The sequence below is a fragment of the Dendrobates tinctorius genome, unplaced genomic scaffold, assembly GCF_039654945.1.
Source record: "Dendrobates tinctorius isolate UK_male_01 unplaced genomic scaffold, ASM3965494v1 ptg000131l, whole genome shotgun sequence".
In the NCBI taxonomy this organism is placed as follows: domain Eukaryota; kingdom Metazoa; phylum Chordata; class Amphibia; order Anura; family Dendrobatidae; genus Dendrobates; species Dendrobates tinctorius.
Genome location: NW_027361799.1, coordinates 1,736,524 through 1,808,612, shown reverse-complemented (window position 1 = coordinate 1,808,612; position 72,089 = coordinate 1,736,524).

Sequence of the window (72,089 nt, the reverse complement as noted above, 5' to 3'; positions counted from 1 at the left end):
TTTTTACTTATTTAGTTAGGGTTTTTGCTTATTTTGTTTTTTTTGTTTCTTGTAGGTTTTGTATTTTCTACGGCCAGTGCGAACATGCATTTATGTGCTGCATGTGTACCAACTCAAACAGGCTCAATTTTTGTGTGTTTTTTACAATATGAGAGATGTAGAGAAATACATTAATATATCAATAAATATGCAGTACTGAAGTTACAATAATTTTAGTGATTAAAGGTTGTGAAAACCCAAGAATGCTCTTCTACAATTAGACAATGTTCCTATTGATAGGAGGGAATGGTTAATAAGACGACTTCAAAAAAAACAAATATGTATCACTCCAAGACACACATGTAGAGTGCTGCGTGCAGAACTACAAAAAGTACAACTAACATAATGGTGTCATCAGCAAAGGGATAATAATTATCCAAAACACACCACTTCACAAAGAGATAAATAGAAAAGCATAAATCTTTGGAGGTATAAACATACAGATATGAAGACAACTTGGACCGTGTGTACCACGAGGCATATATGAGGTATAGAAAAAAAATAGGGACTCAAGTCCATACATACAGTGAAACAGACCAAAATTCAGGACGCAACACCGTTAAATGATCACAGTAAAGCTCCACCAGGTCAGAGAAAAAAAAAACCTCTACCAAACGGAACAGTAATTTATCAATTGATCTTACCCATGTCGCTGTAGGCCTCTGTCTGTGATACCACTGAACTCACTGACATGCGTTTTGCAGATGTGCTTTCTCAAGGGGATTGTGTTTATTAATTATGTTTGTGAAGAGGTGTCTTTTGGATAATTCTTATCCCTTTTTTGATGTCATGTTTCATGAACACCTATTTACTATTATTAGATAATTGGTTCAGGCTGAGGCCCCTTTTAAAGATTGATATGTTGGTGGACACTATTTTGATTTTAGCATAACTGTGTTCATAGTCCTACTAGACAATATCAATTAATAAGTGTACTCAACCAATCAATACATATGATTCTAGCGTATGATATAGATCAATTAATGTACAAGATAACCTTTTAACTATATAGCAGTGGACATAGTCCTACTCAAAATATTGACCCTTTTATCTGTATCTGCACCAATCCCTGGACAAGTAGATAAATTAAATGTGGCACTATTCAAACAAAGAAATTCCTAGGGAAAGGTTTTGAGTTTTCATACTGTACTGGCAAAGAAAAAATGTATAAGCAAGGCACATACAAGGGATATGTTAAAGTGGGTATATCAACCTGTGTGAACTCTGAAGCAAATATACCCTATGGGAATGTACCTTGCTTAAAATTTGTCAGACAAAATCAGCAGTGTGTCACTGAAGTAGAAGTGGCTTCCCTAAGGCATTAAATGTACCCTTGGTTCTCCACTACAGTCTACTTGTCCTTACCTTCAATTACAATGAATTCCTCTTCCAAATGTTCCATCTTATCTTTAGCTTCTGCAATCTTGTGGGGATTTTTCAGCTAGTCATCTTCTCCCCATGTCAAGTCAAGATAGTTCAGGAAAGTGTTTCCTGGACTCCTGGTAGTGGTGGTGGCTGCATCTTCAGAGAACAATGCATTGAATAATTCATGAGCTTTATTGGTACGTTTGGTCCAGTGTCCTGGAGGTGCAGTATTGTTTCCAAAATGTTTCAAACATAGGATCACCTTCTCCTGCTCTTTCCCCATGTAAAATTTCCAGTAAATGCAATGTAATACACTAAAGGTCCACGTGTCAGTCCTGGATCTCAAGACGAGACCATCGACTGATATCAGAGGATATGAAGGGAATGAAGAGTGACATCGATGGTATGAGTATCAATAGCTTGTGTCTGAATGATTTTGGCCTAGTTAATGTGGAAGCAGCCTTGGTCTGGTTTTAAATCTTTATGCATCAGTTTTTTTTTTACTCATGCTTATATTCTAGCTCATTGGTCAACTGTAGCGCAAAATGCTTCACCATCGCTTCAGGAATTCCCATCTAGAAAAATAGAAGAGACCATTAGATACATGCGCTAGCTCCACATTTCCCAAAACCATACACCTTTGCTAATTGAGAAAATAGAACTTTGTTTTGTCACTGGATAGGGATTTGTAACATGATTCCTATGTGTAGTAAAATACTGTTATGCTAGTGTAGCAACTGACTTGAGAAAACAGGGAACAAATTAGAAATTGCAACTGACCATACCGATTCCCGTACAGACTAGAGATCCTGACACAGTGGTCCGTAGTAGTTCCTGCATGAGTAGAGATTGCCCCAACCACAACCTAGAAGACGGCAATTCAGAACCATCTGCCTAAAAAGCTGTTGAGTTCTTCACATTCCTCCTAATGAATGGAAGGGTAGAGCAGAATGTGAACTACCTACAAGAAGGAAAGTGTGCTGAACAAACAAATTATCACCGAGTGAAGTAAATCATGAAATACCAAGCAATGAATAAAACTACCACCAAAAATATACTGCCTACTTCCTAAAGACAACAGAAGATAGGTGCAGAGAATAGCAAAGCAATAATCCTTAGGCCCCTTTCAGCGGTCAGTGTGTGCGGTACGTATGGCGACAGTTTTCACACGTACCAGAGACACTAACATACATAGACCCATTGAGCTAAATGGGTCTGTGCCCATGTCACAGTGTTTCCATAAACCATGTATCCATGGGCAAAATATGCTGACATGTCTGTTTAACAGCAGCATGGGCTGCAAAATGTCCTGCATACTGTTGACATTCATGTATCAGTGTCACACACAAACGTCTAGAAAGCAGTGTTAATGTTAGAGCTGTTCCCTGATGCTGGATGTTGAAGACCGCTCTGATCATTCTCTCCTTCTCTGCCCAATATCAACGTGAGCAGGGGAGAATGTTGAGGACTACATTCAACTTATAACAGTGAGAGTAGGCGGTGGTCAACTGGATGACAACACTTATCAGCCTACACCTGCTGCCACTATTTACAGTGAAAGCAAGTGGAGGCTGATGGGAGTATTCAGCCGCCTTCATTATAAATAAATAACCCAATGTGGTTTGCCCTGTATTTTTGATAACCAGCCAGGCAAAACCGACAGCTGTGGGCTGCAACCCTCAGCTTTTTGTAAGGCTGGTTATCAAGAATGGAGGGGTCTCCACTAGGGATGAGCGAGTAGTGAAATACTCGGATTCACTGTACTCGCTACGAGTAGCTCCTAATATTCGGGTATTTGTAACGAGTAGCGAGTCCAATGTAAGTCTTTGGGAAATGCGAGTAATGGGCTGAGAATGTGTGTGAGCGGAGACTCTGTGCGCGTGGGCATGTGTGTGGCACAACCCCGCAGAGGTCGGCACAGCCCCGCACGCACACAGCCCCGCAGACAGACACGCACACATTCTCCACACACACACACACAGCCTCACAGACCCCTGCACACATAGTGATAGGCTATGACTATGACACTGCGCGGCTAGCCAATCACAGTAATGCCACAACAAAGAAGGCGGTCGCTTTACTGTGATTGGCTAACACATGCCGGGCGGGAGATCCTTATATTGCGAGGCGAGTTGTGAAATTTACTCACTAGGATTTGAGTACCGTATCCTAATGAGTGTACTTGCTCATTCCTAGTCCCCACATTTTTTTTTTTTTTTTTTTTAATTATTTAGATAAATAATTCTATAAAATGGCATAGATTCCCCCCCATTTTTGACCACCAACCAAGCTAAAGCAGACAATTTGGGGCTGTTATTCTCAGGCTGGCAAGGGGCCATGAATATTGATCCCCCAAGCCAGCTATTAGATGCATCAATTCTGGCATTTTGCCTGACTTTTCCCACTTACCCTGTGGTGGTGGCAAGTGGGGTAATAATTGTAGGGCTGATGTCACCTTTATTCTATGTGGAGACATCAAGCCCACAGAGTAGTAATGAAAAGACATCTATAAAATGCTTCTCCATTGCTAATCCTATAGTTGATGTGTGTTTATTTACCATACATCAAGTATGAAGTCTTTAATTTGAAATAAACAATAAAACACTTCAATTTTTATTTAAAAATAAAAACATAGTAACTCACCTAAAGCTTAATTCCATTAAAGCCCTCGTCTCCTGCAATAAAACAAAAATAAAAAAACAACCATATCCCTCACCTGTCCAACGTTCTGTCCCATGTAGCCATCCATGTTTTGGAATTAAATAGTTTTCAACCTGGACGAGGCCAAGATGCGACCTTCCAGGTTGAGAATCACTGATGAATGAACTGCTGCGAAAGTAACATCGTCGACATTTCCACAGGTCACTGAGACTGCATTCCCAGCCGGGCAACACTCTGGTGACCTAAGTATCATCAGAAGTTACCGAGTTCACCTTGCAAAATTGCTACTGATGCAGCACATGGGCAGCATATGGTTGCCGCTAGTATTACACACATGGACATTGATATCTCAAGTACCGGAAATATCAGTGTGATGCTAGTCACTTCTCACAGCCAAACTAAGTCAGAGCGGTCAAGGAGTCCAAGGTCAGAAGCCAGGAGGGTACATCAAACAGAAGGAAGAGACAAAAGCATAGTCAGGAAACATTCTGAGGTCAGAGTAACGGGAGGATAACGAATCAGAGCTGAAGGGGTTAAACAGGCAGATGGTCAGAATGAAGTCCAAGGTGCGGCAGAACATCAAGTATATAGAACTAAAGGCACAGGAAGCACAAACCGCACACACTGAATGTATGTCTGGCAAAGATCTGGGAGACATAGCTCAGTTAAGAAGCAATAGCAATTAATAGGAATAATGAACACGTGGAGACAGCCGACACCTCACAATCTCAGATTGGATAGTTGAGCTGTCACTCAACACATTGATAGCTCAGCACACCCTCTACAAGATTGTATGGTCAAGTTGTCAAAGTATCAACAGCTTCAGCACACCCCTATACCATTTTGGATGGCTGAGCTGTCAGTAACTGCATCCCAGACTCCCTGAGGGGTGGAAGCATGACAATCAGGACATATGAAACAGGCTTTAGCTGAAATTTCACAGACTAGCTCTAGATCTCAAAACAATGTCAGTACATCCAAATGAATTCATCACTAATAGGAAATGTTACTGTGTAAAAGAATATAGAGCTGCACCCAAAAGATGATATGGTAGACAAATGCAAACACTTGTTTTCAGCTAAACAGACTGTAGCCAGAAAAACAGAACCAAAACACATGAGACAAAGGCACTTCTGTAGTGGCTCACAAACAGAGAAGCAGAAATCAAAACACAGGCTCAAGGGTTTGAGAAGAAAGGCAAATAATCATCGGCCATCTTTACTGTTTCCGGCATGGCTTTGGTCTCTCTCATGCATTTTAGGACTATAGCCAGCTGGTGAGAATTCACAGCTAGAGGCCCCGTTACACGCATCAATGCCCCAGCGATCCCACCAATGATCCGACATGGATGGGATCCCTGGGACATAGTTAGACAGACCCACCAGCGATCAGGACCAGCGAGCAAGCTGGTATCCAAGGTAAACAGTGGGTTTCTAAGAGCCGCGCGGCTCTTAAATACCCTCTGTTTACATTGGAAACCAGCTCCCAGCATCACTGATCATTGGTCTCCCACTGGCTAGCGCGCATCGCTGTGTGTGACAGCGAGAGACCAACGATCAAAAATGTTCCAGGATGTTCGAGCGCAATCAGCGATACCAGGCAGGAGGACGAGCCGCTGTTGCATGTCACACACAGCGATATCGCTGGCAAAATCGCTGTGGCATCACCAAATCAGCGATCTCTCTGTGTGTGGCGGGGCTTTAAGGCCAGAGTCACACTAAACGTATAAAAATTAATTCCGAGTCTCCCTGCCGAGAGTCGCAGGAGGGTAATGCGAGTGTCATGTGAGTACAATCTGATTTTCACACCTAGCATTCGATTTACATCCGAATGCAGTGTGATTTTAACATGAGCTTTTACATAGAGAATTGCTTTATGTCATTTACACATGATTTTCAAAACAGTAACATCACAGAGTGACAAGTTAGAATAGAATATACATACATATGTCAGTGACATGTATATATACACATACATAGGTAGAAGAAAAGCTGGCAATTCATGTGCTGTGTACTGTAAAATCTCTGCTGGAGCCGACAGAGGAGAAGAGATGGATTACATACACTAAATACAAATAGATTAGGGAGAAACAGTATATAGATGTTCTGTAAGCTGCACACACTGTATTAATTGTATTTGTCACAGACATTTAATAAAATATTTTTTGGAAAAAAATGGTGTGGACTCCCGTGCAATCTTTGCAACCAGCCGAGGGAAAGCCAACAGCTGGGGGGCCGATGTTTATAGCCTGGGAAGGGGGTAATGCCCATTGAGCTTCCGAGGCTATTAATATCAGCTCATAGCTGTATAATTAGCCTTTACTGGCTATTAAAATGGGGGCCCCCAAAAAAAAATAATGACGTAGGGTCCCCCTATAATTAAAAACCAGCAATGGCTATGCAGACAGCTGCGGGCTGATATTAATAGCCTAGGAAGGGGCCATGGATACTAGCCCCCCCAAGGCTAAAAAAAAAAAAAAAAACAGCTCTCAGCAACCACAGAAAAGGCACATCTTTAGGATGCACCAATCCTGGCACTTAGCCTCACACTTCCCACTTGTTCTGTAGCGGTGGCAAAAAGGGGTGGTAGTGTCACCTTTGTATTGTCTGGTTTCATCAAGCCCCAAGGTTAGTAATGGTCAGTAAGACACCCCTATTACTAACCCCATAATCATTGTAAGAAAACACAGACACCCAGAAAAAAGTCCTTTAATTGAAAGAAAACAAAAAATTTGCTGTCCTAAAAAAGTCAGCATAGGATTACACTAAAGTAATTAAATTGCCAAAGACAAATAATCCTTAACTAAAGACTTCTAAAATATAACTTATTTGTGCTATTGAAAAGAAGCACTATTGAAAATCACACTTTCCAGTGTGCATTATACGAAACAGGTATATTAGATTATAGACTCACATCTAGTGATGAGCGAATGTGCTCACCACTACTCGTTACTCACCTGAGTATCACAGTACTCTGTGTACTCGACAAGCACCGTGCATTTCTGGGATTACTTGGCGTTAACTCAGGTCTCCACCCAGCATTTTTGGCGGTCTTTAGAGGCCCAATCACCATGCAGGGACTGTCTGCAAGGCACTGTAACACCGCAGCCATCTTTGTTGTGGTCTTGCAGTGATTGGCTGGCGGCACAGCATCATCAGGGGTATAAGAGACCTGACGCCACCCAGCTCAGAACATTCAGCTCCAGACTGAAAATAGAACTACACTTACCAGTAGTTGGGTTTCTAAGACCCTCCACGACAGCACATAGGAGGTATACCAAAGGATAATGGTTTAGGGAGGGACCACGGCTTGCAGGACTTTCCTGCCAAAGGCTATATCTCGTACTGACATAAGATCTAATCTATAATGCCTCGTGAAGGTATGGACTAAAGACCAGGTCGCGGCCTGGCAGGTCTGCTCAATGGATGCATCAGCTTTTTCTGCCCAGGAGACGGAGACAGCTCTGGTGGAGTGGGCTTTCAGGGATACCAGAGGAGGTAGATCCTGGTTTTTATAAGCGGCCGTTATCACTTTTTTGATCCAGTTAGCTAGGGAGCTTTTGGACGCTTTCTTCTCCTTGTTTGGTCCGCCATACTGAACAAAGAGATTCTGATCTTTCCTCCAAAGTTTTGTCTCTTCCAAATAGGTCAGAACTGCTCGCCGGACATCCAGTGAATGGAATCCCCTTTCTCTCTCATTCCATCACAGAAGGAGGGCAGTATTATTTCCTGGGATCTGTGGAAATCTGAAGACACTTTTGACACAAAAGGAAGCCGAAGAATTAGCCTATCGTCCAGAAATTTTAGATCGGGTTCTCTGATGGACAGAGCCTGAATTTCTCCCACTCTCCTTGCTGTTGTAAGGGCTACGAGTAGTGCTGTTTTCCAGGATAGTTTATCTATCTGGGCCTGGTCGATAGGTTCAAATGGAGGGTTCGTTAGACCCTTTAGTGCTATATTCAGGTCCCATGCCGGGGCCATGTTGGATTTATTTGGATGGATTCTGGAAGCTGCTGACATATACCTCTTGATCCATCGATGCTCTGCCAGGCTTTGATCGAAGAAAGAACTTACGGCTGATATTTGTACCTTCAAGGTGCTTGGTTTCAGACCCTTGGATAACCTGTCCTGTAAGAAGTCTAGGATTTTTGACATGTTGGGGTGGAAGGGATCTATGGGAGTGGATCCGTACCATGCTGAAAAGGTTTTCCATATTTTGGAATATATGGCATTTGTGATTGGTTTCCTACTTTTTTGAAGTGTAGCTATCACTGCATCTGAGAGGCCTCTGGCTTTCAGAATTGTGGTTTCAGAAAGCAGGCTGTCAAGCTTAGGCTGTGGGGAGCCGGGTGAATGATGGGACCTTGATGTAGAAGGTCACGGTCCGTGTGCAGGATCAGGGGACCCTCTGAGTTCTTCAGTTTTAGGGCTCCGAACCAGCTCCTTTTTGGCCAGAGAGGGGTGATCAGGATAGTGTTGACCCCGTCTGTCCTGACCTTTTGCAGAGTTTTTGATATTAGGGGAATTGGCGGAAAGGCGTATGCCAGTCCAAAGTTCCACGGGTGAGCGAAGGCATCCACTCTTGAGTGTTTCTCGTTCGGCCCTATGGAGAAGTAATGCTTTGTTTTGGCATTCTCCCGGCTCGCAAATAGGTCTACCTCTGGGAGACCCAATTTTTTGGTTAAGGTATGGAATACTCTGGTGTTGAGGCTCCATCCCCCTGGATCTAAGTCTGTCCTGCTTAGGAAGTCTGCCTCGGTGTTGTCAGATCCTTTTAGGTAGAGACCTGAAAGGGACTGGAGATTGTGTTCTGCCCAGCTGAATATCCGTGCCAAAATGTTTTGCAGACTTCCATATTTTGTGCTGCCCTGATGACGTAGATGGGCCACAGTGGTCATATTGTCGGAGTAAATTCAGACATGGGTTCCCTGGACTAATGTTTCTGCTGCCTTTAGGGCTTCTTCTACCGCTCTCAGTTCTCTGTAGTTTGACAATTGTTTTTCCATGCCTCTGGGCCAGAGTCCCTGGAAGATTCCCTGAGACGATACTGCTCCCCAGCCGTGTTAGCTGGCGTCTGTTGTGATTGACGTCATGGGATCTTGTATCCAGGGTGTCCCTGTCGCTAGATTTCCCTTGTTGAGCCACAAGTTGAGAGACAGCTTTACCTGCTGGGGTAGGGAGATTCTCGTATTGAGGGTCTCCGGGTCTTTGTTCTAGCGGGAAAGGATATATCTCTGGAGTATCCTTGAGTGGGCCTAGGCCCAGGGGACCGCTTGGATGCATGAAGTCATTGACCCCAATGTTGACATGGCAAACCTTATGGTCACTGCTTTGACTTTTTAGAGTCCGAACTTTTGATCTCACACCCATCTGCTTGGTGGACGGAAGAAAGGATATTTGGTTGTGGGAATCCAGGAGTGTCCCTAGAAAGATCTTCCTGGTTGAGGGATTCAGGTCTGATTTCTCCATGTTTACCATCCAGCCCAGGGACGTCAGGGTCTGTAGAACTGTTTGTAGGTGTTGTCTTAGAATGGTGTGGGAGGGAGCCAAGACCAGGAGGTCGTCTAAGTAAGGGATGACATATCTCCTTCCCTCTGAGGAATGCTACCACTTCTGCCATTATCTTTGTAAATGTTCGGGGGTGCCGAAGAGATGCCGAAGGGTTGAACTCTGAATTGGAAGTGCTGTACTTCCGTGTCTAGAGTGACTGTGAACCTTAGTTATTGCCAATGGTATGGATGGGAACATGGTAATAGGCCTCTTGGAGATCTATGGTGGCCATGGCAAAGTCTCGTCCAATCAGTGGTATCATAGTCTTTATCGATTCCATCTTGAAGCGTTGGTACCGGACATATTGGTTTAGCTTCTTCAGGTTGATGATGACCCGGTATTTCGCACTTGGCTTTTTTACTAAGAACAGTCGGGACTAGTGGCCCTGACCTTGTTCTTGTTATGGGACTGGAGAGATTACTGCTGATGATAGCATCTTTTGGAGCTCGCCGTGTAGAACCTTTTGCAGCTTTGCTGATGGAAGATGTGTAACTTCCAAGTTTTGTGGGGGGCTGGAGGAAAAGTCTTAGTTACTCACCGGTTAACGGTATTTTTCGGAGTCCATGACAGCACCACCTGAGAGAGGGGATCCGCCCTTTAGGAACAGGAAACCTACAGATACAAAAAGGGTGGCACCTCTCCCACGCATCAGTTGGATTACAGAGCACAAGAGGACTTCCAAGGTTAATGCATGATTTATGTACAGTATTCTTTACAATTATAACTTTTATCACCAGTGAGCATATGCAAGAAAAAAAGACGTGCACACCCCAATTAAACTATAAGGGAGGGAATATACGGGTGCTGTCATGGACTCCGAAAAATACCGTTAACCGGTGAGTAACTAAGACTTTATTCGGTCGTCCATGACAGCACCACCTGAGAGATTTACAGAGAGTAATATCAGCTTTAGGGAGGGACTACAGCCTGCAGCACCCTTATACCAAAAGAGAGGTCTGCGGAAGCACCCAGGTCTAGCCTATAATGACTATAAAAGGTGCTCGGAGAGGACCAAGTGGCCGCCTTACATATCTGGTCGATGGAGACTTCTGATCTTTCGGCCCATGAGGTTGCCATTGCCCTGGTGGAATGCGCCCTCAGCTTTCCGGGTGGCGACCTGCCCTTTGATGTGTATGCTATTGCAATCGCCTCTCTAATCCATCTGGCTAGTGTATTTTTTGATGCTCTACAACCTTTCCTGGCGCCTTGATGAGAGATAAATAGGGCATTATCTTTCTTCCAGGGATCGGTGACTGACAGATATTCTATGAGGCCTCTCCTGACATCCAGGGTGTGTAGTTTCCTTTCTTTTTCGTTAGTTGGATTAGGGAGGAAGGATGGCAGAACTATCTCCTGTGTCCTATGGAAACTAGAAACTACCTTTGGCAAGTATGCTGGATCAGGTCTAAGTATTACCCTATCCTCTTTAAACTGTAAATAAGGAGGACACCTAGATAAGGCCTGAATATCGCTTATTCTGCGAGCTGATGTTAGAGCTACCAGGAAGGCTACCTTGAGGGACAGGTTTTTTAGGGAAGCCGACGAGATAGGTTCGAATGGAGTCTCTGTCATAGCAGTGAGGACTAGGTTCAAGTCCCATGGCATAAACCTATCCTTCATTATTGGCCTGGATCTACCTGCTGCCTTAATGAATCTGCTTATCCAATAATTACCAGCAATGTTACAGCTAAACAGAGCCCCCAAGGCTGACACTTGTACTTTAAGGGTACTGGTAGAGAGTCCCATGTCTAGACCTTTTTGTAGGAACTCTAATATCTGCATTATAGGTGCTGAATCCCCAGCGATTACTTCTGAGTTTTGAAGGAATTTTTTCCAAATTCTAACGTAAATTTTGGTGGTAATGATTTTCCTACTCTTAAGTAGGGTGTTAATTAGGTCTGCGGAGAAACCCTTCTCTTCTAATAATGACCGTTCAAACTCCACGCCATCAGATGAAGGCCAGCCACCTGAGGATGGAAGACTGGGCCCTGGGACAGGAGATCCGGGATGTCCGGCAGAACCCAAGGATCGGACACCGACATGGTCCTGAGGAATGAGAACCATGCTCTCCTGGGCCAAAATGGAGCGATGACTATAACCCTCGCTCTGTCTTTCCTGATTTTCCTCATCACCAGGGGTAGAAGAGATAGGGGAGGGAAGACGTAGGCTAGTTTGAAGTCCCAGTTTATCAGGAAGGCATCTACCGCCAGAGGATTTTCTCTAGGATTCAGGGAGCAGAATTGTTTCAATTGCGTGTTGTCTCTGGTGGCGAATAGGTCTACCTCTGGATATCCCCACTTTTGAACAATCAGATTGAATATGGAGGTGTTTAAAGACCATTCCCCTTGCTTTAGCCGATTGCGGCTTAAAAAGTCTGCCGTGATGTTGTCTTTTCCTTTTATATGCAATGCTGTTAAAGATAGGAAGTATTGTTCTGCTAGCTGGAACAACCGCTCTGCTTCAAACATCAGGGGTCTGGAACGGGTCCCGCCTTGGTGATTGATGTATGCCACGGTGACCCGATTGTCGGAGAACACTCGCACGTGATGGCCCTGTAGGTACACAAGGAGCTTTTTAGCCGCCTGTTCTACCGCTGTCAATTCTTTTAGGTTAGATGACATTCTTAACTGATGATGTTGCCATTGGTCCTGGACTAAAATTTCACCCATATGAGCTCCCCAACCGTAAGGACTAGCATCCGTGGTGACTATGCGGGTTACGTTATACTCCCAGGGTACCCCTTTTGATAAGTTATCTTTGTCTAACCACCACTCTAGGGACTCCCTTGTGTCACGGGATAAGGTTAGCTGACCCTCCAAGTAACCTCCAAGGACTTTTTGATGTAATAAGACCTCGCTCTGTAGTTTCCTTGCATGAAACTGGGCCCACTGGACTGCCGGGATACAGGCTGAAAGAGAGCCTAGAAGGGACATGGCTTTTCTGAGGGACATGGTGGGGTTATTGGAGGCGTTTAGGATCTGATAATGGAGGCGAACAAGCTTGTCTGGAGGCAGACGGCATTCCTGTTTTTCAGAATCCAGGGTTAGGCCCAGAAATTGTTGGACTTTCATTGGCTGCAACCGGGACTTTTTGACGTTCAGCAACCATCCTAACCGTTCTAGGGCAGACATTGCCTTTTGTAGCTGTTGTAAACAATGGTTCGCCGTTTTACCTACAATAAGAAAATCGTCCAGGTAGGGAATCACCAGAATGTTCGATTCACGTAGATGGGCCATGACCTCCGCTATTACTTTAGTAAATACTCGGGGAGCGACTGCAACTCCAAAAGGGAGGGCCGCATATTGGAAATGTCGAATTGACCCATCCAACTGAACCGCCACTCTGAGGAACCGCTGATGGCCTGCATGGATGGGTATATGGTAGTATGCGTCTTTTAGATCTAACACCACCATGAAGCAGTTTTGGAACAGCAATTTTATTGCAGACTTAATCGTTTCCATTTTAAAGGGACGTATGACCAAAAACTTGTTGAGGGCCTTAAGGTTAATTATTGTCCTAAAGGAGCTGTCCGGTTTGCGGACCAGGAACAGAGGGGAGTAGAATCCCTTCCCCCATTCTTCCTCTGGAACCTCTATCAGGACTTTCTTAGCGCACAGGTTATGAACCTCGGCTTCCAGGGCAGCTTGTTCTGCAGCAGACGACCTGAGTGGGGTGATTTTAAATTGATCAAGGGGAACCCTAGAAAACTCTAGTCGTAGTCCCACGGCTATTATCCCCAATATCCAGCTGCTATTGGAGATCAGAGACCAGGATGGGTAGAAGGCAGCTAGTCTCCCTCCTACTGGGGCAACTAGTCATTGGGGCGGCTTCTTCGTATCCCGAGCTGGACCTTCCTGGCGCCCTCCCCCAAACATGAATCCTGTACCTTTCCTTTTTTTGTCATCCCATCTGCCCTGATCTCTGGACGGCCTTCTCCGGAAAAATCCTTTCCTGGCAAAGGGACGTCTGTAAGAGGGGTTCGGGAGACTGGGAAATTTCTTTTTGTCATCTCCAGCTTTCTCCAACAATTCGTCCAAGACGGGGCCGAATAGGTACTCCCCCTCGCAGGGAATGGAACAGAGACGGGACCGGGCTTGAATATCTCCTGGCCAGCATTTTAACCAGAGCGCTCTTCGCGCTGCATTAGACAGACCTGCGGCTTTAGCCGCCATTCTTGCAGAGTCTGCAGAGGCATCGGCTAAAAACGCCGCGGCATTTTGAATGATGGGCAAATTTTTCCGAATAGATGATCTTGAAGCTCCATCTCTTAGTTCGGAATCTAGCTGATCTAGCCTGACCATCATAGATCTGGCTGTACAGGTGGCAGCTACCGCTGGTCTTAACGCGCCTGCTGACATCTCCCATGTCCCTTTAAGGAAAGAATCCGCTTTTTTATCTAACGGATCCTTCAGGGAGGCCATATCGTCAAACGGTATGGCGGATTTTTTAGATGCTTTGGCAACTGCTGCATCTAGTTTCGGGGCTTTATCCCATCTGTTTACTACCGGGTTATCAAAGGGGTATCTCCGCTTAAAGGCTGGTGGCATGGAGCCCCTTTTCTCCGGTCTCTTCCATTCTCTATCAATTAGGCTCTGAACCTTTTCGTTCAATGGAAAAGCTTTACGTTTTTTGGGGTCCAACCCCCCGAACATTATGTCCTGTGCTGAGAGTTCCCATTTTTTTTCCGCTACCCCCATAGTGGACCGTATAGCTTTCACTAATCTGTCCATCTGGTCTAAGGGGAAGCAGAACCGGCTAGAGTCTTCATCTGAGGAAGACGACGAGGAGGCCGAGGAGTCCGAGGAATTGTCCCCCTTCCCAGGGGCGACTGAGGCCTCCGAGCCTGAACCACTAGCCTCTCTTCTCCTAGAAGGTTCTCTTTGAGGTAAAGCTTTCATTTCTGCCCTGATCATGTCTCTCAGGTTTGAAGTGAAGTCAGGTGTCTCTTCCGCTACCTGCATAAACGGGGGAGAGTATAAGGGCCTGACAATCTACCCCTGGACTCCCTGTGCTTAATAACTCCTACCGTCTGCCGTATGCATGGCTGGCATAACTTTTTAGGGTGGCCATCTGGTAGGGGGGGAACTACAGAGGGCACATTCCCTGTGTTTCTGTTTTCCCACAACCTTCTTCCCCTGAAAAAGAACATAAGGGAACACTGCATCAGGGTACATTCACGGAGATCTCTTACCCATGCAGATGAGGCAGGTACCGGATCACGGAGGGAGGCAGGGGGGTCCTTTCTGGAGGAACTTTCGCGGCTCTGGTCGCTAGTTCGTCTCTGTTTCTTCTGCTGGCTACTCGAATTGGCCTGTTTCTGCGGCCGCTCCTGCGCTTCGTCCTGCTGGACTAAGGGGGCTTCCGACGTATCCATTGCTGGGGCCTTCAGAAGCACCCCAGCGGCGTCCCCATCTGCCTTATATGGCCTCCTGTCCGGGTCAGCAGGCAACCTGCCATAGCACCACCCACCCGGCTTTGCGTTCCCTGACCCATGCTCCGGCCCCCCCTTGCGCCGGGTCGCCGCGCGACCCCCGGCCGGCACCCGACTTCCGGTATCGGCGCTATCGCTCCGCCCCTTGAGCCGCGTCACTTCCGCCGCTCACAGAGCCCTGCGGGAGCGCGCGCGAAGGAGCCGCGCAGCCCTGTCCGGAGTGCCAGCTCCCCCCCGTGCCCGCCGCCATGAGCCCGGCCAGGGGACAGCACCGACCGGAAGGACCGGGCCTGGGGAAGCGCACCGGGGCATACATACCAGGCGCTGGCTTTGGAGACGGCATCCACCGGACCCCTGCTCCACCTGCTTCGTCCACTGCCGTGGTGACCTACCCGGCCCCACCGTGGCGCTTCCAGGGACCCCGCACTGACCGAGGTAGGAGACCCCCTCGCTACCTGGGTCGGTCAGCCGGCCTGGGTATTCAATGAAGATTCCATGACGGACGATCTGTAGAGAGTCCTGTCCTCTAGGAACAGGAAACCAACTGATGCGTGGGAGAGGTGCCACCCTTTTTGTATCTGTAGGTTTCCTGTTCCTAAAGGGAGGATCCCCTCTCTCAGGTGGTGCTGTCATGGACGACCGAATAAATTCTATTTTTTCCCCCCATTCTTCCAGGATTAGACTCTGGATATTATCATGGATAGGGAAAACCATTTTCAGGCCGCCAATTAGGTCATTCTGCACTGAGCGGGGTGGCCTTTCTTCTACTCCCATTGAGTTCCTGACTGCTGAGAGTAGTTCCTCCATATCATCTAAGGAAAAGAACCACTTCTTATCTTCTGACTGGACTGGGGTTAGCTCACACTCTTCCCTCCAGTCCAGAATCTGAGATGTCCTCTGGGGCGTATTTCCTCTTCCTTGAGGTTGAGGGCACCCCCCCCCGGATGACTGGGAGAAGGTAGATAGGGACGACTGGATTTCCTGTCGCATCATCCCCCTTAATTCCTCTATCAGGGATGGTTGTTCCTCCCGTACGATTTTTGCCGTGCACTGCTGGCACAATGTCTTTTTATAACCGGAGGAGAGTTTTTTCCTACAGATGGCGCATTTTCGGCTTGTAGGTTTTTCTTCCGTTTTTGGTGTGGGATCCTTGTCTCCCTGAAAGAGAGAGAAGAAGGGGTGCCCTAAGAATGGGTCCTAAACCAAAATGGTACATACCCTTTTCCGAGTGTACTCACTGGGCCAGGGTTTGAGCTAGGCTCTGCAGACACTGCTTTCAGGGAAGGCGCATCCATCATGCAGACGTATGTCCTACCTTATGGCGTCTTCCATCAGGGTCCTTAAATAGGAGCAGAGATCCAGCTTCCTTTTCCTCATCCAATCTGATGAGATCGCTCCCCCTCAAGTTCCTGGCGCCACTTTCCTTTCCCCCCTTTTTTTGAATTTCCCACCAAGATGGCGGTGAGTTCCACTGTGGAACACAAGGAGGAAGTGACGTCGCGTCTCCTGGCCTCGTGGTGTGCGTCACTTCCGGTGCATGCCGCTCAGGAGAGACAGACATGCGGCGCACGGGGGGAGCAAATACCGGGCTGGGGAGCTACGGGAGGCCCCAAGCCCCACTCACCATCCAGCGTTGCCAAAGCGCCGGAGGATGGTGCAGGTCCCGCCAGTGGCGGGAGCAGAAACGGGAGGAAGGTGCAGGACGATTGACCCTGGCTGCCCGGCTCATGGTAAGGAGGACCCCGGGATGTCGCCGGCCCCATCCATGGAGCACAACCTCTTCATTCCTGTTTAGGGACAGGAAAACACTGGGGATTAGAGGAAGGGGAGGGCTATTTAACCTTGTTTCCTGTCCCTAATCAGGATGGGGAGGCAACCTCCTATGTGCTGTTGTGGAGGGGATTAGAGAAATAAGGTCAGATTTGGGGATTTATTAGTGTGAGGTCTACCATCCCTAAAGTACTCAAATCCAGCTAAACCAGCAGTCTTTCTAAGGTTATGTGCACACGCTGCTGTTTCTGCTGCGGATCCGCAGCGGTTTTGGCCTCTGTGGATCCGCAGCAGTTCTGCAGACAGTGTACAGTACAATGCAAGTCTATGTGATTTACAATCCACTGTGCACATGCTGCGGTTTTTCAACTGTGGAAAAGCTGCGGTTTTGAATCCGCAGAAAGAATTGACATGTCAATGTGGTGATGACGCCATATTTAGCGTCAGCAACCTGCTCCTCTGCATTCTGAAAAGCTCATGGACATGGAGCAAGGAACCAGACAGGGTGATAACAGACAACATGGATTGGTTGACAATGAGGAAGAGGAGGAGGAAGAACAGGAGCTACTTTCATGCGCTATAAACGGTACTACAACCACAACTGTCATACCGTCTGTTCAGTGTGGATGGCCTGAGGACAGGGAGGAAGAGGAGGAAGAGGAAGGCTTGCCCGTTACCAGTCCGGCACGCATGGCTGATTATGTTGCTCTGCCTTTCCCGTGACCCATGTGTTGTCAAAATATTGGGTGACAATCATTACTGGGTAGTGACATTTTTAGACCCACGCTGCAAGGATAACTTTCAATCTCTTGTTCCAGAGGCAGACAGGTGCACAAGAATGATGTAGTACCAGAGGGCCATTGTTGCAGAGTTATTAAAAATTTTCCCATCTCAAAACGCTGGCAGCAGACATAACAGATCGTTGCACAACCAAGGAGTACAGGTGAGAGAGACAACTCCAATCCAGGAGAGGCAGGGGAACACTGGCAAAGTTGTGGGACAGTTTTCTCAGCCACTCCCATTGCCCTGGGGTGCGGGGGAATGTCACAAGGAATGGAATATTTTCTAAGATGCTGATGGAGTACCTTGCTGACCATACCAACATCCTCCATGACTTCTAATTATTGAGTATCCAAGCTTGACACATGGCATGGACTGGCTCTCTATGCCTTGGAGGTCATGGCCTGCTCTGCCGCTAGCGTTTTGTCTGAGCGGGTTTCTAATGCCGCTGGTGGAATTATCGCAGATAGGTGAATGTGCTTGTCAATGTCATGCTCCAGCAACTATTCTTTGGCAAGGGTGTTATGATGCCTGTCACCAAGTTTAAAAAAATATGTACCCCCCCAAGGGGAAATGTTTGTCAGCCCATACACTTAGTGTACAGTATGGGCATTACAAGTCTAGGAGATCCGCTCTTTTGTAATGGTACATTTTTTTTTTTTTTTTTATGAGGTCCTCATCAGTGTTTCTTTCAAGGCTGGATTGGAGTTATTGGGGTGCATATGGTAGCAGGGCAGGCCTTGCAGTCAATGCATAGTAAAAGAGTATGGAAGTACAAAGTGAATAATGTGAAGTGGATTTTCATGCGCCCTTCCAGTACGTGGTTTGAAAAGCTTATTGGGGTACATGTACTGTAACTTTGGGGCAGGCCAGGCCTTGCATTCAATGAAACATTTTTTTAGGAATCCCTCCAATACCTCGTGAAAGGGGTATTGGAGTGCGTCGTAATTCTTCTATGCCCATTAGTGATGGGCGAGCACTAAAATGCTCGGGTGCTCATTGCACGGGTCGAGTAAATTGGAATACTCGGGTACTCGGACAGAACAACGAGCTCAATGCAAGTCTATGGGAGATCCGAGCATTTTTACTGCGATCCTCCGGGGGTCCTTTTAAGGACTAAAAATGTCAGAAAATGATGGAAACACTGCTCAAATGACACGGGAACATCATGAGGATTGCCCTGTAAGCATTTTTGACTCCTAGGTCACAGCTGTAAGCAATGTTGTCAGAGTTTCACGCCATTTTTATAGGTGCACCAAAAAACATATAACAACGAAACCAAAATGGATTTTTCTGGGAAAAATATTAAAGGTACATCCTTTCCAGGGTAATGACTTGAATATAAGGCAAAATAATTAACCCCAGACCGAAGCGTTCCTCCACTACCTTTGCTATCTTAACACGCAGCTTTTTTGATGCGTTTTTCAAATTTAACATTGCTTTCAACCAATACTAATGCATTCACTGGGAAATGCCATTGTAACATTTAACAACCCTAGCTGGCCTTGTGGTGTGTGAAACATAAGGAAACACATCTTGTTTCATTTCTGAAGGAAGGACTCTGAAAGTCACAGAGCCTATTTTTTAGAGAGGCATCATGCAGCATTAATATTCTTAAAAGGGCCATTGTTAAACAGTTGGTCTCCTATGCTGTTATTACCTATGCAGTGAGTGGCTGGGTTGCCAAGAATTACGACACACCCCAATACCCTTTTCACGAGAGGTACAGGAGGGCTTCCTAAAAAAATGCTGCATTGAATGCAAGGCCTACCCTGCTGTCAAGTCATATGCACCCCAACAGACCTTTGAACCCAGGTACTGGATGGCCACAGGAAGACCCACTTCACATTATTCAGATACTCCTGCCATACAGTTTGCTTATGCATTGAATGCAAGGGCCGTCTTAACCCAAATTTGCACGCACCCCAATCACCCCTTGGAAGAAACATGGAGGAGGGCCTCATAAAAAAAATGTCCTATTACAAAGGAGCGGTTCTCCTTGACTCGTAATGCTCATACACTAAGTGTATGGGCTGAGAAACAGTTCCCCATGGGGGTACATTTTTTAAAATTTTTTTATTGGGATCATAGACATCCTTGCCCAAAAATTGCCTAGCTGTAGCAGCATAGAACATGTTCACCCTGGTGTTCAAGTGGCGGTGGTTGATGAGACGTGGAGGAAGGCCTCGTTAAAAAAGTCACAACTTAAAGGAGCGGGTCTCCTAGACATGAAATGCCCTTACACTAAGTGTATGGGCTGACCAACATTTCCCCATGGGGGGTACATTTTAATAAAATAAAATTGTTTATGGGCATCAGAAACACCTTGCAAAACTGTAAAGTTGTATCCTACACAGTTGGTGCAGGTTTTTAGTAAAAATATGGTGGCCAAATCATTGGATGAAGTGATCAGAAAAAGGGCCATGGTGCTGACAGGAATGGGAACGTACATGATTAATAACAGTGGGGGCTATGGGAGGTATGAGATTCAGGATACAGCCTACAATGATTATTCATTTAGCCACCCCACCATCAATTACCAGAATGTGTTTCATGCCCATCTGAAGATCGGTGTAAGAGATGCAAGTGAGAGACTTGGCCTAAAAATCGCCTGTCCAAAATAAGATGCCAAAGACGCATGTGTCTGTCTAAGGCAGGAGTCACACTAACCTGCGCAAAATACGGTCCGTAGTTTAAATGCGTAATACGGATGAATGACCCCTAAATAGTGCTCCGTAGGCCATCCGTAAGCAAGGCGAGGTCGCGTATTTTGCGCATGTCTGCATTCTTATGTAATCCGTGTGACATCCGTATGCAATCCGTATGGCGAGATTTTCTCGCAGCCTTGCAAAATGGACATTTAACGGTTTTGAGGCCTGCAAACAATTTAAATCATTAGCCTGCACCCTATTTATACACTCAGAAACAGGTGGCTGCCTCCATTCTGTCCATTTGTCACCTTGCTTTCACGAGGTGTGTTGGTGTTCTTTGTGCAGCATGGCAGAGGGTCTGAGATTCAATACAACTGAGAAGGTTCTCTTTACCTGGCTTTTGTCACGGCGCTTCGGGCAACCATACCCAGTGATAGTGGATCCGGAGGAGACGCATGTGGGTACATCCACTTTTGAGGCAACGACTCACAAGAGGTCATTTTCACCGCCTTTATTCTTCTCTGCGGGAGCATCTGGAGAAATTTTACCAGTACTGTCGCATGAGCATTTCCACATTTGATCGACTCTTGGAGACAGTGCGCCCTGGGATAACCTTTCAGGACACTAGGATGCGCAAAGCGAAATCTGCAGAGGAGCGACTTCTACTCACAATACGGTATGTACTACACAACCACATTCCCTATGTTCATAATGTGTGTGCAAAATTATGTTTTTTGGCCTTCTTGGACAAAGTTTAATGCCCTCATCTTACTCCAAATATGTTTCAACTTACACACCAGAATGCTAGATCTAATATGTCCTGCATATCACTTAGTCATTGTGCCACCAAATATGTGTGTGTTATTCTCTCTCAATTCCTACCAAGTTTGGTTGGCATGTAACTGATTTTTTTCTACTTTAGGCATTCTAAAATGTACTATTTCTGTTGTTCTACAGCTTCCTGTCCACAGGCCTGTCTTATGCCGCCCTCCACCATGAGTTTCTCATTGGAAAGTCAACCATTTCAGGCATAGTGAGGTCTACATGTACAGAAATCTGGACAAGACTCCATCAAGTGGTCATGTCGAGCCCAGGATGGAAGACTGGTTAAGGATATCAAGGGACTTTGAGGAGGACTGCCAGTTTCCAAATTGTATTGGGGCCCTGGATGGCAAACATATCAGGGTGCGTAAGCCGCCGAACTCTGGCTCCCAATTCTTCAATTATAAACAATACTTTTCTGTTGTATTGTTGGCTCTGGTAGACCCTCAATACAAGTTTATAATTGTTGACATTGGGGCCTATGGAAGGACGGGACACTCTAGAGTAGGGTGACCGGATCTCATATGGGGGGGGAAAAAAATGTCAGAATCTTGTTCGTCTGGACCCCACAAAATGATTCCCCTTTCCAGATATTGAGAGAGCCAAAATTTGAGCTCGATCAAACGACGTTAACCCGTGCCGCTCGTCGCTCAAAGTTTGAAAAAATCCAAATTGAGGTATTTTAAGATTTAGGTATTTTGCTTAGTCTGTTAGACTATAAAGAATGTGACAACAACATTGCAGAAATAGCCCTGACCAAATTTTCGAACCATTTGTGGTATTTGAATGCAGAGTTGGTGGGATTATCGTTTTTCGATCCCACCATTACAGACAATGAAAAGTTGTTAATGGCTAATAAATTGCTCAGTAGCACAGATGAACCATCAGAGCATGCTAACCTACATGAGTTGATAATTTTACATAGTTATCTAATCTATTCTAGAGCTTTTGTTAAAGTAGTTTTTGAAACGTCAGAATTAGTGTTGAGCATTCCGATACCGCAAGTATCGGGTATCGGCCGATATTAGCTGTATCGGAATTCCGATACTTAGTTCCGATACTTTTTTCATATCGAATAACGGAATCGGAAGTTCCCATAATGCTAGGAGCCCGCTCGATTTGATTCAGCCAATGGGGATCCTCAGAAGTGTGGGCACATCCTGTTAGGCATGTAGGCATGTTAACTACTGGCATGGCTGTGATTGGCTGCTGAAATGATGTCATGATGCACTATAAAAAGCGCTGCAGCCACCATTTCTGGTCACTCTGCTGTGAATTCAGTTAGGGACAGGCTGCTGTTGAAGACTGTGAGGGACAGTTAGAAATAGCGATTCCACAAAACATATAGTGCTTAACCCAGGCTACATAAACCACCACTGTAGCTTGCTTTTCCCTAGCAGCGCTGTTTTCACAGCTGTCTGCAAGGGCTGTGTGAGTGCAGACCCACGCTGTGTAGTGTGTCCTGCAGGCACGTCTGCTTGTAGGACGCCCAGGGTGTGTCTCTGCCTCATACACATTTTTCTTTTATTGCTGCTTTTTTTTTCTCCTGTATAGTGTGCTTCTATTCGTATCCATATACGTTGGTTGCAAACACTAAAGGAGTGGACAGCGGAGCCTTTCAGCAGCCTTTCAGTGCTATAGCCAATTTCTCTGCACTGTTTTTGGCTGTCTGATAGGTCTCTCTGTGTGTGAATGCAGCTCACGTTGCAGTGTGTTCTACAGCCACCTCTAGCTGTAGTCCGCACAGCGTGCGTCACTGCCTCATACATAGTCCTTTTTTTGCAGCTAATTTAGCCAGATTTTTGCTCCTATATTAGTGTGCTTCCAACCGCATCCATTGTCATTGGTTGGTTGCAAACACTATATAGGATTAGATAGAGGAGCCTTTTTGCTGGCTTGTGCCCTTCAGGGATAGCCAGGCTAGTATCACCCTATTTTTTGGAGCCTCATCAATTGCATTGTAGGTTAGCTTCCTGCATTGTAATCGCTCCAAAAAGTTTGTGATACTATAGCTTTCAAACTTTGGTCACATCCTTTCCTTCCCCCCCCCCCAAAAAAAAAAAGGAAATAAAGTTCACCAAACACTCCACTTTACAGTTGTGTAGGCCACATTAGATCATATTAAAGTGTAGTACACACACTCTTAGCCAAATTAGTGTTTCTTATACTGGTTAGCAGGTGTTCAGGAATAAGAACATTAAGCCACCCCTTTTTTACTTTTCTGCCTATCTTTATCAGTCTACCAAGATGAAGAAGGCAGGGAGTAAGGCACGTGGTCATGGCCGTGGAGTTTCAGCAGGGAGAGGACGGGGGGGATTCAGCAGGGAGAGGACGTGGGGATTCGGTGTCTGCTGCGGCCATCAGTGACCCGGCATCCCCCACTTTTACCAGGCAACAATCCTTCATGCGCAGCTTTGTAGGACCTCGCCGTACCCCACTGCTGCGTGACGAACAAATTGAAGCCGTTGTCGGATGGATGGCAGCTAACGCATCCACTTCAATGACTTCCGCATCCTCCCAAGGCCAGAGCACTGAAGAGCAACCATCTGTCTCTTCACCACCTGCCAAATTGCCCAGGCAGTCAGAGAGCCCTGGACAGGAGCCATCTCAATCTTTACTTCTGTTCTCAGAATCTGTTGGCTTGGAAAGAGGTGGCCAGCCAAGCAGCATTCTAGAGCGTGAAGAAGAGGGAGTATGCAGTGATGCGCAACTGCTTTGTCCCTCTGAATCTGAAGAGGCGGGTGGGTCAGTGCCTATTGTCAGCACACCTCAGTGCTCATCTGATGATGATGAGACTCAGTTGCCAATTTCTGGTGCGTACGGTGCTGGCGAGACAACCCAGGACCAGCCGGTGCTTGAAGAGGGGAGTGGAGATGATGAGGTCCTTGACCCATCATGGCGTCAGCCACAGGAAGGTGGTGGGAGCAGCTCTGAGGAAGAGATTCCCCGAACGGCCAAAAGAGGAGGGAGAGGGCGGGGGCAGACTTGGTTGCCTGTAGCCTCCACTTTGGCACCCATGAGGAGCAATCCTCTTCCAAAACACAAAACGGGCGCTCCCAGGACTTGCAGTGCGTAGTCTTTTTTTGACACAGTTGCAGATGACATTTGCTTTGTCAAATGCAAGCTGTGTCATCAGAAAGTGAAACGAGGGAAAAATGTGACCAACCTCAATACCACAAATATGTGGAAACATGTGCGTACCAAGCACGAGGTGGAGTTACACAGACACACTGAAGATGTAGGCCAACCTTCAGCAGCACCTACCACCTCTTCAGCTCGTGTTGGGGCCTCTTCCTCCAGCTCACACACAGCTGGTTCGGCTTCCTCACTGGAACGCCATGGAAGAACCACTGCCACTGTTGTCCAGAGACCCAGTGAAATTCCACCCACTGAACCATGTTCACAGTCATCAGCACACTCCCAGGCCACTCACCAGCAATCGGTAGCACAGGCATGGGAGAAAAAGCGGCCATACTCGGCAAACCATCCCCGAGCACTGGCTCTGAATGCCGGCATTGCCAAACTACTGGCCCTTGAGATGCTGTCATTCAGGCTGGTGGAGACTGACACCTTCCGGAACTTTATGTCATTGGCAGTTCCACAATACAATGTGCCCAGCCGCTTTTATTTCAGCAGGCAAGCTGTCCCTGCCCTGCAAAAGCTTGTGGAGGGAAAAATTAAAAATGCGCTACTAAATGCCGTCAGTAGCAAGGTCCACCTGACCACCGATGCGTGGACCAGTAGCCATGGACAGGGACGATACCTTTCCCTCACTGCCCATTGGGTCAATGTTGTGGAGTCGGGTACAGATCTGGAGAGTGGCTCTGTACGTATTCTGCCAACTCCAAGGATTGCAGGAATGCAGTCTGTACATATTGAGTCCTCCTCCTACTCTAGTTCCTCGGAATCAGCACTGCGTGAGCCTGTTAGGCCAGATATGAGCACAGGTGTGGCCAAACGTCAACAGGCCGTCCTTAAATTAATTTCTTTGGGGAATCGGAGCCACACAGCACAGGAGCTCTGGAATGCCATCAAGCAGGAGAGCGATGTGTGGTTTGTGCCAGCGAATCTCCAGCCAGGTTTGGTAGTGAGTGACAATGGCCGAAATCTAGTGGCAGCTCTGGGCCTAGGCAACCTCACTCACATACCATGTCTGGCACACGTGCTCAATTTGGTCGTGCAGAGTTTTCTGAGGGACTATCCGGATCTTGATGCACTGCTGCACAAGGTTCGCCTAGAGTGTGCTCACTTGCGGCGTTCCAGCATGGCAAGATCGCGCATTGCATCTCTGCAACGCCAATTCCGCCTGCCAGAACATCGCATCATATGTGACCTCCCCACCAGGTGGAATTCAACGTTACATATGTTGGAGCGGTTGTGTGAGCAGCAGGCAGCAGTAATGGAGTACCAGCTGCATCAGGCGCAAACAAGTCGCACTGTGCGCCGGACACACTTCACCACCACTGAGTGGGCCACTATGAGGGACATCTGCCAAGTTTTGCGTGCCTTCGATGACTCCACGCGGATGGCCAGTGCAGATGATGCACTAATCAGCATGACTGTCCCTCTCATCTGTCTGCTTCAAAAAACCTTACAAGCACTAAGTGAGGAGGTTTTTGAAGAGGTCGAGGATGAGCAGTCAGAAATGCCATCTGCTTCTGGCAAGTCTGCGCAACGTGCTTCCACACAAAGGCCCAGGCAGGGGACACTTAGTGAGGAGGATGACGAGGAGTCAATGGAGGAGGAGGAACACATCTCTCCAGAGGAGGGAGGTACACAAGGCTCTAGTAGTCAGTGTGTACAGCGTGGGTGGGGTGATGCTGAGTAGGCAGAGATGCTGCCTCAAGCTGGGGACAGCGTTTCCGGTCCAGTTGGCAGTCTGCAGCACATGGTTGATTTCATGCTGCAGTGCTTGTTAAATGACCGCCGCATCACCAACATTCTCCACACGGCTGATTATTGGGTGTACACCCTCCTAGATCCTCGCTACCGGGACAACTTACAAAGCCTCATACCACAGTTGAGCCGGGAGCGAAAAATGCGGGAGTACCAAGAAACACTTGTGCAGGCCATCATGTTCTCCATTCCCCCCACAAGTGTTGCTGGTAGTGCTTTTCAAAGCAGCCATGTGGGTAGAGGCAGTGGAGGAAGCTCTGCACAAAGAGGTAGCAGAGGCAGTGCCGCAGGACAAGGCAAGGCCAGTATGGCCCAAATGTGGAAAAGTTTTGTGGGACCGCCACAAACGGCTACACCATCACAGACGGCTCCAGTCAGCAGGAGGCAACGTTTCCGTCAGATGGTGACAGACTACTTGTCGTGCCCTGTTAGTGTTCTCCCAGACGGCTCTTCCCCATTCAAGTATTGGGTCTCTAAGCTGGATACATGGCCAGAGCTTAGCCAGTATGCATTGGAGGTGCTGGCTTGCCCTGCTGCCAGTGTATTATCGGAACGTGTCTATAGTGCTGCAGGTGGTGTGGTAACAGACCGTCGCACGCGACTATCCGCTGATAATGTTGACCGGCTTACTTTTGTGAAAATGAACAAGGCCTGGATCTCACCTGAATTTGCCAGTCCTCTTCCAGAATAAATAATTGGCTGGCAACAGGATCCAGGTCTCCTGTTGTGTTCATGTTTCTATGACCTGAACTTTATTTCCTGGGCTACAGCAACGCCCGTTGTTGCTCAGAAGTGCTGTCCACACAGACAAAACACTCGCTCATGTGTAAGTGGGGTTCGGTAACGTCAGCTGATCCCCTGCTGTGTGTATGGCAAAGTGTCCTTCTCCCTCCACAGTCAAACAACCTCAGATTTACACCTGGCTCCAAGTAGGCCTCGGCCTACTACCTGATTTTCCCTGGGCTCCAACACCGCCAGTTGGTGCTCGGAAGTGCTGTCCACACAGAAAAACACTCGTTCATGTGAAAGTGGGGTTCGGTAACGTCAGCTGATCCCCTGCTGTGTGGAGGGCAAACTGCTGCAGCCTCCAAATTGTAACTACTTCAGATTTAGGCTAAGTGCACACGTACCGGAACTCTCGCGGAAATTACCGCGAGAATTCCGGATTTCCAGTCCGCGGGAAAATCGCATTTTAAATTCCCGCGATTTTCCCGTGGAAAAACTAGCATTTTGCAAGGGTAATTAGCTTGCAAAATGCTAGCGTTCTCCAAGCGATCTGTAGCATCGCTGGGAAAACTGACAGGTTGGTCAGACTTGTCAAACATAGTGTTTGACGAGTGTGACCAACTTTTTACTACTGAGGCCGCCTATGCGGCATCAGTAGTAAAAGATAGAATGTAAAAAAAAAAAAAAAAAAAACGTGTTATTCTTACCTTCCGACGTCCCGCGCATCTGTTCCCAGTAGTCCTTTGCGAAAATGCCCGCGATGACGTCAGTTCTCCCGGGATCGCGACGTCTCGCGGTGATTCGCGATGACGTCGCGCGAATGACCGCGAGACTTCGCGATCCCGCGAGAAGGGACGTCATCGCGAGCATTTTCGCAAAGGATTACTGGGAACGGGAGCGTGGAGAGAGGCGGGAAGGCTGCGCGGGACGTCGGAGGGTGAGAATAACAATATTTTTTATTTTAAATTCTATTTTTTTACAGGGATATGGTACCCAAAGCCCGGAGGACAGTCTCCTCTCCACCGGACCGTGGGTACCATCTGCAATTGTTCTGCTTACTTTCTGCATGGTGTGCACAGCCACATGCGGGAAATAAGCGGAACAATGCATTCCTATGGGTGCAGGATCGCCGCGATTCCGCAAATCAATGAGCATGCTGCGGTTTTTACCGCGAAGCGATTCCGCCGCGGTAAAAACCGCAGCATTAGCACAGCATTGTGGAATCCCATAGGAATGCATGGGATGCTTATTTTTCGCAGCAAAATTGCGCGGTTAAAACCGCCGCGGAAACGCGAAAAAAACGCCACGTGTGAACTCAGCCTAAAACATTCTCTGATTTGGCCTCTGTCTCCACTCTGTCTCTAGTATTTCCCCTGACCTCCAACACCGCCAGTTCCTGCTCACAGTTGCCGTCCACGCATTCCACACGTGTTCCTGTGTTACTGGGGTTCTGTAACGTCAGCAGATCCCCCAATATGTGTCCGCCACTGTCTACTGCGCTGTCCACCTTCCCACTGCAAGCGGTGGGAATGTGGACTGAGCAGGAGACAGTGGCAGACACACATCAGGGGATCTGCTGACATTACAGAATCCCAGGAACACGTGTGGATTGGGCAGACGGCTGCTGTACGCATAAACTGGCGGTGTTGGTGGTCACGTGAAATCCTGGAAACCGATGCTTAATTGGAACACGTTGACAGTCTGTTGTAGCCTACAAACAATCTAAAACTACCACCAAGTAGGCCTCGGCCTACACCATGATTGTCCCTGGGCTCCAACAACGCCAGTTGGTGCTCGGCAGTGTCTTTGGCACGGGGACTCCCTGTTGCCCAGCCTGGTTCCAGCACGCCTGCTGTTTCCGGGTAGTGTCAAGGTCACTATGCCACCAATCCGTTGTCCTGTCATCTTGCGGCCGGGTTAGCCGACTCTACGGTGCCTGCAGTTTAGGTGACTCCTATGCGGGCTGCGGGAACTGGCACTGAAGGCTGGATCCGTAGTGCCAATGGGACATGGACCCCCTGTAGGACTGTGGGTTTCGGTAACTGCGGCCGGCTTGCGGCCTGGCTACTTTGCTTTGAATGGGTACCTTCTGCTACCCACCCGGCTTCCAGCACTGTCTGCTGGTTCTCGCCAGAGCCTTTGGCCTAGGTGCCTCCATCTCGGTATCCGAGGTCCAGCACCGTCAGCTGGTCCTTGGTAGTGCTTTCTAGCACAGGTACCTCCTGCCTAGTAACCGTGGTCCAGCACCGTCAGCTGTTCCTCGGTAGTGCCATTGGCTCTTGTAGCTTTTGCTACCCATCTGGGTTCCAGCACCGTCAGCTGGTTCTCGGCAGTGTCTTTGGCACGGGTACTCCCTGTTGCCCAGCCTGTTTTCAGCACGCCTGCTGTTTACGGGTAGTGTCAAGGTCACTATGCCACCAATCCGTTGTCCTGTCGTCTTGCGGCCGGGTTAGCCGACTCTACGGTGCCTGCAGTTTAGGTGACTCCTATGTGGGCTGCGGGAACTGGCACTGAAGGCTGGATCCGTAGTGCCAATGGGACATGGACCCCCTGTAGGACTGTGGGTTTCGGTAACTGCAGCCGGCTTGCGGCCTGGCTACTTTGCTTTGAATGGGTACCTTCTGCTACCCACCCGGGTTCCAGCACTGTCTGCTGGTTCTCGCCAGAGCCTTTGGCCCAGGTGCCTCCATCTCGGTATCCGAGGTCCAGCACCATCAGCTGGTCCTTGGTAGTGCTTTTTAGCACAGGCACCTTCTGCTTAGTAACCGTGGTCCAGCAACGTCAGTTGGTCCCCGGTAGTGCCATTGGCTCTTGTTCCTTCTGCTACCCATCCGGGTGCCAGCACTGTCTGCTGGTTCTCGCCACAGCCTTTGGCCTAGGTGCCTCCATCTCGGTATCCGAGGTCCAGCACCGTCAGCTGGTCCTTGTTAGTGCTTTTTAGCACAGGTACCTTCTGCTTAGTAACCGTGGTCCAGCACCGTCAGTTGGTCCTCGGTAGTGCCATTGGCTCTTGTTCCTTCTGCTACCCATCCGGGTGCCAGCACTGTCTGCTGGTTCTCGCCACAGCCTTTGGCCTAGGTGCCTCCATCTCGTTATCCGAGGTCCAGCACCGTCAGCTGGTCCTTGGTAGTGCTTTTTAGCACAGGTACCTTCTGCTTAGTAACCGTGGTCCAGCACCGTCAGTTGGTCCTCGGTAGTGCCATTGGCTCTTGTTCCTTCTGCTACCCATCTGGGTGCCAGCACTGTCTGCTGGTTCTCGCCACAGCCTTTGGCCTAGGTGCCTCCATCTCGGTATCCGAGGTCCAGCACTGTCAGCTGGTCCTTGGTAGTGCTTTTTAGCACAGGTACCTTCTGCTTAGTAACCGTGGTCCAGCACCGTCAGTTGGTCCTCGGTAGTGCCATTGGCTCTTGTTCCTTCTGCTACCCATCCGGGTGCCAGCACTGTCTGCTGGTTCTCGCCAGTTTCTCAGCCTTCTTGTACCTTCTGCTACATTTCCAAGATCAAGCTTTTTGAAATTGTCTTTGGTAATCCTTATTGATCTCCATGACGACGACCCTGATGACGACGACCCTGAAGACCACACCAAAGAAGACCAGAAATATGACCCTAAATAATAAGACCAAGAGGACAAAGAACATGAAGACAACCACCAAGATACAGAACAAAAGACAGAAGAACAAGAAGCAGAAGAAGCAAAAGCAGAAGAACAGAAAGCAGAAGAACATTAAGCATAAGACTAAAAATCAGCATAGAAGAAATCAAAATTATAAGCAGAAGAAGACTAAGCAGTAAATGGGGGTGAGTCCGTTCCTCCTCTTGGTGCCCCTGGAAAATGGCTGCTGCTGCAGGCCAAACTGAACGCGGACAAATCCTGTTGTAAATCTTTAGTGACAGGCAGAACGTAAGGTGTAATCTTATAACTTTTATAGATAAGTACTACAGGAATGCCTGTCACCATAAGAAAATGAAGACAAAGAAGAATAGGAAGAAGATGAAGAAATAGCATATTAAAATTGACAATAGCTGAATAAGAAGAATATGAAGAATGGAAAAAAAAATTAATGGGAAGAAGATGAAGAAGAAGAAGAAGATGAATAAGGTGAAGAAAAAGTTGATGAAAAAAATGCTACTGCTGCGGATCATGAAGGAGAAAGTGTGGGAGAAGTTCAAAAGAAGGTGAAGAGCATGGAAGTTGTGAAACATACATATCTGACAAAATATAAAAAAGGTTAACATAGTCAATATCTTTTTAACTCCGAACGTACTGAAAAAAAAATTGGAATTAATGCTATGCTATGTGATTTGAATAAACCACTATGCTTTTAATGTCTCCTCCACCTCCCACAATACATTCTACATGATTCTTATTTGTTTTCAATTATGTAGAATTAGCCAACAAGGAAATAAAGGGCTTTTTTTAATTCCGATACCGGAAGTCCCATTGACTTGAATGGGACTTCCGGTATCGGAATCGGCGATACCCGATATTTTTTTCGTATCGGGCGATACCATCCGATACGATATTTTTGGGTATCGAACGGTATCGCTCAACACTAGTCAGAATATAATGCTCGGCATTTGCTTACAACTTGCAGGACATATTGCTTTTGTTCTTCATCTTTTGTCAGGTCGTTAAAGTCAGTTACTTCCTACCTCTTAATTTTTCTTTCCTAACTTTTGGATTTACAACCCTAGCGTGCTCTGATGGTTCATCTGTGCTACTGAGCAATTTATTAGCCATTAACAACTTTTCATTGTCTGTAATGGTGGGATCAAAAAACGATAATCCCACCAACTCTGCATTCAAAAACCACAAATGGTTCGAAAATTTGGTCAGGGCTATTTCTGCAATGTTGTTGTCACATTCTTTATAGTCTAACAGACTATGCAAAATACCTAAATCTTAAAATACCTCAATTTGGATTTTTTCAAACTTTGAGCGACGAGCGGCACGGGTTAACGTTGTTTGATCAAGCTCAAATTTTGGCTCTCTCAATATCTGGAAAGGGGAATCGTTTTGTGGGGTCCAGACGGACAAAATTCCGACATCGATTTTTTGCGGTCACCCTACTCTAGAGTCTTCAATACTTCCATAATGGCTCGGCGGCTACGCACCAACCACTTGGATCTACCACCACCACGCCAGCTACCAGGCTCCCCCGAAGAATCAGTCCCTTATGTCCTTGTGGCAGATGAGGCCTTTCAGTTATCGCGCAATGTCATGAGGCCATATCCCCAGCGCAACCTTGACCACAGGCGCAGAATTTTTAACTTGCACCTATCACGTGCTAGGCGACTTGTGGAGTGTTCCTTTGGGATTCCTTGTGCCAAATGGCGGGTACTCCAGTCTGCCATTCAGTTGAGTGAGCAAAATGTGAATGAAGTTGTGAAAGCCTGTGTTGTTCTGCATAACTTCACCAGGATACATGATTGTTCTTCCTCTGATGGTGTTGTGCGTAGGCCGGACAATGTGCGCAGGGTGAGACCACCTATGACCCCTCAACGTAGACCGCTCTCTGGCCTAAAAGTGCGTGATATTTTCACTAATTACTTTATCTCACCTGAGGGGGCAACTTCTTGGCAAGAGCATGCTGTGTCTATGTTATAATTTGTTTCTTTAAGTGTGTCTAAATATATATTACTCAAGCCCTTATGATTCTATAAGTGTTTCATTGCATTGGTTTGTGTCTGTTAGTATGTTGTGAGGGATTGTGAAAAATCACACAGACGTTAACTAGAGTAGACAAATTTTTAGTTTTGCCTTTTTTTTTGGTTTGCTTAAAGGCAAACATAATATTGCCATAAGAACATTTTGGCAATGGGCAAAATGACCCTTTGTGCCTTCTTTAACTTTTTTAAAATTAACATTACATAACAAAACAAAAAAAGATTAGGCAATAACAACATTGCTGCATGACTAGATTAAACTAGATTTGCCAACAAAAGGTGAGCTCCATCACCAAAATAAAGGCTACAAGATAACACTCACATTTCCTCATAATGTTTTCCAATCATAGAAAGATTCCACCATGACAGGCAAGGCTACCTCACAGCTTTCAGACAGATATTACCTGTCTGTAGAACAGAGAATATTTAACCATGCTATACTGGAAAGGATGAAAAAACAAAACTCACTTGTTAAGACATAGAGAGAGCGTGATATTCTGAATGCTGAGTTCAATGTAAAATCACTGCACACGTGGAATATGCTCAAAGTGAACTTATGAGTAGAGATACGATCCCTAATAGCCTGAGTGGTCTCACCCACGTATAGTAATCCGCAGGGACATTTGATGATGTATACAACGAAATTAGTCTCGCATGTAAAATTGTCCCTCACAGGGTAGGATTTGCCTGTGCGTGGATGAATGACTTCATTACCTTTAATGATGTTAGAGCAGCTCATGCAATTCAGGCAGGGGAAAGTGCCTGTTCTTTTCTGTCCTGATAGTGTCCGTGTATTAGTTTCCTTAGAGTGGCCCAAATCTGCCCTGACTAGTTTATCTTTGATGTTTTGTGGTCTTCTAAGACACATCAAGGGCGGATTTTGGAATATCTCAACTTTAGGGAAGGCTTTAGTGAGCAAAGGCCAATGTCTATGGATGAGATTGTGAATTCTCTGCATAGAAGGATGGTGGCCGTGGACAAATGGGAGCCTGGGTGGTTTTGAGGTGGTAACTGTGGTACGATCCGGATCAGTTAGTGCTTTAGTCATCTCTGTAGTCAGTAATGGTGGTGGATACTGTCTACTTAGGAATTTCTCTGACATCTCATGTAATCTACAGTCCCTCATAGTAGGGTCTGACACAATCCTGGTGACCCTCTTAAATTGTGACCGAGGAAGACTATTCCGGGTGGATTTAGGATGGCAACTGTCGTAACGGAGGAGATTATTGCAGTCAGTTGGTTTGGTATAGATGTCGGAAGTGAGTTTGCCCTGTGAGTCTTTGTGGATTCTGGTATCTAGGAAGGTAACGGATCCAGTGTTATGAGAGAGTGTAAATTTCAATTCCTGTCTGATGTTATTGATGGTGTTATAGAAAATGGAGAGGCTAGTGAGGTCACCTCCCCAAATGCAGAAAATATCATCTATATAACGATACCAGGTTATGGCATGTTGTTGAAAAAGTGGATTTGGGTAGATGTAGTCCCTTTCAAACTTGTCCATGTACAGATTAGCGTATGCAGGGGCCACGTTAGAGCCCATGGCGGTGCCGCATATCTGGACATAGAAGTCATCCTCAAATTGGAAGAAATTCTCCCGTAAGACTATGTTCAAGAGATCCAAGCACAATTCATGTGGACCTACATCAATGTTGGCTTCATTCAAGGTCGATGAAACTGCTTTGATGCCCTTGTCATGTGCAATTGATGTATAAAGGCTATTCACATCAAGTGTGCAAAGAATACTGGTGGATGGAATGGAATGAATGGTGCGAATTTTGCTTAAAAAGTCCCCGGTGTCTAGGATGAAAGATTTGGTAGTGTGAGTATATGGTGTTAATAGTTTCTCCAGGAAGATAGACAGAGGGTTAAGAATGGAATCTGTAGACGCCACAATAGGGCGTCCAGGTGGATTATGTAAATTTTTATGAATTTTTTTAATAATATAGAGAACCGGAGTGACCGGATGTTGATTAGTTAGAAATGTGCTAGTTTTTTGTCAATTGTCCTAAGTTCTAGATGCTTATTTTAGATATTGTCAATTTTCCTACGTATAGTGAATGTAGGGTCATTTTGAATTCTCCTATATGTATTGATGTCAGAAAGTTGTCTCCTTACCTCAGTTATATACTGGCTTTTATTCATGACGACGATTGCGCCACCCTTATCTGCAGGTTTTATGATGATATTAGGGTTATCCTTTAGAGATTATATGGCCTGTTTCTCGACCGAAGATAAATTGTAACGGACCGGGAGTAAGCCCAACCGTTGTTCATGGATGGTCTGCTTTATGTCTCTAACAAGTAGATCCACAAAGGTTTCAACTGCATGGTTAGTTTTGGGAGGTAGGAAAGTACTTGGGTTTCGTAGCCCTAAGGTATCGATAGTGATAGAGGGACACTTGTCTTGGTTAGAGACTTGGCCAGCGATATTGGTTAATTGGTGTGGGGAATTCTCAAAGTGAACCTTCAATCTAATGTTCCGATAGAACTGTTGTAAGTCTTTCTCTAACTGGAAGGGATCCCACCTTGGTGTTGGACAGAATGAGAGACCCAAGTTTAACACTTTAAGCTCTAAGGGAGAGAGATAGTAATCAGAAATATTGACAACTAAGTTTGGACTCCTACCTGCTGTGACCGAAGGACCATTTGACGATTCTGTTCTCCTCCTCCTCGACCGCCTGGTTGGCGTGTGCTTTGGCCTAAAAAAGGAACTCTTGAGAGAGATGTTGCACCAGTGTCGTTCCCAGAACCTGGTGAGGACCCCCCCACCGGGGATGAACCCCCGGAAGCTGTATAACCTCCTTGTTGACGACGGGACCTTGGTCGATAGCGTCTTGATGTTGGGTCCTCCCATCTGTAGACTCTGTTGTTCAAGTAGAAAGAAAAAATGGCTGACAGCAACTCGTTGATCCAAGAGAGGCACGTTCAAAGTTCAAAGACCCAGTTGGACACAAAATCCAAAAGATGAAGAAGAACAGCATCTCATCCGGGTGAAGAATATATTAACATTTATTGTGCCATGACAATATGAATATTGTCATGGCACAATAAATGTTAATATATTCTTCACCCGGATGAGATGCTGTTCTTCTTCATTTTCTGTTGTTCAAGTAGTCCTCTGTGTCACGCTGAAACTTAGATTGTTTCCTCTCTTCAAGTGTTTTTTGATGTGAGTAGAGCGGTGTCTACTTTACTCTTTAGAGTATTGAATTCAGTGCTACTGAGAGTGGAATTTAATTGAGTCTCTATGGTGATCATTTTTTCTTCGGTTTCCTTTATCGCTTCCTGAAGATATTCAATGGTGAGTAATATAATATCGAATGAACACTTGTTCAAGATTTTCTGGAAGGTAGCACAGTACTTTGTATTGTCTGCAAAAAGGGTAGGTCGTAAATTGCTACGAAGTCCACGGGGTATTTTACCTTGTCTGTGATATTCACCCAATGTTGCACAATGTAGATCATAGGCTGTGAGTCTTTTCCTTTCTTTTTCCCAATCCCTTGTTTTAATATCTCTGCTGGGGATATGAAGAAAATCTGTACCAGATCTGATTTTTGACAAAATCGTTGATCCTAAGGCATCATCGTACATAAAGGTTTCTGACGTCATGGATGTTGAGTCGGTGCTGATAACCAAAATTCAATGCAGTAGATATTAGGGATGGTTAGCACTCGACTGGAGAGTTGAGTTTTCGGTGCTAGTGAAAAGGAGCCAGTAGCCCCATAGACATGAGTTCAATGTAAAATCACTGCACACGTGGAATATGCTCAAAGTGAACTTTTTATTTATTTTGACGGTGATGAAGCGACAGCTGACGTTTCGGCCTACCAAAGGCCTTTATCACATAGTCACTAAAAAAACAAAAATATATACAATAAGAATCATAAAGTGACACAAAATACATGGAAAAATAAATACATCCAAAGGGGCATGAGGTGATGAACTGTTATGATGCCATATGATCATTAAGGAATATGGAGACACCTTGAACAATTGAAAGGGAATAAGAAGGCTGTAGACAAAAAGAGAAACATACACAATAATTAAAGTGATAAAATCATACCCCTTTTAAGGTAGAGTTTCGGTGGTCACCGGCTAGAAATGATCATTGCTAGCCAATGTTGCAGAGGGAAGTGAATTGTCCTATAGGTGGGGTTCAAAGGAGGTAGGATTAAAAAAAGAAAAAGAACATATATACGGACTCCCAATGGAATTTATTGTGGCTACAATTTAGAGAAAGCCATAATGCTATATAAGTGGAATGGAGCTGCATAGTAGAAGCTCATGAGGCTGCCCATATTGTGAATAATGCAAAGAGATAGAAACCATACCGATATGATCATAGGAACTGCTTCCAAAAGATCCTGTGGGAAAGACCAGGCTATAATAGGTAGAGAAGACATCAGATCAGTATGGAAATTATATCTGATGATATAAAGGTGTACCCCTAGGGGAAGTTACTTACAATGATTGGTGGCGCAGTGGGAATAACCAGGCTGTAATAGGTAGAGATGACATCAGATCAGTATGGAAATTATATCTGATGGTATAGAGATGTTCCCCTAAGGGAAGTTACTTACAGTGATTGGTGGCGCAGTGGTGGGAGCAGGCACCGCCGTGCCTCTGCAGTGAATGAGCTCTGTATCGCCAATCTTGCGGTTTATGAGCATTTGTTCCGGTCATGTGACCGGAAATGATGTGGCACGCTGAGACATGCGCAGTCAGGCGTTCCTAATGTCGCCCAGTATGGAGGAACCACCAAATAAATGGCGCTGGAAATCGGCGCCTGTGCAGTGAAGTATAGTGTCGCCCAGGGGAAAAAAAAAGGGGGAAGGGCGCGGGGTATTCGCGCCTGCGCATTAAAGAAAGTTCATGTGTTTGATCTAAGGGAGATCTGTAGTGTCCAAACAAGGGGCTCATAATATCTAGATAGAAGCAGGATATGAGAACGCCAGGTAGTAACACTCAATATGTAGGGTAACAAGTTATATAGGGGCTTATAGTCATGGATTGGTTATAGGGAAGTCTGGAAATCCGCCCTTGATGTGTCTTAGAAGACCACAAAACATCAAAGATAAACTAGTCAGGGCAGATTTGGGCCACTCTAAGGAAACTAATACACGGACACTATCAGGACAGAAAAGAACAGGCACTTTCCCCTGCCTGAATTGCATGAGCTGCTCTAACATCATTAAAGGTAATGAAGTCATTCATCCACGCACAGGCAAATCCTACCCTGTGAGGGACTATTTTACATGCAAGACTAATTTCGTTGCATACATCATTAAATGTCCCTGCGGATTACTATACGAGGGTGAGACCACTCAGGCTATTAGGGATCGTATCTCTAGTCATAAGTCGACCATTAGGTGTGAAAAAACATGGCTCCCATTACCAGCCCATTTTAAAGAGGCCCGACATAATGTGTCTCAACTGAGATTCCAGATTATCGAAAAAATACCCAGGCCCGCAAGAGGTGGCAATCACATTCGGATACTAAAGCAACGTGAAACTTACTGGATCTACACTCTGGACACGCTACATCCCAAAGGCCTTAACCGTGAGATAAATTGGCTAATCTAATTCACTTCTTTACCCTTTAGACCCATTGAACACTTATCCTTGTGAGTCCATGTTGACATCTTCCCTGGTGGTAAGATAAAAAGATTTTTTCCTCGTTTTTCAATTTTTTCTTTTCATTTTTTCATTGATTTCATTCGGCTTCTATTTTCATTTTTTATTTTTATTATTTTTTATTTTTTATTTTTTCATCTTTATTTCTTTGATTTCCTGTCTCACAATTTTGCTATTCTTTAATTTTTTTTTCTTCTTTCTTTTCATTTCAAATTCACATTTACTGACAATAATCCCTCTTTCGCCTTCATAAAAATAAATAGTCTTGCTATTAGTACCATCATCATCTTTAGTTTCTCCTTTTCTTTTTTCTTTCTTTTTTTTCCCCCTTGCTTTGCATTTTCCACACCAATTTTACCCTCTATTTTTAATTTTTAATTTTTATTTTTTTTTCAATACATAATTTTCCATTTGCCCCCTTTTTTTCATTTTCACGAAAGAAAAATTATTTTTCCAACTCTCCCACCATCATTATTTCCATCTCTTTCCCACTCTCATTTTCCTCTTTTAAAAATTTTTTTTTCTCCTTTTTTCTACCCCTGCTTTCTCTATCTCCTTTGTTTTCTAGTTCTCTTATTCAGTTTGGACTCCTACAATGTACTATTATGTAACTTTTTGTGCATATTATCTAAATGCTTTATATGATTTTGTGTGACCATGTCATTGAATATTGCTATGCATTATATTGATTTGCAGACTTCCCTATAACCAATCCATGACTATAAGCCCCTATATAACTTGTTACCCTACATATTGAGTGTTACTACCTGGCGTTCTCATCTCCTGCTTCTATCTAGATATTATGAGCCCCTTGTTTTGACACTACAGATCTCCCTTAGGCTACTTTCACACATCAGGTTTTCGGCGTCAGGCGCGATCCGGCGTTGTGCCGGAACGCCGGATCCGGCAAATGTTTAGTAAAACCGGATGTGACGGATCCGGTTTTCTGCCGGATCCGTCTTTTTCTTGACAGACAAAACCGGATCCGTCTCATCCGGTTCATCCGTTTTTCTATCCGTTTTTCGACGGATTACGGCGGATCCGGTTTTTAAAATTGACCCTTGTGGCCTTCCGAACGGGATTGGCTACTGGAAAACTATATATAGCATGTTCCTACAGCCCTTCTTTGACAGGTTGTAGAGGAGAAAGTGCAGGTTGGAGAGAAGAGCAAGTTACTGGCGAAGATGGATGTTGTCATTGGAAATATTTTGAAGAATTTGGCGGATTTTACAGCGGAGGCAAATCGTTTGAGGGTGATTGTTCTGGAGAAGGAGAGAGCGAGACAGCAGCGCATCAGGCATCGTAGATGACGTTTGTGGATCCACCCCATCACAGCCAAGAGAATGACGCGTGGGGTCTATTCTACACTATGCATGGACCTTCGACGAAACCCGGATAAATTTTTTGGATATGTTAGGATGAAAATGGAGAATTTTGATTACTTGGTGGAGCGCATTGCACACCTCATAAGAAAAGAGGACACCTATTGCCGCTTCTCAGTTTCACCCGCAGAGCGTCTGATGGTGACTTTAAGGTAAGCCACATTTATTGGATATGATCGCATCAGAGCACACTTTCACTGCAATCTTGTTGGTGGTAATTTTTATCTCCAAGTGTTATAGGTCAGTTTTGGTATGTAATGCTGTGATTTAAAACTAATTTATTGTTTGTTAATTCCCCACAGATTTCTTGCAACTGGAGAATCCCTTTCGTCACTGCATTTCCAGTACAGACTCGGGATTTCCACCATATCTGGAATTGTGAAGTACACATGCCGTGCACTGTGGGACTCCTTAGCTGAAGAGTTTTTACCAGAGCCCACAACAGAGAGGTGGATTGAAATTGCTGACAAGTTTCAACAGATATGTCAGTTTCCAAACTGCTTGGGCGCTGTGGACGGGAAACATATCCGCATTGTAAAGCCAGCTGGATCGGGATCGGAATATTTCAATTACAAGAAATATTTTTCAATTGTCCTCATGGCCATCGCTGACGCGGAATACAAATTTATTGCGGTTGATATTGGGGCCTATGGCCGCTCCAATGACTCTCAAGTTTTCAAACTGTCTGCCATGGGGCGTAAACTGTATGGAAACACCTTCCAGTTCCCACCACCTAGACCGCTGCCGCAAACATCTGGTCCACCTATGCCATTTGTCTGTGTAGGGGATGAAGCCTTCCAGCTGTCAGAACACCTTTTGAAACCGTACTCTAGCAGAGGATTGACAAGACCAAAACGCATTTTTAATTACCGCCTCACAAGAGCAAGAAGAATGGTTGAATGTACCTTTGGTATTCTGACAGCCAAATGGCGGGTCCTATTGACTGCGATCAACCTCAAGACAGAAACTGTGGACGAGGTGATCAAAGCGTGCGTGGTACTCCACAATTTTGTTATCTGCAAGGAACCCATTTCCATTGAGGACACCTCTGAAGAAACCACCTTGCAAGATTACCATGACATTACCACTAGAACTTCTGTGACGATTTCAGTAATGAGGGACAATTTTGCACTATACTTTATATCACCTCAAGGCAGAGTACACTGGCAGGATGACAGAGTGTGAAAGATTTGTGCCCTAACCAAACTTGTGTACCTTCTGTACCAACAGTATATACCTTTGCCAACCAAAGTTGGCTATCTTGTCATGGTCTCTATTTTTAGCTTTAGGCCACAGGTGTGTACCTGGTTGTGTTTTATGCAAAGTATTTCACCTTTTAACAAAAGTTGTGTACATTGTTAGGAAATCACCAACAATAAACACAACTTTTTAGGTGAAATACTTTGCTTCAAACACAACCAGGAACACAACTGTGGCAAAAAGCTAAAATTTACCCACAGTTATATACCTAGTTTTGAATACCATTTCACCTTTTAAATACCCTGTATTTAACCTTTTTCACCGCAGAAAGAAATGACAGACAACCAGTGTAAAATAATTTAACTTTTATTGAAAAATGTTTTTTTTAGTAAACTTTTTTAAAATTTTAATAAACATGTTTAATAAAAATTTGAAACTATAAAACTGAAACCATAAAACTGGTCATTTTTATTTAAATACACACATTATAATTCTGTGTAGTGTGTGGTGGAAATACTGCTGTAGGGGCTGCGGGACACTTCGACACTGGGAGTGTGGAGAGAGGACTGGGATCGTGGTGGGGAAGGAACAGTTAGAGGTGAAGGTGTGGAAAAAACTACAGAATGGGTGGACATGTGGGAAGCAGAAGAGGTGGTGGGTGGTGGAGTGGAGGGTTGGGCAGGGACTGTAGGAGCAGATGATGTTGATGGCAAGTTGTATGGGGAAGGAGTTTGGTAAGGGGCAGGTTGCTGGAAGTGGGGAGATGTCTGGTACGGGGCAGGTTGCTGGAAGTGGGGAGATGTCTGGTACGGGGCAGGTTGCTGGAAGTGGGGAGATGTCTGGTACTGGGGAGGTTGCTGGTACTGGGGAGTTTGCAGGTGCTGGGGAGGTTGCTGGTGCTGGGGAGGTTGCTGGTGCTGGGGAGGTTGCTGGTGCTGGGGAGGTGGATGGTGCTGGGGAGGTGGATGGTGCTGGGGAGGTGGATGGTGCTGGGGAGGTGGATGGTGCTGGGGAGGTGGATGGTATGTAATAGGAGGGGGAGGATGGAAAGTGGCTGGAGGGGGTGTAGATGTAATAGGAGGGGGAGGATGGAAAGTGGCTGGAGGGGGTGTAGATGTAATAGGAGGGGGAGGATGGAAAGTGGCTGGAGGGGGTGCAGGTGGAGGAACTACTGTGGTGGGAGGAGGAGGAGGTTGGGAGGTAACTTGCTGGAGAGCAGCGTGGCATGAATGCATTACATGCATCTGCTGGGCAGGAGAGAGCGTTTCCATGCGCTCCACAACAGACCTGAAAAAGGTGTGGTTTGGCGAAGATCTTGCTTCTGAATGCATGGTTTGCAGAAGTGTCTTCACCTCCAGAATGCTGGAGTTGATCTGCTGATAGCCTGCGGAGATTTGCTCTGACAAGACTTTTAGACAGTTCTGGAAAGATGCATTCAGATGCAAGAACTCTGGCGCATAAGTCTTTTCCTGACCCCTCTGCCGCTGCCGCCCAGTACCCGCAGGTGTACTAGAGGTGGCAGGGGCAGAAGGGTGGGGTAAAGGGAAAGCGATCTCCTCACCAGCAGCTTCATGTAATGTAGGCGGCCACGATGCTCCTGTGCTGGTGGATGGGACAGATGGGTCGAATGTGTTGGAAGGCTGGGAAGGTGCAGATGTACCGGGGCGGTCGAAGTGTCCCTCGGTGCCGGTCTCCTCAGGGATCGCTTCAGAAGGGTCCAATCGTGCCGGCTCCCGAGTGCTGCTCACCGTGCTGTGTAATAAAGAGAAAAAAAAACAATTAAAATACTGACATGGTATGGCCCTGGCTGAAAAAAAAATTTACATCTAACATTTTTTTTCACATGTGGTGTGTAATATTTACCTTCTGGTGACCATTGTTTCCCGGAGGAACGACAGGGCTTCTGCGTACTTGTACTTGCTCCTGCGTCCTCCAGATCCACTCGGGGCCCGCATCTCTTTATTGAACTCCTTCTTGAAACGATCTCTCACAGACCGCCACCGATTCACAATTCTGTTCCCTGAAACGAGAAAGGAGTGGTTAGTATACAACATCAGTGTTTCCCAAACTCCAGTCCTCATGGTCCCCAGGGGTCATGTTTTCAGGATTTCCATAGTAAATAGAAATCCTGAACACATGATCCGTGGGGACCACGAGGACTGGAGTTCGGGAAACACTGGTTTAAATCAAGCAACCGGTACTGTATATACTTACGCTCTGTAATCTTGGCCCGAACATCGAGGTCCTCCCAGCGGCCCACAAGGAGCGAACAGATTTCCTCCCAGAGTCGTCGGGTAACGATCAGGTCAGCGTGGCGGCGGTCAGCCATATTCCAGAGCGGCTCCCTTTCTCTGACGAGATCGATGAGGCGGTCCACATCAATCCCTCCATCCTCAACGTCAGAGTCGGGAGCACGCTGTGAAGGCTGTTAAAGAAAAAGACAAAAATAACATAATTAGCCTCCACAAAAGAAATGAAATAAAAAGTGCAAAAAAACAAAGCAAAAATATTTATACTTACACGCTGGTGACCGCCGCGTTGCTGTCGCCGACGACCCTGGGAGGCACTGCGAGGACCTCTTGGCCAAGCACCAGATTGGGAAGACTAGAGAAGAAAACAAAAAAAGTTATGTCTTTGGATGTAGGCATTTGTTTGCTGTGTGTGGTCTGCAGAACATTGTTTTCTATGTGTTGTGTGTAGTGTGATGTTGTGTTTCTGCGTTTGATGCAAAAAACTTACCAATTGTGAGCCCACTCCAGGTGTCTGTCCACCCCTTCCTTCTTCTTCTGGGAGCTCCTCTTCATCTTGTGATTCCTGTTTTGAAATAAAAGGCCATGAATAGACATATATTACAGAGAAGATGGATTTTGGAAATAAAAACTTACCGTCAAACGCTGACGATGCGAGGGGGGGCTCCCAGAAGATGATGTGCTGTCTTCCTGGTGGCCACACTCCATGCCTGTGGGTGGTGATCCAGCTGCTGCCATTGCTGCATCTATTGTGCGGCTGCTGAATAAAGAGAAACAAAGGGCCAATGAATATCTTGATATTCAATAGCCCTAGTTTGGAGGAATGGGTGATTTGATAATTACCGTCTCTCATCTGCTGCTGGACTCCCCTCCCGTTGTTCAGCATGCTGCTCCAATTGGGGTGGTGCTGATGGTGCTGCTGCAGATGTCTCCTGCCTTCTCCTGCGCCTGGTTGCTGTCTTGGGTGGCATGTTGGGTGTGGCTGTGGGTCCCACTGTCTTGCTTTTATATTTGTCTTGTGGGCAGAGCTACTGAGCATGCTCAGACCAAAAAACCGGATCCGGCCGCCGGATCAGGCTTTCGCCGGATCCGGCGCATTGCGGCGCTCATAGGCTTTCATTGTGTGAAAAAGCCGGACGCGCCGGATCCGGCATGTCCGGCTTTTTCGCCGGAGACAAAAAACGTTACAGTAGACGTTTTTTCCAGACGCCGGATCGCGACACATTGCGACACATTGCCGAATCCGGCGAAAACCGGATGAAATGCATGGCCATCCGGCGCGATCCGGCGCAAATGCAAGTCAATGGGGGGGAAACCGGATCCGGCATTGCATTTCGCCGGATCCGGTTTCTGTAAAAAGCGCCGGATCGCGCCTGACGGCGAAAACCTGATGTGTGAAAGAGGCCTTAGATCAAACACATGAACTTTCTTTAATGCGCAGTCGCGAATACCCCGCGCCCTTCCCCCTTTTTTTCCCCTGGGCGACACTATACTTCACTGCACAGGCGCCGATTTCCAGCGCCATTTATTTGGTGGTTCCTCCATACTGGGCGACATTAGGAACGCCTGACTGCGCATGTCTCAGCGTGCCACATCATTTCCGGTCACATGACCGGAACAAATGCTCATAAACCGCAAGATTGGCGATACAGAGCTCATTCACTGCAGAGGCACGGCGGTGCCTGCTCCCACCACTGCGCCACCAATCACTTTAAGTAACTTCCCTTAGGGAAACATCTCTATACCATCAGATATAATTTCCATACTGATCTGATGTCATCTCTACCTATTACAGCCTGGTTATTCCCACTGCGCCACCAATCATTGTAAGTAACTTCCCCTAGGGGTACACCTTTATATCATCAGATATAATTTCCATACTGATCTGATGTCTTCTCTACCTATTATAGCCTGGTCTTTCCCACAGGATCTTTTGGAAGCAGTTCCTATGATCATATCGGTATGGTTTCTATCTCTTTGCATTATTCACAATATGGGCAGCCTCATGAGCTTCTACTATGCAGCTCCATTCCACTTATATAGCATTATGGCTTTCTCTAAATTGTAGCCACAATAAATTCCATTGGGAGTCCGTATATATGTTCTTTTTCTTTTTTTAATCCTACCTCCTTTGAACCCCACCTATAGGACAATTCACTTCCCTCTGCAACATTGGCTAGCAATGATCATTTCTAGCCGGTGACCACCGAAACTCTACCTTAAAAGGGGTATGATTTTATCACTTTAATTATTGTGTATGTTTCTCTTTTTGTCTACAGCCTTCTTATTCCCTTTCAATTGTTCAAGGTGTCTCCATATTCCTTAATGATCATATGGCATCATAACAGTTCATCACCTCATGCCCCTTTGGATGTATTTATTTTTCCATGTATTTTGTGTCACTTTATGATTCTTATTGTATATATTTTTGTTTTTTTAGTGACTATGTGATAAAGGCCTTTGGTAGGCCGAAACGTCAGCTGTCGCTTCATCACCGTCAAAATAAATAAAAAGTTCACTTTGAGCATATTCCACGTGTGCAGTGATTTTACATTGAACTCATGTCTATGGGGCTACTGGCTCCTTTTCACTAGCACCGAAAACTCAACTCTCCAGTCGAGTGCTAACCATCCCTAATATCTGTATTCTGAATGCTGGTCGCCTTGAATTTTTTTTCTAGAGATTGCTAGCAAAAAAGGTGACTACTTCACTAAGGCCAGCACGCCTTTTCTAGGCATTAGCAAGTGAGTAGTGTATTTTCATCCTTTTATTTTACAGTATAGCGCGTTGAAATATTCTCTTTTGTACACACATGTAATATCTGTCTGAAAGGCGTGAGGTAGCGTTTCCTGTCATGATGGATTGTTTCATATGTTTGGAAAACATTGTTTAAAAATGTGAATGTTAAATTATGTTCAAAATGTTGGTGATGGAGAACACCTGTTTTTTTCCTTTCTATTTGGAGCACCAGTTAAAACGCACTGGACATCTCCCGCCATCAGAATCATAAATCCTCATAGGTTGGGGAAGGGGAACGTGGAAGAACAGCCTGTGGGTGCTGCTGGACACTGTGGCCAACATCACCCTGTGTGGGGCCATACTGTTGCCCATGATGCTGGAATTGTCCTGCCTCCTGGAACTGTTGGGGATACTGGCCAGAGTAATGATGATGGTGAGGGGCTTCTTGTTGGCTGTGGTAGGCGCGTGGCTCATACCCACCAAGATATCCAGATTGTCCCCAACCAGGTTGGGACCAGCCTCCAACACTGGGTGGGTACAAGTGGCCATATTGGTGGGGTTGGCTTGAGGCTGACATTTGGGGCTGCGGAATTGAAGGTTGGGTAGGGGGAGGAAGGGGTTGAGTTGTTGGCCCACGTATTAGGGGATGTTCGGACCCTGCTTGAGCAAGCATCTGTGTGGATGGTCTCATGCGCATTAAATTTCGTGGTGAGAGCTGCCACCTCGCCAGAAATTCAAAAACCTCATATGTGGTATTGGGGGGGGGGGGGGTGCTTGCATCAAGCAGGATCTGAATACATCCCCTAATATGGAGCCGGACCTCACGGGTAAGGGCACGGAGATAAAGGGTGAGGCTACGTGCATAGGCCTACTCCCCATCATCTGTAGTTACTCTAAACAAATAATTGAGCACCCCTGTGTCCACATTGGTCCTGCTCTCTTGAATAGTGACCTGGCGCCTTTTTCTTGTTCGCTGTGATGTAAGAGCAGCCTGTGGGGAGGACCTGATGTGGGCAGTTGGGCTGCTGCTCAAGTTTCCCGGCTCTTCCAGGATGGGTGATGTGGCAGCAGCAGACCGTCCTGGTGGTGTTGTGTGTAGGCCAGCCATTGTGTTGTCCTGTGATGCCTCATCTTCAGCCATCCTTCTTGTAGGGGGAGAAGATGGGCCAGCCACCTCATCCCCTACAGGATCTATAATGGGCTCTGCCTCTGAGGCCGTTCCTCGATCCGTAAGGTTGGATTGAGTTCTGTTATCAAATAGAACAGAGGCAAAAATACTTCAATATTTTTGTCCCTGTAAAGTATTTGTGTAATGTGGTGTGAGGTATCTACTTACGGTCTCAGATCCAGAACTGGGGCGAGAAAGGACAGCCGGTCATAGTATATGTACTTCCTTTTTGCATATCCAGCATCCCCACTCCTGGACCTCTGCTGGCATTCCCGGCGGAACTGGTCACGGATGCTTCGCCAGCGTTTCATCACATCTTCCACTGCAATGTGATAGGAAATATTGTCAAATTCACATATTTGAGAGGTCACATTTTCTAACATTAGTCTAGGCATGGGGCCTTCTGGGGTGTGTGTTCTACCCATGGTGGCATATGTAATTGGGCAGATACACAGGGTCTCATTAGCTACACTTAAAATAATTTGTTTGGCTAGGAGGATGAGGAGCTTGTGGCCTAACCCCAAATTATGGCTGTGTGAAGCCACGTGTCACATCCAAATATAACGGCCTCATGAGGCTAAAAGTACATGCACAGGAAGGGGGGGTGCTGATTCTAGATTCCTTTTTTTTTGCGCGCTAAGGTTAATGATGTTTTAGCGTTGCACTTACGAATTTTATGCTGCTCATCACGTGGTCGGTCACCAAAGTCATGGTACATCTGGCGACAGATGCGCCTCCATGACGCCTCCTTTCTTGTCCGGTTAGCATAATTTGCATCGCGTGGGTCCCATATTTTGGGACGCTCCTGCACCAGGACAATGAGCATCTCCACATTTATGTACGTGGACGCCATGCTGCTGCTGTACTCCGTGGAGGCATACTTCCTGGATGTCTGGAGCGCTTTTTGAGCTAATTTGCATGTCTAGGTTTCCTGATGATGGATTGGCCCATTTCCTGTCACCAGCCAAAAGACCTGCGTATTGCTCGCAGGTCACACGTGTGGTCCGTGTGTAATCCGTATTTTTTGCGCACCCATAGACTTGCATTGGCGTACTACGGGCGTAGTACCCTGACAATCGCAGCATGCTGCGATTGGCACGGAGCATAGGATACGGATGAGAAATATACGCCTGGTGCGAGTGACCACATAGAGAATCATTTGTCCGTGTCTAATGCGTGCTTTTAGCGCCTCTCACTCGCCCGTATTCCTCTCCAGTGTGACTTCGGCCTAAAAGGCAAAGTGCAACATGTTCGTGACATGCCGAATTAAAGAAAGCAGATCATTGTTGGAGTAAAACCAAACAAACTGATGGATGCTTGTGAAAAACTAAGTTTAAAGAGGAGTGCACCATCCATAACTATAAACACAACTATGGCCCATGCTTCTTCATCCATACATATTACCAATAATATCCAAATCTCACAGTCGACAATTATTTGCTATAGTGTACAAAGCACTGTTAAAGGAATGCCACTAAACGTATATAACCACATCCCTGGGAAACACCAGATTTCCTCTTTACAAGATATGGGAGATGATAGTATTGATGACGACTTTGAAATTAACCACATCCACACCAAGTCGAAGATCACTGCTGCAAAAAAAATGTGCCTAAAAGGCCATCAATATCTGGAAAATGATTTTCTCTTTGGCAAACTTACCCCTCTTACTAAAGTGGTACCGAATGATGCATCCACAGCTCTCATATGTCTATTTAGTGTGAGATGGTTGAAAGTTGATGTATTCCATTTTGTCCAGCTTCACTTTTTTTTTTTAAAAGCAAGCAGACAAGAAGGATCAATTAGCGGGAAGATGTGTGATTTTGGTCACTAAGAAGGTGATGTCAGGTACAGATAGGTAGATATGTGTCATCGGCATACGGCTGATATTGTAAACTGTGCCATTATATGAGCAGTCCCAGGTTGAAAGTGTAGATGGAGAAGCATAGGAGTCCAATAACTAAGCCTTTGGGAACACCAAAAGACAATATTCGAGGTGAGGGGGTGGTGTCGGAGATGAAGACACTGAGTGTCCCCGTAACAGTCTGGTTGTTTTTTAAAGACTCTGCCGATAACCACAAAAAAGGCCATTTGCACCAACTGCCATGCCCGCATAAGTAGGGGGTAGCAAAACTACCAACCTAAGCACCACCAGCAAACATGGCAGCAGAGCACCCGACTTTGTAGGCCGAACAACAGGACCCATGAACAGTGTCTGCGGGCGATACCACTGCTTCTTCCGCTGTGCGTGCAAGCCAATCCTCTGTCCATGGTGCATGCAATTATGCCTCCTGGCCTGCATGTGTAGTTGCACACAAACTCAACCACCACCATCATCATCATCATCATCAAGCATATCCACATCCTTGTCCCAGTGCAGAGTTCAGTTCTCTATACCCCAGTCCTTGGAACACAAGCAGAAATACGTAGCCAATGTCACACACTAGCCACAGTACTAAATTCACGCATTTCTCATCTGCTTGCGCTAGCAATGGAGATGGAAGCTTTCCGCAACCTGATGGCAGAGACTGTCACAAGGTACTAAGTCCCCAGCTGCAACAATTTCTCCCGGTCTGCAGTCATGTCATAACACAATCAAAGCAAGCACGCGTCCCACAACACTACCCGTGCCCTCAACAATGCTATTACTGGGAAAGTGCACCTAACCACGGACACGTGGACAAGTGCTTGTGGGCAGGGATGGTACATTTTGCTGATGGCACACTGGGTTAGTGTAGAGGAAGCCATGATCCAGTCGGACATTGGGAGACCATGTCACAGATGTAAGGAGGAGACAGGTTGTGGAAGGTTTTCTATGTCATAGTTAGTGTTTTGAACTGTAGCCTTTGGGCAATAGGATGGAAGTGAAGGGCCTGGCATACATGAGAGGACGGGGAATAAAGGAGGGACAGTTGGATAACTTGGGCAGCAGAGTTTAGGATAGGTTGGAGTGGTGCAAGAGTGGTATAGGGGAAGCCAGGGAGTATAAGGTTGCAATAGTCGAGGTGTGAGATGTTGAGGGTGTGCACCATTTTTTTGGCATTTTCTTGGAGTGTACTGATCTGGGAAATGTTTGAGGTGTAGTGGGCAGGAGGAGGCAAATGCTTAGATATGTAGCTTGAAAGAGAGAAAGCATAGTTGTGGATCACCCCAAGGCCCCAAACATGAGGGACTATTTGTCCCAGTGTGCCGTCCCATCACTACACAGGCATGTGGGCAAGTGTTTGTGGGCAGGGATGTAACATCTCTCTGACAGCACACTGGGTTAACATGGTGGAAGCCGGGAAACAGTTCAACCTTTGGATGGAGTACGTCGTCCCAACCCCCAATATTGCGTGCCCCAAGTAAATCTGAGTTGCCCGCACAGTCTACAGCTCCTGTACCTCCTCCTCTTCAGCCTCCACCTCCGAAAGTAGCACATTAGTCACAACCTGGAAGCAATGCCTCATCCAAGCAGCAACAGGTTGTGCTGAAACTAATCTGCTTAGGCTACAAACCGCACAATGCTTAATAGTTGTGGACAGCTGTGAAAGAGCAGTAAGATCTGTGGCTGACACCGCTGAACCTACAGCCAAGCATGGTCGTATGTGACAATGGTCGGAACCTGGTGGCTGCTCTGAGGCAAGCTCAAACACATGCCATGCCTGGCCTATGTGCTTAACCTTATTGTTCAACAGTTTAGGAAAAGCAACACAGAGCTGCCGTATCTCCTAGTGAAAGTACGACACCCTGCGCACCCATATTAGAAAGTCAGCTAGAGCTTCATCCACCCTTGCCGTGCTTCAGCAGCGTTTGCAGCTCATGGCTCACTGACTGGTGTGTGATGTCCCCAAGCGATGGAACTTTACACTGCAGATGTTGGAAAGGATTTGTGAGCAGAAGAGGACAGTTGGTGACTACAAGCATCAACAAGGACGTCGGTATTCAGTTCTGACTTTACACATAAGATCTCAGTAGTGGACATGGATGTCAAACATATGTACCATCCTCCAAAACTTTGATGAATCCATCAAGATGCTGAGCGGCAATGACACCATAATTAATGTCTCCATCCTGCTTGTCTGTGTGCTAATAATAAAGTTTATATTGATTTATGTAGCGCAAATATATTTACAGTTTAACAGTTTCAAACACAACAGTCCTAAGTAACAACGATAACACTAATACAATAATTCAACCAAAATAAAATGACCCTGCACGTGACAGCTTAACAAAGATAACAATAAATTAAACAAAAAAAAAAAAAAGCCATCCTGCTTGTCACAACTTACAATCTACAATGAGGTGTGTGGGGGGGGGGGGAATAAAAACTACAGGGTTGTATTTACAATGATAGCATTGAGGTTTGTCGAAAGTTGTGGAGGCCTGAGAACAAGGAGGAGGAGAGCATGGTCACTCATCCTGCTGGTGAGGACACGGAAGTATTGACTGTTAGCAGTCTTGCACTCATGGCTGAGTTTATGTTATGCTGCCATTCCTATCACCCTTGCATTCTCAAAATTTTGGGTGACAGGCAATACTGGATTGGTGATAGTTCTAGACCCACGCTAGAAGGAGAACTTTATAGCTCTTATTCCACAGGCATACTAAAGTGTGGGAGGACCAGAGTGCCTTTATTGCGGATTAAAAAATTCCCATCTGAAAGCGCTGGCAGCAGAGGTCACAGACACAGTTTGTTGGCTAAGCAAGGAGTACAGTTAAGAGAAACAACTCCAATCCAGCAGAGGCAGTGGAACACTGGCAAAGTTCTGGGTGAGTTTTATCAGACCTGAGATGCGGAGGACTCTCCCAAGGAGTGCAAAGTTTTTGAAAATGCTGAGGGAGTACCTTGCTGACTGTGTCAACATCCTCTGTCATTCCTCTGTGCCTTATAATTATTGGCTAGTGAAGCTGAATACATTGCATGAACTAGCTCTCTGTCCTGTGCACATACGCTGTAATCACATTCATGTAGAGCATGGCAGTCACTCTGCACACAGCGCCTCTCTCTGGCAGTTTGCATGAGCAAACATGATCACTGCTTTGCAGAGCCAGTGCTCTAAGGACAGAGCATGCTGCTCAGCCTCCTATGCGCTGCTTGGCCATGCCAAAAATTTCAACTGTGTGCACGCTTTCTCTTAAGCTGACCCTCCTGCCTCTAGGTCACCGGGTCTGGCAGCTGCAGTTCTTCGTAGTGCCGATGCTTCTGGTGCGTAGTGCACTGCCCCCCTTGCTGCTCACACGCTGACAGCTGGGTACTCACTCCTGCTTTGTGTGTTTTTTCCCCCAGCTTCCATCCAGATTCCCTGTCTAAACACTCCCCCTCTTCCTGGGTAATGGGACCTTTCCGTTCCCCTATTCCTTCCCCTGGGGAACAGGGGATGCAGCCTTCACAGTTCTGGACTCAGGGAAGCACAGGTACCCAAACCTTGGGCATCCTGAGTCTGTACATATCTGGCCAATCAGTTCTTTAAAGCAAGCATCATAGAATGCATGTTCTAATTTTAAATATCAAATTGTACATTACATCCAGAATATTTTCACTTTGTCGGACTTTGTGGCTCACATCAATCCACAAGATAACACTCGTCTCATGCTTCAAAATTTCGTTGGTAATTCAAATCATTTGCCCACAGGTTGGGCATGTTCTGACTTCTGTAACATCATTTGGGTGATAATTATTCAGATCTATTTGCTTCACAATATATTCATTTTCTTCAATGCTTCTGAATATAATGTAAAACTTAAAGCAAGTTGCTGAAGTGTGTGTTAACTCAAATGTGAAAGCAATTGTCATCTTGAGTATTTCTCCATTGTGTGTGCGACTAACCACCTCATTGAGCATAGTTTTTTTCAGTGTTAAGAAAACAACCGTTCTATCAATACCCCGTGCTTTTCCGATGAATTCATCATGCTTGTAAAGTAGGTGAGATTAGGGATCTACACAACATCTGTGGACTGTAGTCAACATGACACTGACAAGAACCAATGGGATCTAGCTAGCAATTTGATACAGTTTGTGCACAGCTTTACAGAGTTGCGAGAAAAAAAAACCATTTTTGTTATGAGTGAGTCACCGTAGGAGGCAAAAACAGAAATACAAGCTAAGTCCAGAAAACCAGAGAAGTTGGTAACTATCAGATTGCAGACCCCTGAACCTATCAACACAACTAGCAGTAGCCGTGGGGGGTTCCTACGATGCCCTAGACCCCTCGATCACAGCCGGAGAATTAAATAGGCCTAAAGAAAGAAAGGGGAAATCTAAAATGCCCCAGAGCAGACCCCAAAGCAATAGGCAGCCCCCAACATATAATGACGGTGAAGCAAGATGAAAACACTAACACAGACAGAAAGATAGACTGAGCAAAGACGGGGCCCAAAACTACCTAGATAGGAAAGGACAGGAAGGCTGCTGTCTGCAATGTGCCAAAACCCTATCAAAGACATAAGCCAACAAGCTGATATGAAAAAGGCCCTGAAGCAGCTAGGCTTCAAAAACTAAAATCAGCACTCAGGTATTTTCAGAAGACAGAGCTAAAGGAATTCAGCACACCCAGCAGGGAATGGCAGAAATCCAGAAAAACAAAGCAAAACAAAGTCAAAGCACCAATGCAAAAGGCCGAGCAGCAAACTTAGCTTCAGAGGAGCAGGAATTCAGACTGGTCTCAAAGGATCCCACAGAGAAATCACCCGCAGGGCAGAAGGGCGTCGGCAGCCTTATATCCAGTCAGTGACTCCAGTCAGCCAGTCATCATCATCAGCCTCAGGTGTTTGATAATCAGGCTCACTACCTTTCTTTACCAGAAGAGGGAGTTCCTCGGGCCACAGTAATGAAGGGGAAAATGAACTCACAACTAGAGTTGAGCGAAACGGGTTGAAAAAATTCAAAAGTCGCCGACTTTTGGCAAAGTCGGGTTTCATGAAGCGAAACCCGACCCTAGGATGAGGTCGGCCACGAGGTCGGCGACTTACGCGCCAAAGTCGCGTTTCAAAAGTTTGTTTTGCGCTCTTTTTCAGCCAATCAGGATCCACGGAAACGTGGGCAATGTGATGACCTAGGCACGGGTCACCACCATCTTTCAGAAGGGCATGCAAGTGATTGGCTTGCTTTGGTGGGCGTCACAGGGGGTATAAAAGGGCGTGCACGCCGACCGCCATCTTACTTCTGCCGATCTTAGTATAGGGAGAGGTTGCTGCTGATTCTGTAGGGAGAGCGTTAGGCAGGGAAGACAAAAGAACTGCTTCTGCTGCTAGTGATTTGGCCTGCACAACACACAAGTCACTGTGTGTGCAGTGCAAGGGGAGGCTATATTGTGGTTTATCAGTGGTGTTGGTTGTTGGGCTGCCTTCTAAGGCTTCCTGACATGCTGGCATTGCTGTTTACCCACTGCTCCGCAAACTGCTTTTTTAAAAGCAATCCAATCTCCCTTATCCTCTAGTCACTTTTGTCACAGCTGTGCCATCGAGCGTGTCACATAGCACTCAGATATCAGTGGGCCTCACACAATCCACAAGTGTCCAGTGTCCAAAAGTGTACGCAGAGATTCAAAATCTCCATTATCCTCTCGTCACTTTGGTCACAGGCAGCTGTGCCATCGAGCGTGTCACATAGCGCTCAGATATCAGTGGGCCTCACACAATCCAAAAGTGTCCACTGTCCACAAGTGTGTGCAGAAATTCTAAATCTCCCCTGTCCTATAGACACCTTTTACCTTGTTTTACATTACTATATAGTTTGTTGGATTTTGTCTACATTTCTACCAAAAATGAGGAAGGCTGGTGGAAGAGGCCGTGGAATTGGGTGGGGGTTGGCAGCTGGTAATGATGGTGTTGGTGGTGGATCTGATGGTAGTGGCAAGAGCAAAATAGGACCGAATGCAGGAGGTGCTGACCCTGTGTCATCGTCTGGCTACATAAGGCCTCGAACGCTTAGTTTTCTAGGAGTTGGCAAACCGCTTTTACAGGCAGAGCATCAGGAAAAAGTTTTGTCTTACATTGCTGACTCAGCCTCCAGCTCTATCGCCTCCTCTTCTTCAGTTGTAAAAAGTAAAAGCACTGAGTCGTCATTGGAGGCTCATGTTCATGAACCACACCTTTCCTTGTGTCCTTCACCCCAACCAAGATTGAAGGATGACGCAGGCCATACTACTGATTACTCCATGGAGCTGTTTTCACATACCATGCCTGGATTATCAAGTCAAATGGTGAATTAACCAGGCCAAGATGAATCTGACATGGAGTGCACTGATGCACAGCCGCTGATGGATGATTCTGCTGGTACATTCACTCAGAGCACTACATTGTCCTCGCAGTGTACAGAGCCAGATTTTGACCCTGATGAGACTCAGGTGCCCCTTCCCGCACACTATACCACCATACACGGTGACACAGAGAAAGGTGCACATGACATAGAAGAGGAGGTGATGGATGACCCAGATTGGCATCCATTGGGGGAAGAGGGTGCTGCTTCCAATAGCTCAGATGAGGAGCATCCACAGCAGACATCGACATCGCAACAGCTGTTATCTGGCAGGCCCGGAGCACTCCAAAGACAGGTTCCAAACATCAAAAGAGTTGCTGGACAGCTTGTCCAGAGGGTCAAAAGATCACAGCTTGCTAGGCAGCAAAATGTCTGCCAAAGTAGGAAGAGTGCAGTGTGGCACTTTTTTGAACAAAATCCTCATGATCAGGCCAAGGTTATCTGTAAGAAGTGCGCAAAGACCTTTAGCTGAGGGAAAAATCTGAAAAATTTGAATACCAGTTGCATGCTTAGACATTTAACCAGCATGCACTTGCAAGCGTGGAAACAACACCAAACCTCAAGTGCCACATGTGCAACTGATCACAACGAATGTAGTCAGCAACGCTACATTGTTTCCCCCACTGTAAGCCCACCGGTTAGCACAGCAGCAAATGTTGAGGTGTCGTTGCAAGGCCACAGCAGTCAGGGAATCCCACTGTTATATCAACGAAAGACTGATTCTAGGCCATCAGAAAGAACACCAACTCCATCACCATCATCAACCCTCTCTCAGTCCGCCCTGTTCACCGCTACTTCCACCATATGCAGCTCTCAAGTCCAGCTCACCCTCCCAGACACTATGAGTAGGTCAAGAAAGTACTCAGTCTCTCATCCGCGTACACTGGGTTTGAACGCCCACATTGCCAAACTAATCTCGTTTGAGATGATGCCCTTTCGGTTGGTGGAAAGCACAGCTTTCCGCGAACTCATGGCCTATGCAGTACCACGCTCTGACCTACCCAGTCGCCACTTCTTCTCTCGCAAAGCCATCCCAGCCCTCCACCATCATGTGAAAGACCGCATTGTCCATGCACTCAAGCAGTCAGTGAGCGGAAAGGTGCACCTCACAACTGATGCATGGTCCAGTCGGCATGGCCAGGGCCGTTACGTGTCCATCACTGCGCACTGGGTTAATGTGGTGGATGCAGGGTCCACAGGGGACAGCGGTGGTGGGACAGTGCTGCCTAGCCCACGGTATAGGAAACAGTTGGCTGTAGGCGTTCCACCCTCCTCCTCCTCCAGAAGCGAAAGCTCGTCCACAGAGCGCAGTCGTACGAGCACTCCATCTGCAGCTGCCACTGTTGCACACGATGTGTCCCCCTATCGAGCAGCTAGTGGAAAGCGTCAGCAGGCTGTGTTGCAGATGATGTGTTTGGGCGACAGACACACCGCCGAGGTGCTGGCCGAGTACTTGAAGCGACAAACTGAGTCATGGCTGGGCAGTGTACATCTTGAGGCAGGCAAGGTAGTTAGTGATAACGGCCGTAATTTTGTGGCAGCCATAGCCCTTTCAAAACTCAGCCACATACCTGGCTTGGCTCACACATTGAACCTGGTGGTGCAGTGCTTCCTCAAAAATTATCCGGAGTTAACAGCCCTGCTCCAGAAGGTGCGAAGACTGTGCGCGCACATCCGCCGGTCGCCTGTACACTCCGTTCGTATGCAGAAGCTGCAGCGATTGCTCCACCTTCCCAACCACCGCCTCATTATCGACATTGCAACAAGGTGGAACTCCACCCTGCACATGGTGGAGCGGCTGTGCGAGCAGAGGCAGGCCATAATGCATTTGTGGGAGGATACACGGCCAGGCACTTTGAGAGCAGACATGGAGTTGACAGGCGTGCAATGGTCGAAGCTGAAAGACCTTTGTAAAGTCCTTCAGTGTTTTGAGGAATGCACATGGCTGGTAAGCGCAGACGACGCCATCCTAAGCATGAGCATCCCACTTATGCGTCTGCTCATGCAAACTTTGACGCACCTTAAGGAGCAGGCGTCTGCAGCCAATGTTGATGAGGAGGAAGAGGAGGAGGGAATCCTTGATGACATTCAGCCATTGTCTGCTCAGGGACCTCTCCTGGACGAAGTGGAGGAAGAAGAGGAGGAGGAGGAGGAGGATGATGATGGGGATGATTACTTAGGGGAGGAGGATGCATCTCGTGGGGCAAGTGAAAATGTTGGCGTGGCAAGGTCTGGTACAGGGTTTGTGCGTGACTGGAGGGATGTGGATTTGCCAGAAAGTGCTCCTCCACCCAGCACTCGCAGTGCATCATTGACACCGGGAACATTGGCCCACATGTCAGATTATGCCTTGCGGATCCTAAAAAGGGACCCCCGCATTGCCAAAATGATGAACGATGACGACTACTGGTTGGCCAGCATCCTGGATCCATGCTATAAAGGCAAATTACAAAACATCATGCCACAGGAGAACCTTGACCTAATATTGGCTAATAAACAAGCAATTCTGGTAAATCGGTTGCTTGAGGCATTCCCAGCACACAGCAGCGGTGATGGTTCTCACACGAGCCGTATGGGCCGGGGGCAGCTTGGCAGAGGTGTTCGTGGTGCACACAGCAGAAGTGGCGTTGGAGACAGGGGTTTCATGACAATGTTGTGGACTGATTTTTCAAATACCGCTCACACAACTGGTAATACTGCATCGATGGAAAGTGACAGGAGACAGCAGTTGTCAACTATGGTTACAAACTACTTTTCCTCCTATATCGATGTTCTCCCACACAGGTCATTCCCCTTTGACTATTGGGCCGCTAAACTGGACACCTGGCCTGAATTGGCCCAATATGCCTTACAGGAGCTCGCTTGCCCAGCTGCAAGTGTGCTATCGGAAAGAGTCTTCAGTGCAGCTGGATCAATCCTTACAGAAAAAAGGACCCGTCTGTCAACCCAAAATGTGGATGATCTAACCTTCATTAAAATGAACCACGCATGGGTTTCCAAGGATTTTGTCCCACCTTCCCCTGATGACACATAGGGTGACAGAAAAATGGCTTGCTTTGGTCCACCTCTTCCTGGTACTTCACCTATTTCGCCTTTTGCATCAGCTGAATGTCCAACATCAACATATGCCACTTTCTAAAACTCCCTAACTGTGCTGCCTCCCCCCCATGGCCGGGGTCACCACCTACCGCACGACACCGTGCGAGTGCCGTTGCCCTGGACAGGTGGGTAGGCCGACTCTTGGGCGTGGGCACTGGCACAGGGTCCCTCATAGTGCAATCAAGTGTCTCTGACGGCGGTGGTGCACACCCGCCGTCAGACACACCGCTGTACTATGAGGGGCCCAGTGCCAGTACCGACGCCCACGAGTGGGCCCCCCTTGCTTGGGCAGGGCCCCAGCATTTGCAATCTTTACCTCTCCCTGCTCCTCCTCTGTGTAATCTGGGCCGTCAAATCCATACTGTGCCTGACACCGTCTGAGCCTGCCTCCTGAGACATATATTTTGAATGTGTACGCTATCCATACATGTTATCCGGGGATACGGTACCCTTTCTAACCTTTGTGCAATGACGTGCAATCCATACTGGGCCTAACACCGTCTGAGCCTGCCTCATGCTGTATAGACATATATTTTGAATGTGTACGCTATCCATACATGTTATCCGGGGATATGGTACCCTTTCTAACCTTTGTGCAATGACGTGCAATCCATACTGGGCCTGACACCGTCTGAGCCTGCCTCATGCTGTATAGACATATATTTTGAATGTGTACGCTATCCATACATGTTATCCAGGGATACGGTACCCTTTCTAACCTTTGTGCAATGACGTGCAATCCATACTGGGCCTAACACCGTCTGAGCCTGCCTCATGCTGTATAGACATATATTTTGAATGTGTACGCTATCCATACATGTTATCCAGGGATACGGTACCCTTTCTAACCTTTGTGCAATCACGTGCAATCCATACTGGGCGTGAGAACGGCTGGCGAGCTGTTAAGCAAGCTACAGCACCTGTCCAGACAAGTACAGGGATTCCCTAGCGAGGAGATTTATTTGATTGTTTTCAATGTTGGGACAGCAATTTTTGGGGAGCACTATACTCTGGAGAATGATAGATGGGGCCCACCATACACTGGAACATTCCAAAGGTGGACATCAGACACTGGAGCAGCATTTACAGGGCCCATTATACACTAGAGCATTAGAAATGGGGCCCATTATGTTTGGAGCATTATTTGGGCCCATAAGACAGTGGAGCTTCATCCATGGGGACCAACATATACTGTAGCATTATGTGGAGCTCATCATATACTGTTTCAAACATTATATGGGACCAATGATTCTGTATGGAGAAATAGATGGGCCTCGTCATGAGATGTAAAAAGTGAGGTATTTTTCATTGTACTATACCGCTATTTCTCTGCCGTATCGGAGCATGATGACTTGTGGTATGTGTTAACGGGGCGCTCTTTCGCCCAGGGCACATGAAAACCTGGAGCCAGCCCTCCCCCCCCACAGTTTGTAGCCAAATAACCCCCATTTTTCAGTGCGTAACTTGTAATATGAAGTTAATTAAGGTTGACAAGCTTAACAAAGAAGAATTGATGCTTTTGGCATTCAAATGGGCACTGTAGGTGTGTTTCCTGTCCTCCTCTCACTGCCGACTTTTATTCCCCATTGACTTACATTGGGTTTAGTGTTTCGGGACGACCCCGACTTTTCCCTATAATCGGACGATCTTGTTCGACCCGACTTTTGGAAAAGTCGGGTTTCACGAAACGAAACGCGACCCTAAAAAACCAAAAGTCGCTCAACTCTGCTCACAACACATTTTGATTCAATACATGTGGGGAGGATTGTCTAGTGGAAACACCCATATAGTAGAAGGTACATCTATGTCCACCATGCTCTCCTATTGACACCTCTTGAAATACAGCAGAAATGTCAAAATATCTAGCTTCTGTTCCAGAAACTGCAGGGTCTCCTTTTTGACATCTTCGTCCAACAAGTTCAGAATTAGTAGGTGATGGATTGTCAGAATCTGTCAAAGGAACACAAGGCTTCAGTAGTTGTGAGTACTGGCCCTGTGCTCTTCCTCTGAAGATTTGACCTTTGTAATCCAGAGACAGAGTCCAACACCGGCCAAGCATTCAGCCTCTGAACCTCAGACTTTCTATCTGCCTCTAGGCAGAATGATGATGATGATGGCAGTAGTTGGTGCATTGAAGACAGTCATGAAGCAGCCATAACTTGAAACATAACGATTTTTACCGAGATACAAGGCTCTTCAATGTGACTTTTATATTTATTTTTTACTGATAAATATTGCTTAGAGCTAGGATAACACACATCAAAAAATGTGAATGGAAGCCTCAAAAAGCCACGGAAAGACCACACTGAAATATATATGGCCTTTTAAAAAAACAAAAAAATAACCCCAAAATAGTGTTACTGTTTAGAGCTAGGGTAACACACAGCAAAAAAAGGTGAATGGAAGCCTAAAAAGCACACTTTGTAGCCTCAGATAGATGAGGCGTGTCACGGAACCAACAAACTGTAATATATGTTCCTTTTTTTTCTATAGTGTATAGACAGAACAAAAATTGGAGTGTATGCATGAAAAACAACTATTTGTAGACCACACAGACTGGGCGTCGGACGGAGATAACACACTGTTTCAATATGTGGCCTTGAGTTTTCTATTTTTTATAATAAAAAAAAAATAAAAAATAATGTATAGACCAAGGGTAACAGACAGACCAAAAAGTGGAATGGATGCCTGAAAACCAAGTTTTTGGACAGCACAGATAGACCGTGCGTGTGACGAAGATAACAGACTGATCTAAATGTGGCCTTTATTTTTTTGAGAACAGCAAAATTGTGTCAATAAATAGGCTGAGACACTAAAAAAAAAAAAAAACTGGAGTAGTAGAATTGTACAATATTAAGCGCAATGATATGCAATGCGTGTGTGGTACAAATCACAGTGCTAAATATAAGAACAGTAGCTAAATGTTTTTTTTGCCATGTACACATTTTTTGGTTAGCAAAATGCTGTCCAAAAATGTTGTAAGACGCACAAAAAAAAAAAGAAAAAAAAAAAATTAGTACCCCCCCCAAAACAAGAACACATTTTTCTGCACATTCACATTTGATGCCATATGTGACAAAAACAACCATTTTCAATGGTTAGATTTTAACACTCTGGTATTAAAATTACCTGGCTGTAGTCAGCAGTGTGACCAAGCAAGTAAAAGTAGAGAAAAATGGGGCTCAGGATTGCTTTTGAGTAAAATTATCAGATATAAGGTGCCCCAAAAAATAAAATAAAAAATACTGGCCACGGTTACCCAGAGCTAGGTACAGTATATACAACATACACAGCAGCAGACTGTAATGGAGCCTTTTGATGTATGCAGTGAGATCTATATACTCACATACAGTGCCTGCATGCCTTGCACTGATATGGATATGTGCACATAGATTCCCCTGCCTATCTAGCACAATGATCTATATACACCCCCAAAATAGCCCTAAAAAGTACTGTTGGTTTATCAGGATTTGTGGACTGAACACTAGTAGACCTACACTAACCAATAAAAGAACAAATCTGACCCCATCTCAGTTGTACCTTTCCCTACACTAGCTGAGTCCGGAGCAGAAGGCGCCAAACAGGGCGACGTTAGGTCTGTTACAGACCAGATGCCGCTGTGCGGCCAGCCAGTCACTGTAATACCACAACAAAGATGGTTGCGGTATTACAGTGCATGGCACACAATCCCTGCATGTTCATTGACGCCACAATTGCAGGGCGGAGACCCGAACGCTCGTCGAAAAATCCTGGAAATACTCGGTGCTCGCTGAGTACACCGAGCATAGTGATACTCGGGCGAGTACCGAGTAGTAGCAAGCACGGTCGCTCATCACTAATGCCCATCCACTCACTGCATAGGCAATAAAAGCATAGGAGACCCACTATTTAGTAATGGCCCTTTAGGAAGATTAATGCTGCCTGATGCTCCTGTAAAAAATAGGCTTTGTGACTTTAAGAGTCCCTCCTTCATAAATGAAACAAGATGTGACTGCTTATGTGTCACACACCACATGGCCAGCAAGGGTTGTTAAATGTTACAATGACATTTCCCAGTGAAAGGCAAGCCCGGACGCCTGCCCCAAAGGGGCTACAGGGAGGGCGCACATGACTCAGGAGGGATGCTAGGCCTGAGGGTTAGTGAAGGGTAAGGTGTATTGCTTTTGTGTTTGTGGGGAAGGTGTGGGTTGGAGCTATGGGGCTTATGGTGCAATGTGAGTTGGCAGGGAGTGGTCAGTAGTGCTTTGTGCTTGTGGGGAAGGTGTGGGTTGGAGCTATGGGGCTTATTGTGCAATGTGAGTTGGCAGGGAGTGGTCAGTAGTGGGATGGATATATAGGGCAGAACTGTGGGGGGATGGTCATTCCTTACCTTGCAGACGTCCGGAATCGTCAGCTTCTCACATCTGGGACTTCAGCTTGAATCTTTGGATCCAGAAGATGGAATACCTCATGGCACAGATGAAGAGGATGATGGAGCAGCGCGGCCATCAGTGGATGAAGGAACAGCTGCAGCGATGGTCTGGTGATGGCGACGGCGGAGAAGATGGGACCCCTCTGCCTCCGAAGCGGCAGCGACGATCACGGCCTCCTGAGCACCTCAGCCCGGAGTTAAGTTTGCAGCGGAGGATGAGCCCCATTAGCAGACCTGTTGCAGAAGACATCGCAGGGCCGGAGCCAGAAGTCTAGAAGCAGGCAGCAAGGTAACGGGGCGGTGAGTGACGTGGCCAGCCTCCCCTCCATTTCGGATCGCGTTATACAGTGGTGACGCGCACGTCGCGGCCACGTTACCCGGCGTGGTCACCTGACCCGGCGCGGTCATCTGCATCAGTGGACGGCGGTGACGTGACGCGGCAAGGAGCCCGGTGGCGAGGTGGTGTGTGACTTCACCGGCCTCATTTCCTTTCTCGCGGCACTGGGGGGAAGCGGGCGGTGGCTCGGTCATGTGGCCACCCTTCAGCTGCCAGGGGCCACAGGTCATGTGGTCCGGCGTCGCGTTCCCCCGGCGTTGGGTGCCAGATTCAGGAGGTGTTGCCTGCGGCTGGAGCGCCAACCCCCCCCCCCTGTTTGAGGCTCCGAGCCAGTGACTTTTTGACATGCGTTCCCGGACGGACAATCGGTCTGGGCGCTGGCGCTGTGGCCCAGGAGGGCTGCAGTCGGCGTAGATCCATGGAGAAGATCGCAGTTGCGGTGCTCGACGTGGAGGACACGTGACGGCTGTTCCGTGGGGTTCCACGGAGTCAGCCTAGTAAGTAAGGCTCACTTAAACCTTTATTAATGTCTAGATTATATTGGTTGGGAAGGGTGTTGCTACGTATGGTTTCGGGTGTTTGTCTGGGGGTTCGGAAAGATGCGCGGCTGGTCCATGTGGACAGCGTTCGAATCTGTGAGGGAATGGTTGCTTTGTGGTCCAGGAGGCTGTTTTGTGCACTTCATGAGTGTTGGGAGGTATTTTTTAATTTCATGCTAGTTTGCTTCTATGATAGTGGGTATATCTATAGGTGACGACATCATTTTATTTTGGTTAGTATAATTGTGCATGCATTCTCTGGGTGTTTGTGTATGACTGGTGGTGATTCCATGGCGGTTTGTGAGTAATTCAGGTGGTGATACGGATATTGGCAGAGCGGTGGTGGATAGCCATATCCATGCCAGTTTTATGGTTTATTGTTATAGGCATGGGGTCTTTGGGCTGGAGGATTATCGCCGCGCCAAGTATTTGATAAGGGTTTGATGGTAGTTCACTGATGTGGTGAGCTGTTTTATCGCCGCGCCTAGTATTTGATAAGGGTTGATGTTAGTTCACTGATGTGGTGAGCAGTTTTATCGCCGCGCCTAGTATTTGATAAGGGTTGATCTTAGTTCATGGATGTGGTGAGCAGTTTTATTGCCGCGCCTAGTATTTGATAAGGGTTTGATGGTAGTTCACTGATGTGGTGAGCAGTTTTATCACCGCGCCTAGTATTTGATAAGGGCTTGATGGTAGTTCACTGATGTGGTGAGCAGTTTTATCGCTGCGCCTAGTATTTGATAAGGGTTGGATGGCAGTTCACTGATGTGGTGATCTGTTTGGGTAGTGCATCGGGCGGCTTAATCTTTCACGTTACAGTGGGGTGTGTTCTATTGCTGGTCAGAGGTGAGGGGGTAGGTGGTTGAGTTTTCATTAGGGTGTGTTTTTATTTATATGCCGGGTTCGGTTCTCCAATAGGGGCTTTGAGTGTACTAAGGGTTTTCATGTTCACTAGGGGCATTTTGGTTTGTTGCGGCAGACGTTCTGGTGAGGTCGAGATGCTTGGGACGGCAGATCTTTCGGGAACCTGCCTTTCTGGCAGCAATGGATGACATTTCCCCCGGGGGGCTTGGAGTTGACCTTTTACCTGATTTGTTTTCCTGGTTAATTTCTGGGGGTACGTTGATATGGCGTGGAGCTGGGGTTATGGTTGGTCAATGTCCGGTTGTTGAGGTCCGTGGTTTGGTTTCTGTGTGGTAGTCGGGGATTATCTGGTATTAGAAATGGTGCAGTGCTTATTTTCTGTTCATGGTCCAACCTGGGACTACTATCTGGTATTAGGGAAGGTGGTGTGCTTATTTCTGTTCATGGTCCAACCATTGACTACTTTGGGTTTCTTCATGCTCAGGGTGTTGTTGCGGTTATCATGTGTTTGGATAAGTCAAAGTGTTTGATTCACCTGGGGCCCTATGTCTAAGTCAGGTTAGGCTAACGAGTACATCGTGTCAGGTCGGGGGTTGTTATTAGGTTCCCGTGTATATCGCGCTGCTGTTTTGGGGGGGTTGATTTTGGTTACTGAATACGTGGGGCTACGATCCACTGGGGGTTTTTGCATGATCTGCAGTCATATGGCGTTCTTACGGTAATTTGCTGGTCGTGGCTGCCCTGGGGCAGTTTTAACAACTTTTGTACGTAAGGACTGGTGGGTTCTCACTGCGGTTCTTTAGGGTTGCCGATTGAGCTTTTGGCAGACTGTATCGGGTGGTATTTGTTACAGCCGTTGATTGCAGCTACGTAGGAGTTTATTATACAGAGTGGATAGTTTTTCGTTACAATGGGCTAGGAGGTTTATTGTGGGTGCAGCTGGTCCTGCTTTGCCTTCTGGGTATACAGCTCTCCTTAGAGTCTTTTCTTTTTGGGTGCCCCCGGACGGGGGGGCCAGGGTGAAGTGTTGCACAAGGATGATGCAACATTTGAGTTGGGTAACCCAGCGTGTGCTTTACTGGTCTCGGGGGTCCTGGTTGGTGAACGGTTTGTTTATCCAGCAGGTGTTGTTCCATTTGTCAGGAATTCTGTATAGAGCATGAGGCAGGACATGTTGTTTCGATGGCCGTGTGAATGGTCTCCCGCGTGGGTGTAGCCCGTCCGGCAATACATGGCTATGTCATTTATTCCGTTATGCACACTTGTCAGGACCGGCTGGTATTATGGGGACACGGTTGTGGTGCAGCGCTGCTGCGGGGGAGGTGTACTTTAGGTAGTGGGTGAGCAGGTTGCAGCTATAACATTACTTTCATTAATATCGGGCTGGTGGTACGCTGTGGCAGGGGAAGCTAGTGCAATGTGCATTGACTTTTAATGATTCTAAGGACCTGGTAATCGTCTGGGGCTGTGCTCCGTTTGGGGGTGCTTTAAGGCTGAGTGGTGGACAAGCATCGGGCACCGGTGAGTGCAATGTTTTGACGGATGGCCCGGGTTTATGGTGTCTGGGGTTTTCGGGAGACGTGATGTGTGTCTGAGTTTTCCTGGATTCAGGTGGTGTGGAGTCGCTTTTCTTTCTTTTGTGAGTAGTGTCGAATCCGCAGTTCAGCGGGGAATGGGTGCGGAGTACATCTCACTTTTGGTAAGAGGGTGGCAACAATAGTGTTGTGATTCTGGGTTCACGGGTGATGCACACAATTAATTCGTTCCGGGTCGTGGTGATTACGGGGTGGATTGGTTTATGTTTTCTAGTTGGGTGGATATTTTAAGATAGATGCTATCACGCAGGGTTGATGGGACCAACAGCGTTTTGGCACTGCACGTGTGTGGTGGAGACTTGGTCGCTGGGGAGTCAAGGAGTTTGATCTGAGACATCGGGCCTGAATGCTCCTGCCTGGGAGCCATGCTCGTGTTGTTGTTCATGACTATATAGTGGGGCACGTTTTTCAAGAATCTGTCGGAGGTTGGGGAACCAGTGTAGGTTCTGTTGTTACGTCCCGCCCTAATTTTAGGATCTTCTGGAGATCGACATGGTGAAGAGAAGAAGAGGTTTGACGTTGTCGCTGCAGTCAGCGGAAAGGAGGGGGGTATTTGAAGTCGGTGGATTGCTCAAAGAGCGGGGAGGTGAACCCAGTGCAGGAGCGGGTTACCCCTGGTGGTGCAATGGTATACTTGGTTAAGGTGGGTCCCAGCTGTGCTGGGTCACAGCGGGACATGTTAACGTGGGACCCTGCTGTGCTCGGTCACAGCGGGGCATGTTAACGTGGGACCCTGCTGGGCTGGGTCCCAGCAGGACATTGGTTGGGCAACACTCGGCTGGGTGTCCTCGAGCCGGTGTGGTGTGGTGCGGCTGAGGGCACGTGGTGGAGCTGGTGTTGCAATCACGTACAATGGGTTTTGCAACACTCGGCTGGGTGTCCTCGAGCCGGTGTGGTGCGGCTGAGGGCACGTGGTGGAGCTGGTGTTGCAGTCATGTACAATGGACTCTTCATTTACCCCCCCCTCCTTTTGCTGGTGGTTATGTTTATGGAATATTTCTACGTTTATGGATAAAATGTTATTGCTTGTTTGGTGTTAATAAACATGGCTGCTGTGGCCTTTTACATCCAATGTCACGCAGTCGTGTCTTATTTAAGTGAAGAAGGGGTAAGTGTGGGTTTTGGGAGGGGTCATTACAGTGAAGCCATCAGTCAGACTTTCCTAAGTCATGCATTTGTTTGGTTGAATGCAATACTAAAGTTTCCAAACGCCTCAAAAACTCTGTGTGTGAACATAGCCCAAGTGGTGGAGGAACATTTTTGTTTTGGGTTAATTATTTTGGCTTAGATAAAAATTATTAACCTGTAAAGGAAGTTCCTGAACAAATTTCCCAGCAAAATCCATTTTGGTTTAATTTTTGTAGGTTTTTTGGTGTGCAAAGCATAAGGGGCATTTATTAGGTTTCTTCCTGGTAGCTGAGGTGGATTGCTTAGGTACTTCCTTGGCCTGCAAAATATATATATGAAAGAGGGCCCTGTCTCTCTGTGTATGGAGACATGTAAAGGACCCTACTAACCCCTTTACTCACATGGTCTGGAGCTGGCTCTAGGAACTAGACGTCTACCACTTTCCATCTTTACTTAGTCAGTGTGCTGTCTGTCAGTGTGTCTTAAGTAGTCGCCTCACCTGGCTTCAAGACATCTGATTCGTCCTCCTTCCGAGCCCTGCTGCTGGTAATGATGTGGCTGTCCCAATGCGCATGCTCCCGGTGTGTCGATCTGCACGGGTCTGAATCCCCACCTTTCCTGATCCCCCTCCATGCATGGGGTGCCAGAATCCATGCTACGCTGGCCTCGGTGGGATCCCTTTTTGCCCGGGACCGTGTCGCTCTGGGCGCCACCATGTTTTCCTGTCCCCGCCCCCAGAAGTCATCACCGGCACGCTCCTCGATGACACGGCGTGCCGGAAACCAGGGCACGAGGTGCCTGCATCTTGCAGCCTGGAGCAGCAGCTGCCGTAGCACAGAGCCCTCTGAGGGAATGTGGCCCGATGGGGAGCAGCCAGCTTGACCCCATCGCTGAGGGACCTCCAGCGATATCAGCGCTGCTGCGGAGGGGATCTGTCCTGCCTCCTCCACCAGGAACCCTCTGAAGAGGGCACCACTTCTCCCAGGAGCTCATGCCACCGGGTCCCGACGCTTCCACGCCGGCCTAACAGGTACTCATGCACCTGTGCTCCTCTGCATCTTTACCCGATAGTGACAGGAAAAACACTGAAGGGTGTTAGTGGGAAGGGGCTATTTAACCTCTCCTGTGTTCATATCCCTATCAAGGATAAGAACAACAACCTCCTGGTGGTGCTATCAGGAGGGACATCCTGGAAAAGGGCGTGAAACTCTGACATTGCTTAGAACTGTGACCTAAGAGTGAAAAATGCTTCCATGGGCAGTTGCAACAATGGTCCGGTGGTATTTTAGCAGTGTTTCCATCATTTTCTGATGTTTTTAGACCTTGAAAAGACCCCCGGGTGGCATCGCAGTAAAAATGCTAGGGTCTCCCATAGAATTACATTGGCCTTGTTATTCTGTCTGAGTACCAGAGTATTCCAATTTGCTCGACCCGAGCATTTTAGTGCTCGCTCATCACTACTGACAGCATCTGCCTGCCTTTTACGATGTCACATCTACGCATTTTTTATTTTTTTGAGATCCCATGATGACCCGTCTCCCTCAGACACATGAACTGGCACGATTTCAATTCAAACTGGTGATTCCTTGATTTTCCCCAATAGATGACTCTCAGAAAGGAGATCCCCATACTCATGAGATGGTGGCAACAATAATATCAGGTGCATCACCTTCATTGCCACTGATAAAAATAGAACTCAAATAACTTCACATTTTTTCACCACTTTGACCAGACGTAGCTTTTCTCTTTCTAATTTTTTAGTATAATACATTGTAAAGTGATGTCATTCAGTATTACAACTAGTCTAAAAAAAAAAAAAAAAAAAAAAAAGAGAAAAGGACTTCGTGTGGACAGCTTTAGCAAATAAATAAATAAAAACAAAAAATTATGACTCTTTGAAGAAAAAAAATACAAAATTTTTTTACTTTAAAATGTTAAAGAAAAAGCCACACACATTCATCCTCTATATTTGTAAAAATCCAAAGAAATATAATATATGGGTGTCAATACTCACATATGGATTTTCTCAGAAAGGCTTAATTTGTGCCATTAGCATCACATTAGCCCCTGTTTAGGCTTACCTAAAGACCTCAGGTCTTGGTGGGCATACCGACCCCAGGGGTTGATGCAGGAAGGCAGTTGGGGATGGATGCAGATGAGTCCAGCAGGGACTGAAGGAAGGTAAAGCATGGTGTGCACAGAAGGTGTGGCAAACCAAATCACAGTCTTGAGTCTCAATCTTAAAACACAGGTGTGTCCTAATGGGCCTTATCCTCTTGTTGACCAGGGGTATATTTGGTTTTGCATTTTAATTTTTGCTCCCCTTCTTCCCAGAGCCATAACTTTTTTTTAATCAATATGGCCATGTGAGGGCTTGTTTTTTTTGCAGGATGAGTTGTGCTTTTGAATGATACCATTGGTGTTACCAAGTCGTGTACTAGAAAACGGGAAATAAATTCCAAGTGCAGTGAAATTGCAAAAAAAGTGCAATCCCAAACTTGTTTTTTTGCTTGGCTTTTTTTTACTAGGTTCACTAAATGCTAAAACTGACCTGCCGTTATGATTCTCCAGGTCATTATGAGTTCATAGACACCAAACATGTCTAGGTTTTTTTATCTTTGTAGTAAAAAAAAATTCCAAAGTTTGTAGAAAAAAAATTTGACATTTTTCAAGACAGTAGCGTCTCCATTTTTCGGGATCTGGGGCTGGTTTTGGGCTTATTTTTTGCATGCCGATCAAACGTTTTTATTGATACCATGTTGATGCAGATACATTCTTTTGATCACCCATTATCGTATTTTATTGCAATGTTTCAGTGACCAAAAAAGTAATTCTGGCGTTTAGATTTTTTTTTTTCTTGCTATGCTGTTTAGCGATCGGGTTAATTCTTATATATATTGATAAATCAGACGATTCTGACTGCAATGATGCCAAATATGTTTACGCTTGTTTTTTTTTTAGTATTTTATTTTGAATGGGGCGAAAGGGGGGTGATTTGAATTTTCATATTTTTAAAAACTTTTTTTTACTTTTTTCTTTCTTCAATAGTCTCCATGAATGACTAGAAGCTGCACTTATCTGATCGCATCTGTTACATACAGCAGGGCTGCAGCCCTGCTCTATGTAGCAAATATGCTCACTTGCTATGAGCACCGACCACAAGGAGGCGCTCATAGCGATCCAGCAATACAGGGACTTCTGCTGACCCAGGGTTGTAATGCCAACTCATCAGTGACCCATGGTCATGTGACACGGGGGTCGATGGGAGGAGGTAAAGACGCTCTTGCTGTGCAACCATGTTAAATACCGCTGTCAGAGTTTGACAGCAGCATTTACCATGTTAACAGCCGCGTGTGAATCGCGATTCCACCCGTGACTGTTCTGGGCACATGTCAGCTGATCAGATCAGTTGTCACGTGCCGGAAAAGGTGCGGTCTTATCCCCGGAGCCTGCACCAAACAGGGGAAGGGTACATTGACAGACTATGTCCGTCATTGGACGTTAAGAGGTTAAAGGGAATGTGCCTTGCTTTTTAATACTATCATAAAAATAATTATTGATTATATAATACATTTTTTAATAGAAAATGAAATGTCCTGATTTAAATTTTTTTATTTATTACTTTTTCCTGCAGCCACTGGGGTGGCCATTTGTATTCGCTGATGTGAAGTGTCTGGGCATGATACTTACACACCTTAAATATGGCAACTCCTGGGCAAAGGAGGCCATGGTTTATGTCAAAGAAAAGCTTTGACTCTGCACTTAAAAAGTAACTAGTTTTCTACATGCATTTTTTTAGACTGCACATAGAAGACAAAAGAGAAAAAAAGACCAAAAACCGCAAAGCTCATCAGTGTCTTTAGCCCACAGCAGACGCAGTTTTCATGAAATCACATCCACTTTGCTTGGACAGTTAAACACAGCAGAATTTCTAGGAGGCCACAGTCCATGTCTAAGGGGCCCGTTACACATTGTGATATCGCTAGCAATATCGCTGTAACGTCACCGATTTTGTGACGTTATAGCGATATTGCTAACGATATAGCTACGTACATGTGATACTTACCTCCAACTGGCTCCCCGGCTGCTCATCGCTGGTTGCGCGAGAACGTCCTGGACCATTTCTCGCCGGGCACTTCCTGCTTGGCTTCCTGTGGTGCCGACGAGCGACGCGTGGATGTGGGCAGGAGGATGTCAGGATCGCCGTGTCTGACAGGTAAGTAGCGACCCCCGACCCCTGCTATGTCGCTGGTGAAATCTGCCTGTGTGGCAGCTCACTAGCGACCACTTAGCGATGCACCAGCGATCCATATCATTGTCGGGATCGCTGGTGCATCGCTAAGTGTAACGGTACCCTTACTGTATCTCCTACACTGTGGCTGCCTCCAGATGTGAACTGGTCTCACCCCCTGGGCTGTACAGGTCATAGCCATTGGTGAATCTAGGTGTCATTTTTTTATTGTAGCTTGCAGCTGTGTTGTGAGGTACAAGTTATCCCGTCTCCACTCACATTGCTCAGCAAAAGCAATAACAGGCAGGTGCAGGGGTGCAGCAAAGGTCAACAGCCTCACATTTTACAGCTAATCCCTGGATTTTGAGCTGATCTCAGTGCTGGAGAAACTACCACCACAGCACTGCTCTGAGTGGTGAGACCAGGTCTGCAGAGTTGACTTCTTCCAGTGGTGAGATTAGCACAATAGCCTTGGGTTAGTAGTACAATACCAGGCTGCTGGTCACCACTCCCCGACACTGTCAATACAGTGTTCAGAGCATATCAGAGTAAATTACCCAAAATAATCAAACAAAAAAATAACTTTTGAATATTTTTTATGAAATTCTGTAAGCTCACAACCCATGTGAAGGGTCCTCCTTGTCTTGTAAGACCCTAACTGACTGAAAAAGGGATAACTACCTAAATACCTAGGATGAGCTCAAGAGGCCCACTCAACTCTGCATCATGAGTCAGATGCTCCAGCTGTCTTTCTGGACTTGAGTGGCCATTTTGCAGTGTGCTGAAGTGGCCCATTTGAGTGCACTAGATGAGCAAGATGTTCTCACTCTTTTTGTATCATTGAGAAGATCTTTTCAAATCATTTCGGGGAAAGAGCATTGTCCAGGAAAGGCAACCTGATGGTCTTGTTCAGATTA